General features: G+C 36.9%; 3 protein-coding genes and 1 long non-coding RNA gene across 5 annotated transcripts; 3 read left to right on the forward strand and 1 right to left on the reverse strand.

Annotated features, from left to right (window-relative positions):
* The first annotated feature begins 21,177 nt into the window (after nt 1–21,177).
* On the forward strand, nt 21,178–22,200 carry LOC108655094 (uncharacterized). The gene is made up of 3 exons (XM_018106800.3): nt 21,178–21,475; nt 21,559–21,750; nt 21,816–22,200. The coding sequence occupies exons 1-3, from the start codon at nt 21,355–21,357 to the stop codon at nt 21,998–22,000; spliced, it is 498 nt and encodes a 165-aa protein (XP_017962289.1). The 5' UTR covers nt 21,178–21,354; the 3' UTR covers nt 22,001–22,200.
* A 2,827-nt stretch (nt 22,201–25,027) lies between these two features.
* Nucleotides 25,028–26,636, forward strand: LOC149090981 (uncharacterized). Its single transcript, XM_089262190.1, has 3 exons — nt 25,028–25,482; nt 25,645–25,860; nt 25,945–26,636. Exons 1-3 carry the CDS (start codon nt 25,374–25,376, stop codon nt 26,253–26,255), a joined length of 636 nt encoding a protein of 211 aa, XP_089118316.1. The 5' UTR covers nt 25,028–25,373; the 3' UTR covers nt 26,256–26,636.
* A 6,080-nt stretch (nt 26,637–32,716) lies between these two features.
* 5-HT1B (5-hydroxytryptamine (serotonin) receptor 1B) lies at nt 32,717–48,627 on the forward strand. Of its 2 annotated transcripts, none has more exons than XM_018106802.3 (9): nt 32,717–32,910; nt 38,980–39,722; nt 42,931–43,064; nt 43,456–43,565; nt 44,724–44,913; nt 45,001–45,138; nt 45,744–46,070; nt 46,351–46,788; nt 47,595–48,627. In XM_018106802.3, exons 2-9 carry the CDS (start codon nt 39,251–39,253, stop codon nt 47,691–47,693), a joined length of 1,908 nt encoding a protein of 635 aa, XP_017962291.2. In that variant the 5' UTR covers nt 32,717–32,910; nt 38,980–39,250; the 3' UTR covers nt 47,694–48,627. The 2 variants fall into 2 exon arrangements, with proteins under 2 accessions (XP_017962291.2, XP_089117738.1); XM_089261612.1 differs by having other exon boundaries at nt 46,393–46,788.
* On the reverse strand, nt 38,484–42,113 carry LOC149090982 (uncharacterized). Its single transcript, XR_016197007.1, has 2 exons — nt 42,071–42,113; nt 38,484–38,559 (listed from the first exon to the last, which is right to left on the reverse strand). It is a non-coding gene; the product is annotated as an uncharacterized LOC149090982 (long non-coding RNA).
* Nucleotides 48,628–65,650: the final 17,023 nt, after the last annotated feature.

A 65,650-nucleotide genomic window follows, 5' to 3' on the forward strand; every position in this document is an offset into this window, starting at 1 on the left:
AAAATATCATCTATATGATATATTTAGATATATTTAGAGTTTAGAGTTTAATTAGAAATTTTATCGATACATTGATATCGATAGATCAAATCAGGGTATCATTTGATTTCAATTTTAAAAAATTTGTTTATTAATATGCTGTATATTGGCTTTTAAGTTCTAGTACAATTTTATTACGGTAACAAATATCTATATTTGTATAGAACAATATTTCCATTATAGATTTTCGATCTCGATTGACGAAATATTAGGGTTGACAACGACAGCTTTTTGCCCCGTGGTCCTATATTTTCGTTAACTCAACGAACACTTTTACAAGTAACTGTCTCTATTAACACTTTGTCTCTATTAATATCTGAGCAAATAGTTTTGAAGGCGCAGAGGCTGAGTTGGCAGAATTTGTGCCTGAAGCGTATTAACTTTTTAACTTTTTTGGCAAGCCATTTGACCACACAAAGTCAAAAAGTTGCATTCATAAGAAATCCAATTGGTCACACACACACACACACACACACACACACACACACACACGCACTCAGCCATGAAAAGTTCATAAAGCAAAATGAATGCATAACTAAATCAGGCATATGCACACACACACACACACACAGAGAGAGAGAGAGAGAGAGAGAGAGTTAGGCACATTGTGCATTCATGTTCATTTGATAGCTAAACTTTTGCTATTTGTGCATAGAAAACTTTTGGTTTTTTGGGGTTTTAGTGGCAATTATTTTTACATTTAGCGAGTTAAGTTCTTAAATTGGCTGCCACCGAGCATATAAACAGGTGCAGGCAGAGCAGCAAGGGCTGCTCTCTTAAGTTGTCGTTCTCTCTCGCTCACGCTCGTGCTCTTCGTCTATCTGGCTGGCAAAAGGCGAAAAGTTTTAGCACAACTTTTCAGCGAATTGAGTTTTTAATTAAAATTTGTTTTACTCTAACACACACACGCACACACATATGCGTGTGTGTGTGTGTGTGCGCGTTTCACATAAGTCATTATGGCGCCTGTGACGTCACTCGCTCAGCGTAATTTATGAATATTTGTAATTAACATTTGACGCCCTTCCAAGGCAAGCAGCAAGAAATCATAATAAATTTCATCTAATTGCGTTTTTATGATGCCAAAAAGTTAGCTAAGGTAGAGAAACCTATAAATAAACGCAGACAGACAGACAGACAGAGGGCACTGCTCAATTGTGGGCGTGGCTAATGACAGACACTTCGACTCCCCAGCGAATGTGAGTTTGATGTGCCCAGGGTATGCGCTAGTCGAGCAGTTAATTGTACGGCCGCAATGCGATTGTATATTAATTTGCTAGTTTATTAGGCGTAAATGTTCAAATGTAGCGAAACTTTGGCCATTACCAACAAACAAAAACAAAAAATTTCCTCGCTCTTTCGCGCTGCTCATGAATCAAAAAAACACAAAATGTAACTTGGAAAAATTTTATAAAAAGAAAAGAAAACCTGGACAAGCTGTGAGATCTGATGTGTGTGTGTGTGTGTGTGTGTGTGTGTGTGCATGGGCACTCGTCTAAATTATCAGCCGGCAAGCTGAGAGGCCGCTGCCAGGGCAAATGCTTTGTTCATTTATTTCATTTAAATGCGCATTTAAATCTATTTAAAAGTCCACATGAGCCCAGGCACAAAGCTCCAGCTCCAGTGAAATAAAGGGCATATAAAAGGCAGAGACTGCATGTTGGTTTAGGTTCGACTACGGGTTTGGGTTTGGGCTCGGGTTCAGAAACGGTTCATATGGTTCACGTACATATGTATGTATGTAGCTGTTGGGGGCAAGAGTTCAGCTCTCAGCATGATTTAACGATAATGAAGGTATTTACGAGTTTTTAGCCTTCGAGTCTCTGGGCAAAAGCAAAACTCATCATTATGCCGCCAGCTAAAGGTTACATAATATAGATAAAGAGAGAGAGAGAGATAGAGCACAGCTTACCTGAAACTGGCATAGAGAATTGTGTGTTTGTTTTTTTTTTTTTTTTTGTTGGTCTATACGCATGTCCTGGCACTTGTAAGATGTTTTGCAAAAGTTTTCTTTTTTGTTGTCGCCGTTGATAAGGACAATGACAATGACAACTACTCGAAACGACAGCAGCCCAAACCACGCACACACACCGACATTCACACCTACATACATAGATGGGAAAAATCCCTTTAGCACAATAGCTAAAAGTTCTGCACCTTTCCATAATCTACTTGAGCTGTAACACGTAATCCCGGCTAAAGGGAATGTCAGCGCACCTTGTGCGCTAATAAAATTTAATTTGCTATAAAATCTCTCACGCTCTACACACTTAGACTCGCACACACACACACATGCACATTTAGCTGCTGCTGCTGTCTCTGCCATAAAGCAGCGTCAACATAATTACATCGACTCAAAATGAAAATGAAAATTTTTATTTTCCAATTTATGAGCAGAAGTTAAACCAATTTTTTTTTTCTTTCTCTTTTTTTTTAGTACCTTTTAATATTAAGCAGCCAGCATTGAATTCAAATTAGCTAAGCAAAAAAAATGTATATATATATATATATATATATATATATATATATATATATATATATATATATATATATATATGAACTCATGAAAATATGAAAATCGAAAGGATAACGAAATGCTTCGAGGAAGTCAATTTCCTACCATGTAAGACTGTTAAATACCCTGTAAATCTAGTACAGCTGAGTATATGCTGTTATATATGCTTTATGGTTGAAGTCAACAAAACTTGAACTCAAAACAAAAGAAAAACTAAATAAAATAAATAAATAAACTTAAAAAAAAAAAATAAATTAAATAAATTCATGGAAAAATCGTGAACTTACTATAAATATCTCAGTTGAAAAGCGTCAGCTTACCACTATTAAAAAAATTACAATTTATTAAAAATAAATTTATTATTATTAAATAAACTATTAGATAAGATTAGTTACAAAAGTATTCAAAGGAAATATATAATATATATAAAAAAAATTAATATAATAAATAAAATCTTAATTATAATAATATTCAATGGAAACATAGTTTAATAAGTTTAAAAAAAAAAATAAAATTTAATAAATTAAATAATAATTATAATAATTAACATGCCTTCTCTGTAGAAACAATCGCATATTGTATATTTTAATTAATATTCACATTCACTTAACTGCCAGTTAAAATTGACTTTGCCAACAACTCAATGTCAATTGAATTCATATTTGTAGCTAAAAAACCAAAGAACGTTATTTTACTACATGAAATTCCTGCACAAATCTCATAACGAAACGAAGACTTGAGATCCTTTTGACTGGAATTGCAGCTGAGAAGCAAATTGAGCGGATTGTCAGCTGAAATGAGCTTTGACAGGCACTTCAACTGCCAGTTAATGTTAACTTTTGGCTCTTTAGCCTGAGCTGCAGCTACAGTTTCGAGGGCTGCGGCTAAATTTTATTACATTTAGAGAATGTAATTCTCCGCCACGACCACGCCCACTACTTGTCCACTCAGACTTCAGACTTTGGCGCTATACAAATTTTATGATGCAAGCGTCTGCTGGCTGCATAAATCCACTTGTTACCGCACAGCTTTTATTGTCAGCCAGCCGATGTAGAGGCGTGACTGGTGGTGTGGCTGTGGTGGGCGTGACTGTGGCTATGGCCGTGGTCGCTGCTAGTTTAAGCGCGAACAAAGGCGAGAGTTGAGGGAACTTAACCTGATGTACCTGCAAATCGCATTACACGGCGGTCGAGCTTGCCGTGTGGCACGTGCCACACGTTGTTGCATTCGTCAACAAAATTGCGGCGTCTGCTGTTGCTGCTGCTCCTGCTGCTGCTGCTGCTGCTGCAAACTTCTCGTATTATGCATGTCCGCTTGGGCGCTGTTAATTGTAATGGGCAGCCTTGTTATCGAAGTGCTGTCCTTCCTACCAAAGACAAAAGCCAGTAAAGGACTTTCAGCTGCTGTTGTTGTTGCTGTTGTTGTTGTTGTTGCTGCTGGCAGTCAGCCCAATTGCTGCTTTTTGTGTTGCACCTGATTGCAGTTGCTTTTGTGCACTGCATTAACCGTAATAATTGCTAAAGACAATGCAGCTGCCGGCGAACCTCAGCCTCGTTCAAGCTCACCGCAACACACGCGCCGTATACGCAATGTCTCCCATGTGGCTTTTCGCTTTGTGGCTTGTGTGGCACTCCCCCGTCCTCCCTCTCACTCACACTCACACTTACACTCTCTATGTGCATGTGTCTGCCCTTGCGGCTTGCCTTTGGCACATTTTCAATTATAATTATTAACAGCTAGCGCATGCTTTTTGCTATTGGTTTGGGTAGCTCTTAGACCTCAAACCCAGCCCAGCAACCACGCCCCAACCCAGCCCACTACCCGGCCACTACCTGAGCACTCAAATGCACTTGATGCTTGCGCAATTTCCTGACTATGCATTGTCCTTGCGCGTTTGCCTGTCCCTGTTGTAGTTTCTTCTTCTATTTTTTCTTTTTAAATATTTTTGTTTTTTTATTTTTTTTTTTTTTGTGTTTCTACGCGCTTGCACAGTGTGCGTGTGAGTATATTGGCTTTTTTATTGTACAATGTTTAGTGTCTTTCTTATGAGATATTGCCTGATATGCCTGATATCCGTGATAAATTGGATTACATTAGAATTTTTGGAAAATTGTAGTATTTAATGCTCTTTTTAAGCTTCAGAAAATAGCTGCAGATTATACCATATATATACCATATATCATACATAAATTTATCTCTAGATCCTCTGCAAGTTAAAATTTTATCCCTTTCCATATACAATGAAAATCGCCAAACCATTCAAAAATAAGCAAAAACAAAACTCGATAAACAAATAAAAAAATAAATTAAATTATTAAAAAAAATTTTATTAAAATATATATGTATAGATATATATTCATAGCATATATTATTATTAATAAAAAAATATTAAAATTAAAAAAAAAAAACAACAATGTTTAATATAAGGCAGAACAACATTAAAATACTAAATTTAGCTTTACTTTACTTTCTAGTGCTTCATCACTTCTAGCACTCGGTTTTATATGAAATTCGAGCGAGCATCATGCAGTTGCTTATGATCGCCTCGCATGCTCTTACTTGTTTTATAGCCGTAGTTGTTTTAAGTGGTATTTTTTTGCCGTTCATGTAGTTGTAGTTTCTTTCATTTATATTTGGTTCTAGTCTCCATCTCTCGCGCGCTCTCTCTCTCCCTCGCCCTCTACCTCTGTCTATTTCCGTCTCTGTCTGTGCTCTTCGTTCTGCCATTTTTTTGCCCAAAGGCAACTTTTAACATTTAATGATGCTGCTTTGTATTTTAATACGCTTTGCTTGCTTCTGCCGGGACTAGAGCCCCAGCCCGGCACCCACAATCCAGCACGTGCCATAAGCAGCGCTTTGTAAAAACTTTTAAGTAGACATGCAACGTGGCCAACATTGGCAGCGCCAACTGCCCGGCCCGGCCCCCTGTGCCACCCGCTCCCCCTCATCCACTCTGGCTGTGTCACACTCTTTGCGCTTTAAGTTATCTACTCAGTTCCAATTTCTTTTTCGCTTTCGTTTTTCTTTCTTTTCTTTTTTTTTGTTGTATTTCTTTTTTCGCTCTCCCACTCAGTGCTCAGCCTGCCAAGGTGTTTGCAGCAATTTGTGTCAGCCGGCTCGGATTCGTATTGTGTGTCCTTACAGAGGTGTCCTTGACAGTGCTTCTCCTGCTTCTGCTTCTGCTGCTGCTTCTGCTGCTGCTGTTGCCACAACGTGCGGTGCACAGATTGTGCCAATTTAACCTGTTGCTCTCAAGACTAAAGGACTTCAAGTCGGCATCCTTCAAGTTGTTACCCTCACTCACACTTGTATAAATATATATTTCTGTATATATACATATATAAATGTATATGTACATTTATATATTTCCATTTTGCATATATTGCTTTTGGCAAAAGTTTTGAATGAAAGTCGGAAATGAATTGCATTCGCGTCATGTGCTCGACGCCAGTTTTAATGCAATTCCAATTTAACTTCGTTACACACAGTTTCTATTCGTAAATCGCATTCGCATTCGCGTTCGCATCGCATTCGCGCATTGCCCAAAAACTTTGCGAACAAAATCACAAAGTAATTGCAATTCGTTCGCCAAACACAATTTAACGAAATTTGGTTCAAAGTTTCAAATTGAAGGCAAGTTGGCAGGTGAACTTCCCTCCACTTCCTACCCCGCCCTCGCTTCCCACACAAATTCTGAACACTTAACACAATTCACAATGGCCATGGCCAAGAGCCGGCTGCCGGTGCAGCAGCATTTTAGCCAAAAACCTGATTGGCATTTGCTTCAACAGCTTGACTTTCTTTTACTTGACTCAACTCGACTGCAGCTCCTGCTCCTGCTGCTCCTGCTCCTGCTGCTCCTGCTGCTCCTGCTGCTGTTGCACAAGGCAAATGCAAATGACGCACATGCTCTCACAGTCATTACAAATTAATTTCACACGTGACTAAGTCGACATAGCAGCAGCTCCATTCACTTGAGGAGCTCAGCTCGAGCTCGAGCTGCTGAAGCTGCCAGCATCAGGCTGGGCAGCCAACTGACATTATGTCAGACATATGACATTCAATTACGAAAAGTTGTTGCATCTTGATGAGCAAATGTGCCATATAATGTGCTCCCGCTCCTGCTGCTCCTTCTACTGCTGCTGCTGCTGCTGCTGCTGCTGCCACATGGGGCTGGCCATAGCTGCTTGCAGCTTGCTGATTGCTGATCCTTTGGGGAGCACCATCGATGATGACGCTGTTGACTGTTGCATAAGCCAGGGGAGCAACAACGCTGCGCGTGTGCCATCGAAATGCAAATGGCAAACTTATAAGATGATTTTAATAACTTGAATCGGCCGTGAAAACATGTCAAAGATTGTTGTGCAAAATAACTGTAAAAGGGCAGCAGTCAGTCCCTTCAAAGTGGAGAAGCATGTAGACCATTATTCAAGATAGACTTGATATATATATATATATATATATATATATATATATATATCAAGTATTGTTAATTTTTAGCAAGAATTCTTTATGAAGCAAACATCTAATAAGAGAATGAATCTATCAAACATATATAAGAGCATTGCTCTGGCTCAGCTTCAATTGGAAATATATACATATGAATATGTTTATATATATCTATATAGATCTGCTCCACATCTTTCTTCAATAAAAGCCCCAGACATAAACAGAGAAGCTGAGAATGTAAGACTGCTCTCTGAACAGGGAGCGTAAAATAGATAAAAGATAAAAATACAGAAAAAAGAGAGAGAGAGAAAGAGAGAGAGAGAGAGAGAGAAAGGGGAGGAGAGAGATAAATGAACAACAAATGCCAATTTCAATTGAACTCAACGTCTTCAGTAGCTCTGCAATCGTCGAGGCAATATGAGGCAAATGTTGAGCACAAAACGTACTGAGCTTTTCATTGGACTGCTTGCCATGGGCGTGGCAATGCTGACGTCAAGTTTTGCGAACAACTGTAAACTAATAACTAATGAACATAAGCAATATGCACACATTTAATAATTATATATGCCATATAGATGAGGCCGCAGAGATACATAGGTATCTTATGATGATGCAATTTGCGGCGACCTGCGTGCTGCTCTTTGGCGTTTTGAAGGCTCATCAGCAGCATAAGGATAAGTGTATGCTCTTCTGGCTGCTGACAACGGCTTGTCTTTTCTTTGGGCTGATCTTCTATGGGATCAGCCGTTGGCAGAGTGAGTATGCCGTTTTCTCTCGTCTATAGAAAAAATTGATAGTAAATTCTGTCTTTATATACTACTGCAGTTGCCGTTCTCTACATGCTGATCATTATGTACAATCACTATGTGGCAGTGACTCTGGGTCCCCTTGAGGCCGTTGCCGTTGCAGCACCTCGGCAAACTGAGCCCACCAAAGAGCAATTGGCCAAATTGAATGGTCAAGTCTAAGGCAACGCAACAACAGCTGCAAATAAATAAACGAATAAAATCAAGTGTTGTTTACTTTCGCTCATTCTCATTGAGCTATGTTTGTTTATTTTCATCGCTTCTGAAGCGGCAAGCAAACGAATAGTTGTGCAAATACAGAGCAAGAGAGCGTAAAAGATGAGTGAGATGAGAAGCTGAAAAAAAATATATACATATGTCAAATATGCCTGGCTTCAATCAAAAGGGAAGTAAGTTCAGAAGAGCCACAAAGGCACGATAGATAAATAAATGCATGTATAGAGAGAGACTGAGAGAGTATATATATATATATGTATTTCAGTAAGCAAATAAATATTTATGCAAATAAGAGGCATTAATTGAGTTGCATTTGTATATCATATACATATATACTACATAATCTAGCTTATGATAAAAGTGCATTTCAAACAGATTAATAAATAGAAATAAATTTTTCTACCCCTGCTCTCTGCCCTTCAATCTCAATTGAAATTGCTTATATGCCGTTTCGCATATATAAAGTCTGCCTAGAGCAGATCTCAACGAGAGTCTGAGTCTCAGCAGCTACACTGATTTCTCTATAACATGTAGCAGCTGCAGGCTGATCTCAGCTAGAGTGCTTTTTCAGCAGATGCAGCTGAAAGCTGAGTAATTCCTCAGTGGCAGCTGCAACAAACTCAGCATTCATTCAGCTTTTCAACAATTTGCCTTGCGTTATTTAAATTGATTATGGTCAAGCATATACACACATATATATATATATATATATGTATTAATGGTAAATAATCAGCAGCAGAAGCAAGAGAAGCAGCAGCTATGAAAACAACGCGAAATGTTTTTATTAAAAAATTTCTCAGCTTTCTCAGTTTTTGGCTTGTTTTATTTTCTTTTTTTTTACCACTGGCATAGCGAAAATGTGAAAATGGCGAACTCGAAATATGAGCAATAAATGATGAAAGCGGGCAATGAGATGGGGCGGAGAGGGAGGTGGGGCAGTTTAGGGGCTGACGTCCATCAAAGTCCTTGAGCTCAGTCAGAGCCATCTATTGGACAGCACTTGCAATAAAACTGACCAGCATTACAGCAGCCAAATCACCTCCCCTTGCCCCGGCCCCTGCCGCCCTACGTTGCCAATCAGCTGCCTGAGGCATTGCGTTGACGTTGGAAAAATTAAAATTACACAGCACAAGTTGCAGAGTGCAGAAATATGCGAGAAGGCATCGAAAAGGAGGAAGTCTAAGCAAGCAGAAGGAGCTGCTGCCCAAAAAGGAAGCTCTAGGAAAAACAAACTGAAAAACCGGAAACGGCGTCCATTTGGCGCTAGCGGCCACAATTATTATTTTTATCCCAAACATCGCCAACTCGCATCGAAATTAAGTCAACACGCGGCTCAACTCAGTGCAGGCAAGGCCCTACTTCTGTTTCTTCTCCCAGCTGTCTATAGCTGGAACTTAAAAAATACTAGAAACCGCTGAAAAAAAATATATAAAATAAAATAATAAAAAAATAAAAACCTTAAATAAAATACTTGACATTTTTGCGCAATTCATATTTTTTTTTTTTAATTTTTAATTTGTCAAGAAAAACTTGAATAACTTACTTAAATAAAATTAATAGTTTCATATTATTCACTAATAAAATTAATTACTTTAATTGCTATAAATTATAATAATAAAATAATAAAAATTAATAATTTTACATAATTTATTAATTTATAATAATTTCAATAAAAATTATAAATAATTTAAATAATAAATAATAATAATTTTACATAACTTATTAATTTACAATAAATACAATAAAAATCATAAATAATTTACTACTACGAATTCATATATATATGTGTATATATAAAGTGTAATTTATATATTTTTACCCAAATTTATTTCAATAAAAATATTCTGACATTCAGTAAAGATTAGATTAAGTTGAATTTTATCTCTATTTATTTATGTGTAAATATACTTAGTCATTTTTATTTCTTTCTAGCTGCATTTCACAATATTATTATCATGAAAAAAAAGAATAAGTTCAATGCCCAAAAAAAGTCTAAATAAACAAAGCGTTTATCGCAATAAAAAGCTTTGATAAGACTATAAAAAATAATTCGTAGTTATACGAATTGCTCGTAAGCAATTATACTTGTCTGATAAAAAAACACTTGGGAGGCTCGTCTACCTTCGCAGTTATGTTCAGTTCTGGGCCCACCCAGTCAATGGCAACGGCCAGTCGCATATACCCGCCTATTTATGGTCAGATTTGGCCAGAGCTAGCAATAAAAGATGAACGCCCAAAGTGCTGAGCTATGAAATTAATATGCCAAAGCAATTTTGATTTATTTTTCGCTCGCGGCCAAACGCTGCCCCGCCCCCCCACAAACACAGACCCGCCTAGGCGAAAAATGCCCAATATCCAATGGCCAAACGTCCAAATATTAAGCAACAGACGCATCAGCTGCAAGTCTCAATTATGCTCGGCTTTCACACTGAATAACAAAATAAATTTATTTGAACACGAACAACCAAAAATTCCACAAAGAAAGAAAGAAATTGAAGCCAAGTAAAAAATTTGCAATTGCTTTGGAGTGAGCTCAGAGCTCAATATTTAAATGAAGTCCGCATGGTATGCCAAGAATACTGTGAACATAGCTCCATAATCGAAAGAGTTTAACAGATGAATATATAAAAGAAATTTGTGTACATGTTGTGGAAAACAAATTTGCAATCAGATGTTGAAGAAAAGAAATATGGAACAGAGGGATGGAAGGCGTAGATGTGTATATATGTATATATATATAGTATGTATTTATAAAGTGGCCAACCTATTGTCAAGAAAAGATTACAGAATCGTTCTTGAATTGAAAAGAGTATATAGGTTTTCTTGCAATGCCTTTTACTCCCTGAGTAAAAACTTACTCTAGATAGATAGTTTGGATTAAGCTTCCACTCCACTCACCTAATTGGATCGTAGAGCCTGCCTATCACAATTTGACATATTAAGATACCATAGAATACATTGAGCTGACTTACTGAGTGAGTTTTATTCAATCAATTATGCCTGACTACAATAATGCAATGCATTCTCCATTGGCCAATCGAGTGCTCTCTTCTCTTGTTTGATTTACAATAAGCTTAAGCCCTTTTAATTGGGTCGTACATTTCAATCTGTACAGGGTATACACTTAACTGAAATGCCTCTGGAGTGAGCTTTAAGCGGCAAAGCGCAGCCGCCAATTAGCTCCCAATGGACATGAATGCGAATGCGTATGCAAATGTGTATGTGAATGTGGCATAAGCGTAATGCGTGGCTTTGAGTGAGTGGCAGGGCCAACAGGTGCCACACAGGTGCCAGCTGCCAGCTGCCAGTTGCCCATTTTCCCGGCTGCCATTTGGCAGTCAACACACCGCGGCCGGGCAGGAACTTGCAGCTGCACTTAAAATTTAAAGCGTTTCGAGTGTAATTGTGCGCTTGCCGTTAACGAGGCGCTTGTTAGGGCCCAGGTAGAGGAAGCATATACATATATACCCTGTAGAAAATAAACAACAGCATAGCTAACAATAAATATTATTTATTTTACGAAAACTTAAAGCTAAGCAAAACCGATAGAGAAAAAAGTTGGGAGCGTAAAGAGTGAACGAGGCCAGTTGTCTTGATATATTCTATTCGCAAAGAGAAAAGCAGGCATTAAAATACCCTGTACAAACATTTGCATGCTCTACAAATATAATAGATTGAATGGAGCGAAAATTAAAAGCAATGCAAAGCTCAACCTTAAGCTTGCCGAAAATTAAATGCGGCAAACGATCTATATATACCCTGTAAAAATTATGCATTGTGAAATAACTTTAATATTATTTTCATCAAAAGAAGAATAACAGTTGCTGAGCCTTTGGCATCTCTCTAAAAATTTATATTACACCGTTAATGTATACCCTGTAAAAATGACCAGTTTAATTAATTAGTCATTAACGTTACATCTGGAAGATATACTTAACTGAACGGCTGGGTCATTTTAAATTCCTATGCTCGACTTGACTCATATGCTGCAACTAGCTAAATACCCTGTAAGGACAGTTTCATACCCTGTAAAAAGCGCCAAGCTGATGTCATCAGTTTTAAAAAATGCTGACAAAAGTTAACCTGAAGAGCGGCGAAAAAGCTAAGGAAAATATAGCATACATACATACATACGAGGGTAGCCTGAAAAGTTTGACAATATAAAATATAGAGGTATAAATTCATTGAACCAAGCACCCTTTATAATTTCATCTGCTTAGCTTTACCCTAACTCCAACTGCCAAGGCTTGCAAACTGCCCTCGCAAATATATGTATATAAATATATATATTTTTTTAAAACGTGCCAGTCAGCTAAGGTCCGCTGTTTACTTAACGGCAACACCAACAACAGCCACAACAACAACAACAACAGCTACAGCAACAAGCAAACGCAGCAGCTGTCGATAAAGCCTATGCATGGCAAATTGGCCACACTAATTGACACCTGTGACGCAGAGAGCTGAGAGCAGGCAAGTGGAATGGGCGTGGCGTGGCGTGGCGGCTGAACGGTCAGCCCTAAACAAACAAAAGCCAAATAATGCAAATACTGCGGTCTGTTGCGGGCACCTCAATCAAGCGCCCAAAGAAAAATGCCTTCCAAGCGGTGTTAGAAATTAAAAATAAACAACAAATTTCCAAAGAGAAAAAACAAAACAAAACCAAAATTATATCAACTAAGAACAAAAAAGGACGAAAGTCTGCGCTGCAGCAGCTGCTTCCTTTTTTTTCTCGAATTAGTTGTACTTGATATGCGAGCAACCATATCATATATATCTCTCATTCCATTTGCCTCTCTCTCTTCTACCTTATCTACCTCTTTGTCTTTGACTCACTCTCTCTCTCTCTCTCTCTGTCTGCCTCTTTCTTTCTATTGCTTTTTCTTTTCTCTCTATCTTTGTTGGCTTTCCCGTATCTCATCCTCTCTCGAAGGTTACCATTTGTGTAATTAATATTTACCTCTCATTGTTTCATTTATGGGCTTCCCAAACTGTGCTGATTTCCATTTTTACTTTACTTTTTACCCATTACACAGATTGATTGAAAGGGGTATAATACCTTTTATACTAATGTATCGAATAGCTATAAGAATGCGTCGTCTACCCTCTAAGGTGTGAGCAGGACGACAAGCTGTGCCGATGTAGATATGTTCGAGTGTTTGTCTTTCTCTTTCTCTCCTTTGTCTATCTATCAGTCAGCGTGTATCTATCTCTCTCTCTCTCTCTCCCTCTCTCTATTTAACTATCTCTCTATCCATCTATCTACTTATCTATCTATCTATCTATCTATCTGTCTATCCATCTATCTATCTACCTATCTATCTATCTATCTATCTATCTATCTATCTATCTATCTATCTATCTATCTATCTATCTATCTATCTATCTATCTATCTATCTATCTATCTATCTATCTATCTATCTATCTATCTATCTATCTATCTATCTATCTATCTATCTATCTATCTATCCATCTATCTACTTATCTATCTATCTATCTATCTATCTGTCTATCCATCTATCTATCTACCTATCTATCTATCTATCTATCTATCTATCTATCTATCTATCTATCTATCTATCTATCTATCTATCTATCTATCTATCCATCTATCTATCTATCTATCTATCTATCTATCTCTCTATCCATCTATCTACTTATCTATCTATCTATCTATCTATCTGTCTATCCATCTATCTATCTACCTATCTATCTATCTATCTATCTATCTATCTATCTATCTATCTATCTATCTATCTATCTATCTATCTATCTATCTATCCATCTATCTATCTATCTATCTATCTATCTATCGATTTATCTAGGCGTCTCTCTGCCCATCAACTCATTAGCCAACTTTCTCAACTCGAAAATCTCTCAAGTCTTGCAGCTGAGCCAAACTTACAGGATATCTACTAGCCGTGCGTGGCCAATTTGAATAGTCACGCTTGTTCTTTTCGACTTTCTCTCAGGTTTTCTTTTTGCACGATTTTTCTGTTGTTGTTTTGCTTTTTACGCAGACTTACAAATTACGCACTAATTAAGCGGCTTCTGCTGCGGCCTCGACCATTTTTCAAAGTCGTTCGTTCACTCAAGGCTCAAGGACCTGAAGGACAAACACAACACACAAACACAACACACACATACACAATGGCTCAGACTTTGGGTCAGCGCGACTTTGGCTTATGCTGATCAGAGCTTGCAGCTTGGCCCACATTAGGCGACAAAAGTTAATGTACATAATTAATTTGCTTTTGCACTTTGTCGAGGCTTCATTTTGTTTTATTTATTTCTGCTTCTTCCATTTCTTTCTTCTTGCTGTCGCTGCTGCTGCGGTTCGAGCATAAATCACATTGAAGTGAGCTGTCAACGGTATTCAAATAGCTGCTCTTTGTCCAAGCCAAACAAAAAATGAGCTGCAGAGGTAATTGAGAAAGACAGAATGAGAGGGAGCCAGAGAGAGAGAGAGAGAGAGGAAGAGGTTGGTTTGGGGGCGTGGTTTGGCAATTAAGCTACCAAGTTTGTGCCAAGTTTGTGCGCGCACATGAAGTCACGATAAAAGCCACAGCTGCTGGCAGCCAGCTACGAATTCATCATACGCACTGTGTAACATTTTTAATTGGCTGTGAAATTAAATTTTAGCCCACGCACACCTGTACACCGCACCTCTACGCCACTGTGCAGCAGCAGCAACAGTGGTTAACAGAGACGCCGTGCCTTGGCCACACACACTTTAGTTAGGCTGGTAAATTCAATTCGTGCACAATAAACAGCTTCATTTGCTGAATTTACTACGAGATAATTGAATGAATAGCTGCTGCCGACTGAAATAATAAAACAAGCAGCTGAAAGACACTCACACACACACACACACACACACACACACACACACATCTAGGTAGACAGTCAGTCGGCTCTGTCTCTTCACATGGCTCGTCTAGCATGCAAATACCAAATTCAATAAACTCAATGCCAGGCAACAAATAGACCAAATTATTGCCAAACAAACAGCCAAAACTCCACTCGAGCCACTTAGGGCTAAAACCAGAAAAAAAAATGAAGAAAAAGAAAAACATTCCAATGTGAATGTGTTTCCCATTCGCATTTGCCAAGTAAATTGAACGACAAAAGTGCGTGCAATTGGCAAAGCATATTGCGAGCCCAAGTTCCATTTGCGCAGCGATAGATTTTCTGCTTCTTCCACTTATATATATATATATTTTTTTTGTTTTGCTAGCAGTTCAGGGGGTCGTATGCGTGATGTGAGCACATTTAGCCGGCAATGCCAAGGACAGGCGACAGGAGCCAGGAGACAGGAGCAGCACACGTACGTAAGTAACGGTAACTGTAAATATAACTGTAGTCGTAACTGTAACTGTAACTGCTGCCACTGAGCCAGCCTATGTGATGGCATTTTTAGTCAAATGCGTTCTGAAAATTTTTGAAGACAGCCGACAAAGGGCAGCAATCAAATATTTTTCGATGATTATTATTATTCTTATTGTTTTTGCTATTACGATTAGTATGAGCAAATGTGAAAAAGTTGGCTGGAATTTATTTGAAAATTGTTTAGCTTAATATAGACAGGAACTCGACAAGCTCGATAGAGCATTAAATCTACAGACTCAAGCTCAATCTCTGATTTTTGTTAATTTATCCATTCTCAGCTTACATTATATCATATATTATATTATCTTAAAATATATATTTATATTTTTTTTTAATATTTTTATTTTTTTTTTATTTATTTATTTATTTTTTTATTTTTTATTTTATTTATTTTTTTTTGCTGCTATTACGATTATCCTATATTGTAATGTGTATTGTAATGTGTGTAATGCTAGAATTTATGATATATATTTTTTTATTCATCTGACTCTTACTGACTCTTACATTTTCAACAGATCCTAAAACTTACAGTCTCAAGCTCAATCTCTCTTTTTTTATGCTAATTCGTCAATTCTCATCTTACATCATATTCGTGATTTTTTGATGCTGTTATTATTGTTGCTATTACGACTGTAATATATTATATTTATATATATATATATTTTAGTTGGCTAGCACTTATTATAAATTGTTTTACTTTTATGTGGGACTCACTCAGCTTCGCAAAAGCTTCTCGAAATGGCAACATTGAACAATGGAACTTTGATTTCAGTTAATTCATCTAATCTAATTTCTTAATTCACCTCTTCTCATATTATATTAAATTAGTTGAATATACAAATAATATATTATCCTAAAAATATACATATATTTAATCAAACTAACTTGTCATTGGTATTTCATAAAGAGGTGTTTTCCAGCAGTTCCTTCCGCTCTCAACATAATATCTACAATAGAAAGAAAACAAATTTAAAGTTAAAATTAAATTTCTCTAAATAGCAAACAAAACAATTATTTAAATTCGGGCTAAGGACTAAAAATGAATTCCTCAATAAACATTTTTATTTCTTTCTACTTCTTTTTACTTTTGTATAAGCTGAAATATATGTATATCGGCCGAGTTTTGGCAGTCGTCATTTGTTTTGCTTTTCGCTTCGCTTTTTGTTTAACAAACGTCTTTGCGCTTGGGTGTCTTTGGACGCAGGCCTATTAATAAATCCACCAACTGGGAGTTAACGCTTAAAGTCAGTTGACCAAAACTTTTTTTCGTCCGCTTTCAAGTGAATTGCGGCGCATTTATCAGGCGACAATGCTAAGCGAATGGAGAGGCGCTTGACGCTGTTTAAGCGCTGTCAAGGGATTGGCAGGCTGCCAAAAGAAAAATAACAACTTGTATTATGTTAAAAGTGAAAGAATTTGATTTGGCAAGGGCAAAGATATAGATACAGATATATGTATGTATACGGCTGTACATATATCAAGCAAAGTTTGTTGCAACATTCATTTAGCTGCAACCAGTTGGCCTTGTTTGCTGCAGTTCATAAATAATTTAAATAATTTACACGCTCACTTAAACGTTTGCTGGCACTGCCACTGTGTGGGTGTGTATGGATACTTGTGTATGTGTGTGTGCGTGTGTTGTGCATACCACATTATGTGGTTCATTGGTTTGTGCCACACGCCGCGTTGCATAGCAATCAACTAGGAGCGAGCTGATGCTGCTTTTATAGTTAACTAAAGTGAACTCAGCTAAACTTTTTGCTACACACAAACACACACAAACAAACACACACATGCACATCATATAATCATACACACACACACACATTCTCACACACTCGCACTGCTGACTGCTGTTGGTCGCTGTGGTTTTGCATTTTCATATCACGCTTAAATATTTTACAACGATTTTTAGCTGTCGCCTCGCTCCTGTTGTGGTTGTTATTGTTGTCAGCAAAGCTGCTGCACTCTACAACAGCATATTCTCTGTCGCCCCGCCTCCCTCTACACGCCCTCTCTCTATTTATATGCATATGAAGCACCCTTGTCCAAGCTTTCTATGCACATATGTGAGCAGCCTGTAAACTATTCTCAATAAGTTTTTATACCCTGAACCCATTGAAAATGGGAAATCAGGGTATAATGGTTTTGTTAAAATGTATGTAACAGGCACAAGGAGGCGTGGCAGACCCCACAAAGTATATATATTCTTGATCAGGGCGACGAGCTGAGTCGATTTAGCCCTGTCCGTCTGTCTGTCCGTCCGTCCGTCCGTCCGTCCGTCCGTCCGTCCGTCCGTCTGTCCGTATGTTTGAACGCGTCGATTTCAGAAGATACAAGAGCTAGAGACTTCAACTTTTTTTTAAAATGTCCGTATATATCACGCGGATATCGAGTTTATCACTAAAAAACGATAACTCATTCCGATACTTTTTTATCGATAAAAAACCTTATCGAAGATCACTAAAAAAATTTTATCTCCTACATCTTTCAAGCTAGAGTCTCCAAATTTAAAATGTATATTAAGACGCATGTCATACAATTTCGGTTTTTGTTAAAATTTACCCACCACCCCCAAATCCACCCCCTCACCCTTATCTTTGTAAAAGTCGTATATTAAATACTAGAGACTTGTGCTTCGGTATACACATACATTTAAACAATATGAATACGTTCTGAAAGTTTCATTACGATCGTACGTCTAGAAATTAAATTATTCAACAAATAATTTCTCCTAATATTGCCACACTGCAGCGCAACCAAAGCGCAATCGCCTGTATATGTGAGTGTGTGTGTGTGCGTGTATTTGTTTGCATGAGTGCGTGTGTGGGTGCTAATTATTATTGAAATATCATTGCTTGTAGGGTTCAGGGGATCTCGTAGTCGAGCAGTCTCGACTAGAGCTTTCTTACTTGTTTTCTTTCTGTTTGTCTGTCTGTCCGTGGTCCAGTTAAAGCTAGCAGCTCAGCTGCCAGTCCAGAGCCTTCGAATGCATTTAATAATTTATTGAAAACTAATCTATATACATATATATATTTCACATTGCATATGCATAAAACTTGACCACATGTGGCTTACAGCAGCCAAAACTTTAGCTGATAAGCTTGCGGGCTTTGTTTGGCTTAACTCTTAGTTAGTTTTTAGTGCGTTTCATACTTGAGATTACAAGTGGGGATTTTTTTTGTACAATTGCCAAGTGTGATGGTATGTGTTGGCATATATGTGTATATTTATAAATCATGCTACAATACAAGTTATAATATCATAAAAAGTAAGCAGAGTATATATACATATATATATATATATATATATATATATATATATAGAAATTCACGAGTCTGTCATGAGCTGATTTGCTTAGCACTGCCGGCTTCCTTTTATACTCGTTCATATGATAAAGAGAGCATATTGGCTTTGAGCAATGGGCGACCTCTTATTTCCCGATTATGTTTCTATTCCAAAATATTCCATCTTCTACAGTTTCATATAGATAACTCTGTTTCTCTCTAGAAGTTCATATATATAAATGTATTAATATGCTTAGAATTGATTTTAATTTATTATGAAGTTTAACAAGTGTAGAATGGATATACATACATATATTTCATATACGTAATTATATATCACTGCATTACGTCAACAAATTAAATGCACATATACGGCAAATATATTTCTATTTCATGTACAACTCATGTATATATATATCTTATATATACAACAAATTATATATATACGACAGCTACAACCTCTTTTCTCTTTCAACTCACAGCCAACAATTACCTGTTCAGCTCACCTGTAGTCTAGGCAATCGCAATTGCACATTGTGCATTCGCATGTTCCAATTAATTATTGCCATCAACTCCATACTCTATAGTGTATGGATGGCAACTGCAGCAAACAAGTTGCCTTTCATTTGATTCGAATCTCTCTTTGGAGTATTTCTGCTGACACGCAAAACAAGTTGCAATCAAATCGGCAAATCAACGACTAATAAATCCCCTAAAAGGCTGCTCGAACGAACCGTAAAGAGAGCAAAAGCCAGATAAAAGCATTTCGGGTGTGTCTTTTTACAGGGTATATTTATAGATAATCGCTGATGTCACGACACATCAAGAGCGCGTCTACACTTTAAACAGTCTCTTTTTGGCATCTTTGTATACTCTAGCAGAGAGTATGTACGAATGTTGTATTCAGATAAATATTTCTTGTAAATAATATATGCAAATAATAATAAAAAATATATAAAATAACTAAATTAGATAAATATAAAAAAGTTGATCAATTAAATATAATGAATTTCTATTCAATAAAACATAAAACAACAATACAAGAAGAGTATTTAGCATTCGTCATGTGACAGTTGTCATTTTTGTTGAGCTTTTAATTAGGTTCCACATTTAAGTGTCTCGATTTCTCATTCTCTGTTTCTCTCTCTCTCTCACTCTCTCTCTCTCTCTCTCTCTTTCTTTCTCTGTTTCGGTCTCTGTCTCTACGTCAGCTGCTATTGCAGAGCATTATCTAGTCCAGTCTACGCTGAACCCTCAGGCCGCTTGAAAGGTTTTGAACGTTCGAATGTTGAGCATTAAAACTACAAGCCGTTAGTCGGTAGTTGGGGTTGATAAGACTAACAGAGTGTGCTGTAGATAACTAACTGAATAGAATGCTAACAAGTGTTTAAGTTATTGAGAAAAATTAAACAATTTTTTTTATATAAATAACTTATTCGAAATAATTTGATGAGCATATTTTTATTTATTTATTTATTATTATTTATTTATTATTATTTATTTATTTATTATAATATTACTTTAATATTTTTTGACGGCACTTGTGTATATCATATATTATTTGTTTATATTTCATTCGATAGTAAAATTATTGTTTGCATTTTGAATGGGTTCCACAGCATGCGTCATTCATTCTCCCTTAGCTGGCCAGCTGTTTATCTCTCTCTCTAGCACTGCCTCACTCTCAATCTACCCTGTAAACGTTATTGGAGTCAGCTGATGGTCTAGACTGTTTTCACTATATCTCAACGATTCACTCTTAAGAGTTTAAGCTTAGTTTAGCATCATATTATTGCTATTCAAAGGGATTAACGTTGACAATCATAATATAATTGATTTGGCGTTCAATCGTAAGTTGAAAAAATTTGTTGTACGCAAAGCTCAGATTATTTTAATTTGTATTACCATTAACTGTATAGATATTCCTCTCGATTATAGCTCACTACAAAGCTGAATGAGGAGCAAACTCTAAAACAAGCCCAAATCTCCATCTAAAAAAAGCTGGAAGTGAATCCAGCCCAGCCAAGACTTTCGTCTTCCATGCCCATAACAAAAACTTATATATAAATGTCTGCAATCAAATACTCTATATAAGCGATATTTAAGCCTTTCATTTATAAGCAACTTAAACCAAACTGTGCTTATTTAGTCGTCTGGTCTATAAAGCGATATCTTAACAAAGAATTTCAGAGAACTTGTGAATGTTATGAGAAATTGATATGCAATAATAAATAAATAAACATAATTTAAAAGGTGTTAATTTCTTTTGCATGCATTTGATATGTGCTCTTATCACCTTACTTATTTACTATTAAATTTTTATTTGCTTTATTTAATTTTTATTACTAACCAAATTTATTTTATTTATCATTTTATTGATACAACAAATACTGTTAATTTATTTATTTATTTCTTTTTTTGCCAATGCGTTTAATATATAAATATCTTTTTGTTTCCTGTTTGTATGTATAAATGTATATGTAAATTGTATTTTTAGCTATTGAGAACATACATAGGCCATAAAAATAATTTTGAATGGAGTCCACAATATTCATGCTCATCTCGCTGTCCACCTCCAATAGGTGGACGCCAGTATCCAATGAAATCCCTTTCTAAGCACGTCGTCTTGCTGCTCAATTGGAATTTTCTTGAAAAATGCCTATCAACATAAATAATCCCAAGAAATTGGGAATCAGCGTAGCTGGACTAAATATATTCTTTACAATGATTGCCTTGGGCATTATGATGAGACGATCGGATGTATTAGATGATAGTGGTAAGTGAATAATAATAGCAATATATGAATATATTCCTATCTATATATATATATACATATATATATAATCATATCTTCTGTAGCGGACGCGCCGTCATATTGGCCATGGATTGTGGTGTATAGCCTCGACTTGTTGCTCAACGCATATCTCTTGTGGTGCATGCTGAAGAGAGATCGCGCCGGCATCGCTGTGTGGCTGCCTCTGACAATTATTTTACTCCTTTGTCGAGTGTCTAGCAATGCGACCTATGGATTTCTGGATCTAATTATTACAGGTATTGTAATTACTTTAAATGTATATAAAGTTCTTATAAATCTATTCCATTCTCGCCCAAAACAGTTTACATATTCATCTCAATCATACTTATGGCAATTGTTTACTACAAACTACGACAACAATCATTGACGATAATTGAACCAACGCTGCACACAGTTGTCACAACTAAAACAACTACGGAAACAATTATCCAGCCCAACTCAGATGAGAGTAAAAAAGATGCTGAAGGCGGCGATAATGCTAAGTAAGAGAGAATATGGCAAATATTTTAGTGAATATTTCTACTAAAGAAACTTTACAAAAAGTGAGATTCGAGCATTTCTTTTTTTGTAAATATTTATGTTTGTATAAAGAACAAAATCTTAGTAGTCGCTTAGAAACATCTGCAAAGTCGTAAAGCTTTAAGCTTTGATGTTTACATATCAATAAAGTAAAATAAGTAAACAAATTATTTCAATTGTCGAATTAGCTGATCATAAAAAAAAATGTGCAATTGGGATCAACGGAAAGAGCTGTCAAGCTGCCATGATACATTGTATAAATATATGCCTTTCTCTTACATTTCCGATAGCCAATGCACCACTTTCGATTTCAACTCTCTTGATAACAATAATTATTAGTCTATGATTGATTGCTGTTATAATAATATCAGAAGAGTTGGTAGCACCAGAGAGATAACGATTGTGCAAGCGATGGCGGAAGAGAGCAGCAGGCAATGTTTGTGGAGGCGGCTGCTATGATTCGAGCATAAAGTGGAACATAAAATTGAATACTCAAATAAACGAACTCACAGGCGAAAGAGCAAGAAACTCATATAGACCAATAGATACTCTTTAATGGCTCTACTATAATTTAATTGGAATAATTATAATTTTATCGTAAATATATACAATAAATATATAGTGTCTAAACTTATCTAAATGATAATTTATTAATTATTATTTGTTTTTTTATTTTATTTATTTTTATTTTTATTATTTTTTTCTATTTTTATTATTATTATCATTTATTATTTATTGAGTGACATACGCTTCTTGACTTGCCTACATTTGATTTGTGATTTTTAATGTCAATAGAATCCACAACACGTGCCAAAAAGTCTCTCCCTTGCGCTCAGCTGCACGCTCTCTTACTCACTCTCTCTCGCCCTTTCTCTCTCTCTCTCTCACGCTTGACTGACCATCGAATACGTTTGGCAGTCGACGCTGAACTTTCGTTCCGGCTGAACGTTGCGAGACATGGGCCAATTTTTATGGGAAGGCGGCATTGATAAGAGTAGAATTATGAAATATATGTGGAATAGATGGAATATGGAACAACACACAGTAGCAAGCGATATGCAATGAGTGAATATATATGGTCAGATAAAATGGAATCTATAATACGATATATACATATGTATGATGTATATATAAATTTATATATATAAATATATCTATTTAGATATTATAAATAATAATATAAATCAATGCATAATAAATTATATAAAAATGTTATTGGCAAAAATTCGGAATAATTATAAATAAAATAAAATAAATATATTTTAACATATATTATTATAAATTTATAAATGAGATACTAAAATTTATTAACTTTACTTTTTATTATTTTTAATTTATTTATATTTTTTATTATTTTATTTCATTTTATTTTATTTTATTTTTTATTTTATTTCATTTTATTTATTTTTTTTGTTTAGTTTAGAATATCTACATAAACATACATTAATTATTGCCAACAATTTGAATAGGTTCCACAGCGCTCTCTCGCTCTCTATTGCACTCTTATCGAACTAACGCGACAATTAGACAGTCTAAGCTGAATGCTAAATGTGGGCGCGTTGTATTAACCTTGGCCAGCATTTGATTATTGCCAACAAATAAATATATATAAATAATATGAAATGTACGCTAGAAGCGGCTGAGGCCAAGGTAAGGGAAGCTTTAATATTACTGTTACTGGCCATGAATACTGTGTTGGCATTAGGTTTATGTGCTAAGTTTTTGAGTAAATATAGAGATATACATATATACATATATATACCCATTTATGTTTTGTTATCTATTGGGAAGAGGCAATGCCCTAGGAAGTATAGACTTATAATATGTTATCTATATAGAACACTCATGCTCTACTGGCTTTCGATTCACTCTTATTGGTTTAATTTCCCCAGCTAACAAATGATCATTTGAACATCATCACGGAGCCATTGTATCAACAGATATGATTAGTAACTGTACCTTAAATATGAATTTAAATTTTTATATATTTTCATATAATTGTTTTTTTCCTTACTCCCGCTAAATAAATTTATAAACTGCTACAGGCATTGCTATTGGCTATAAGTATGGGCTCTCAGTTTGAATTTCACTTTAATGAATCATGAACTTGTGTCAACTATTGATTCCTCTGAATTCCAATGTAACGCTTTCGATTTCATCGCCATTGATAACAGTGATAAGCTGATAACAATTGCTGTGATATGACTGATTGTTGCTATGAGCAAATCAACGTGAATTGAGGTAGCACTGGAGATAACGACTTTAAGTGAGGTGGAGTGAACATGGAGAGTGGAGAAGCTCTGTGGCTCCGCAATAATTGTGAAGGCAGTCGTAATGATTAGAGCATAAAGTGGAACATAAAATTGAAGAGTCAAATACACTAACATGAATCACCAACGACAAGTAATGAAACATTTACGATAAAGCTTACAATTTCATAATGAAATGAAATGAATTCAGTGACTGTATAGACTATAAGATACCCTCTAAGACACTAAGACCAATATTTAATGAATGTAAAAATTAAAAAAAAAAAAATAATAATAATATATACATATATATGAATATAAAATAAATAAAATCTTACTCATTTTTTATCATTTAAAATAATTTATTTTATTTATTTTATAAAAAAAATGTATTTTATATTGCTAATTTATTATTCAATAATATCTTTATATAATATAATAAATAAATTATAAAGATTTTCATTTATTAATTATAAACAAAAGGTTTATTATTATTACCAATAGTATTATTGTTTATATTTTTTTTTTTATTATTAAAAATTTTTTTTAGTTTAGTTAATTAATTCTTATTTCCAATAGTTTTTTATTTTATTATTTATTATAATTTTTTAAAATTATATTTATTGTAATTTTATATTATTTATTTCTGTCACTCTCATGATTTCTGTTCAGTATGCGTTGGTTTATATAGAGCATGCACACGTCGGCACGCTTTGGCTCTTCGACCAAGCCGTGCAGCATGTTTGGTGTTTGCCATGCGAATGGATTCCACAGCACGTGCTCGCCGCTCTCTTATGGCCGCTCTCTTGCTCTTTGGACCATGCTCTCACGTGTATGCTGGCTCTCCTGCCCTCTTGCTCTCTCTCTCTCTCTCTCTCTCTCTCGCACGGCTGACCAAACAAGACGTACGCCAGTCTACGCTGAACCCTCGTTCTGGGCGAGCGGTCTCGGGTTCGGATTCGCGTTTGTTTATGTCATAAGAGCGAAATAATTCGCTCACACTTTATACACACATACACACACACCCATACACACACACAGCCATACACACCCATACATATACATATACTTGTACACTGCCGGCAGTCAAGATGAGCAAATATTTGGACTTGGGCCTTGGCATTACAATAATCAATGTCTACTATTCGCTATCATATTTTCTAATGTGGTGCGTGGCACTGCAAAAAGCCAGCGAAAATGGTAAGCTACATAGAGGTATATCCATATATAAGAGTCAAGCAATATATATATAATCGATTCTAATTGATTGATGTACATACATACATACATATAATTAAATGACAGCTGTGTTGCGTGTTTCGGTTTTTTGTTTTTGTTTTCGTTTCTGTTTCTCTTTTCTAGACAATGAGCCGATTGTTTGGCAAGCCGTTTACATGGGCAACGTGTTTCTCAATGTATTTCTCTTCTTGGGACTGCGCAAGAGAGATCGCTGGTCGGTCATCATATGGTACTCTCTGACGTTGGCGTGGTTTGTGCCCAAGCTATATGGACATAAACGGGGTTGTCATTTGGACGCGCGCGGTTCAACGTACCGTACTATCAATCTGATAATGGAAAGTGAGTGAGGCTAGGCGAAGGCTGTATACTCTAACTCTAAGTGAATTATTCTTGTTCTCTCCCTCTCTCTCTCTCTCTCTCTAGCCTATGTGATTCTATCTTTTGCTGTTATGGGTTTGGTTTATGTGCATTTGCCTAAAGAGTTGCCTTTAACAAAAACTAAACGTCGCCGATATAGATCAAACGAAAATGTTCAGGATGTACAAATGCTGGAATTGAGCTCAAATGGGGGTGCCAAAGAGCCCGCTTTGGCACCCTTAGCAACTGCCGAAGTGGATGAGGACCTCGATGAATGCCTGCCAAGCAGTAGCAACAGCAACAATAATAGAGGCATGCAACAAGTTAGCAGCATTGAATTTCATCAAGCTGCTGATGCGGAACTGGATAAAGATTAGCATATTGTACAAATTTCTATATGTGTATATATGTACATATATATATACATATATATCTATGCATATATGCGCATATCTTATATACATAGATCTTTAACATTCCTGCACAATTTCAAGTGTTTGTCACAAATTTCTGATTCGTTCCACTTATGCTTAGACTACAGACTTTATACACATACACACACACACACACACCAACATATACATATACTTCTACACATATACTTATACATATTATGTACTTTCAATTGTTAAGTTTTCTAGATTAGTATACATACTAGCTGTAATGGGAGGAGAGACAATAATAATAAAACAACAACAAATCATCTAATACTACGCTCGTTGGAGAGTGCTTGACTAATAAACACCCTGTACAATGCACACAACTGTGGTTTTCATTTCTTAAGGTTTTTCTTCTAGATAAACAGACGTCTAAACAATTGCAGTATATCTGTTTCCAGTATCAAGTTACTAGCATTTGTAATTTACGAGTTCATTGAGGTTGAACTGATTTGAAATCAGTCAGGCGCACAGAAACTTGGGAAGACATACAAATATCAACTCAACTTGTCTTTGGATTTTTAGATATGCTAAAGCTCAATGTCTGCATGTTACAGCCATTATACCCCCTTTGCATTACAGGGTATTTCATCTACTCCAAAACTTATCATTGCAAACAAAAAATTAACCAAAACCAAAGCAGCCAAACTGCTAAATGAAGATGAGCTCGACTAACTTTTTGGTAACAGCTTTCTCAGTTCTTTTACTTTTTTTCAGTTCCTCTCTGTTTTCGCATCGCTGCTGTTTATATTGGCCAAGTGTACAACATTGAGCGGAATTGGGTTTTTCGTAGCGAAAGCGTTCGATTGAGTGTGTCAATAAATTCCTGCCAGTCGCCCAAGTGCAACACATTTGTCCGGCCATCAGCGATAAATAGTTGGCACGCCCCCCACTCCCGTCGCCAATGGCTCGGCACTCCTTTCGGCCAAATCTGTCTGGCCGACTCTCTGGAGCTTTTGTTGGCCAAAAAGTTTCGTGTGAATTTAGTGCGGCTCATTAAGCTGACCGTTCACGTTGCACGTCCTGTATTTGAGCCCTAGTCCAGAACGTCACTCACTCACTCATGTGTGTAGTGGATGTGTGTGCGCGTGTGCGTGTGTGTGTAGCAATGGCTTTTCGTTACCAACTTCATTACGTGCCAATGATGAGCAGGAAATTGTTTGCGCCATTGTCATTCGCAATGTCATTCGGGCAAATGGAGAGCGAGTGCGAGCAAACATTTCATCCATTTTGCCATTTGTCAAACTTTCCTTATTTATATACGTATATATATTTGTATATATATATATATATATTTGTTGTGCTTTAAATGGACGCGCTCTCATTAAGTAAATTAATGCTGGGTATATATTCATTAAAAGTGTCAAAGTGCGCACATTAAAATATCATCTAAGACGACAGCCAAAAGCCGGCGAAGCCCAACTTTTTATACCTTGCAAGACATTGAAAACACGTAGAGAGGGTATATAGGTATTCATGGAAGATGTGCTAATAACAGGGTATAGAAGCTATAAAATGTCGCTGGGCAAAGTGTAAGGGAAATATTTCCCAATTTCTACCGTTTTCTTTGCTAGGTCAAGTTACTTCTAGAGCCGCCCGGGAATATAAATTAATGTGGCTAAAGAGCCGAGTCTGTTTATCTACATCAATAGTCTCTCTTTTTATCTCTCTCTCCTGCTCTGCCTATTTATAAATTCGCTCGTCTGCCTATCAGAATCTGCATCTGCTCTCAGTCTTTGTGTTTATTTCTGCATAGCCTGCATATCTCAAGAGCTCGATTCATCAAATTTTGATATTCTTGTATATATATATATATATAGATATGTCTATAGCAAGTAAACACTGTTATCGTGCCAACAGTCCCCAAACAATCTGTTTATAAAGAAGCCAATAATTAATCAATAATAAAGAAGCCAATAATTAATAAATAAAATATTAATTTTCAATATGATTAATTTCAAAGAAATATATATATAAAAATAATAATAATAAAAAAAAAATTATATTAAATCTTCAATATAATTTATTTTTTAATATAATAATAACAAAAAAATTAAAAAATATATATAAATAAATAGCTAAGATATGCAATATAATTTAAAAAAAATAAATAAATAAATAAAATATTTATTATAACAATAATAATTTAGAAAAAATTAAATATAAATAAATATCTAAGTAATGCAATATAATTAAAAAAAAAAAATAAAATAAATTAATAAAAACATTTATTTTAACAATAATAATTTAAAAAAATTAAACGTGGACAATAATATAGTTGAAAGCTTAAATATTTTGAGCCAACTACACCTTTTTTTTAGGTACAGGGTATCTGCTAGTCGGTCACTGCCATGTCCAGCTTTTCTGCGTGTTCTGCGCCTTGGATTTTAAGGCTTCGACTTTGTCGCGTCTCGATTTTTATGCACAAAACAAACATTAAAGACGCATAAAATGTTGACGCAGCGCAGCTTTGTTTGCTGCTGTTGCTGCTCATAAAAGGAATGACACACACACACACACACTCACGCACACAGACAACACGCACACACACATTATTAGTGTGTCTTGTGGCAACTCATAAAACTAAACCGCAATTCATCAGTAAATTCCTTCAATTTTTGTTTTTTTGGCTATGCTCGATAGCAATTGTTGTTGTTGTTGTTGCTGTTGTTGTTGTTGCTGTTGTTGTTATTCTACATATGCCCTGTTATTTCTATCTGCTTGCTGTTGTTTGCTGTTTGTTGTTATAACTGCAAATAATTTAGTGCGCTGCCTGAAAATATGCTAGAGTTTTATGTGGCCATAAAATGCCAAAAATTGTTTTTATTATATGTAATTATTATGTTATGCATGCCTCCCACTAACGCCCGTCGACCAAGTCTTTATCCAGTTTATTGCCTTTGGCATAAAGTTCACTGTGAAATGAACTGTTGATGCGAGCATCAAAAATTTCGTATATCTATATCTATATGTACATTTAGTTTAGCCCCTAACACGTTGGGCTCTTTACTCTTGGTCGATTCTCAGTTTTTTTTTGGCTATTCGTGTAAGCCAAATTATCAAACATTTTACGCTGAACTTTTAGCCATTCGAAACAATGACAAAAAGTCAACAAACTTTTGCTTCAATAGCCCCTTCGCACAGCAGCAGCAGCAGCAACATAAAATGCAGCACGTTTGCCGCTGCAGCTGAGGGTCGATGCGACTCGACCCGACTCGACTTTATGTCACGCATTGTAAATGGCAAAAGCTTTCTCCATCTTAATGCTTCACAACATACACACACACACACACACACACACACACATACATAGACTCACACTATCTGTGTAAGTTTTGTATTGCAACGCTTTACGTGCTGCGAAGAATTTTGTCAGCTGCAACTGCATCTACTGCTGCAATTATTACTCCTGCTTTTCCTGCTACTGCTGCTGCTGCTGCTATTGCATTAACTTTAACTTGCTAGCTCATTAGGATGATGTGCAGTTAGTGCAGTTATTAAGCGCATAGCTTCTAGATAATATAAAAACTAACAGCGCTTGCTATGGAATCGCAGCTTGCATAAAAAACTCTATATAATATTAAATAATTGCTTTGCAGCAGGGGAAAGATATTCCTTTATATGTTAACAACAGTTAGTTTTTTATTCAAGCTCAGCTTCAGTTAATTAGTAGAACAATTTAGTGATTAAAACTGAAACAAGTGCAAAAGCAATAAAATAAAATAATACAAAATTAAATATTAAAAAAAAAATAACAATCATAAAATATATTGACGCAACCTAAGTTACATGTGTATATTCACAAAAAAATTCGTTAAATAACTGGTTTTTTTTTTTTTATTAACATAATCTCCAACTCTATCTCTATTTATTGCTCTACCTTCAGACTTTCTAGAATTTGTAGCTCTAGGTCCTTCTCAACACAGTTTCTTAATCTCCATTAGAAACTCTCTTGCACTCACACCATTTGCATTCATTTCCTCTCCTTTCTCCTTTCCCCTCTGCTCTTTATATACTTACAGAACATCCATCAATTTGTTATATAAATTTACTTCCAATTTAAACTCTTCACATTGCCCGCATTTTATTTTAAATAAATTTCCAATCTGTATAAAATTCAATTGAAAGTCACATAAAAAGACGAAAAAGAAAATCACTTTAAATCGCAAATGCAACAAAATCTTTTTGTTTATAGCCCAAGACGAGGAGTTTCTCTCTAAAACAAAGTAAACAACGGAATTGTTTATACTCTATCTGCCACTTTAACCTCTCTCTCTCGCTCCCACTCCTTCCACACTTTGGCTGTATTTACAGCCACTGAAATTCATTCTATGCCTTCGTTTTTCATTAGCCATTCAAAGAAATAAACTTAAATCAGTGCCACGCGTCGTATGCGTAATGTGAGGCAGGACTTGCCAAGTTCCTTGCCCCACGAACAATTGGAACAATCAAAGTTTTATTGTTGTGCAAATATTGAATAAGGAAATGTTAAAGTGCCAACGCCCTCAAGTGGGCGTGACCTCACATAAGCCACATAGGCGACAGAGGCAGACTAGAAACTTAAAAGACAATCACACAAAAGCCAAACACAAAGCATAATAAAAAGAAGTTAGCCCAAGAGCGGAGCGACGGACCGACCATTCGGTGTGTGGGAGACGGGGGCGTGGTCTGGTGCTGACCAGAGCACCAAATGAATGGACGGCGTAATAATTGCAGACGCCGGGACGCGTCCAAAATGTCACGTACTGGCAATAAACCGCTGCTAATTTACGATGGACCCCAATAACAAAGCTCGCTCGCTCGCTCGTCCAGCTCAAACGGAAATCAAATGGCAAACGAAGCGCAGGCCTCTCTGTCTAAGCAGCCGGGCCACTTGGCCACTTGGCCACTTGGCTGATTGGCCAGAGCTAGAGTCGGAGCAGCAGTTGATGCCCAATAATGTTGCATAGAGTGGCCTGGTAGAAGTTGGAAGTCGTTGCGCCTTGTGGCACGTTACGGCGACTGCATAGAAATGGCCTTCAAAAACGACAAGCAAATATCGAAAATGGCAATAAGGGCCAGCGCATAGTAGACTTGGCTTAATGCGCATTAGATGAAAGACGCATAAAAAAGACTATAGAAAAAGGATGAAAAAGAGCCAAGAGAGTGCGGCAGCGACTGAGTGTGGTTGACGAGGAGTTACCCTATGCATAGAACTATAGGGGTTATGGCTAAATATTAAATATACAATTTAGTATCTAATTAATGCATTTAGCTAATATCAATTTAATATGTTTTCTGCGACTAGTTGATCTACGAGCTTATTTACTATATATATTATTTCTCTCTTAAATAAACCTCCATCCACAGCCTTGCTCCCCCACTAAAATACCCCATTTAAACGCCCAACAATGGTTCTTCTAGGGTATGCAGCAAGGAGCAACCCATATAAAAGAAGCTGACTTTCTTTTCCATTGGACATTTCGGGCCTGACCCAACCTGATTCGCACATTGCATTAGTCATATTAAAAACTTGCTGAAATGCAAAGCTTTTGAGGCACGACTAAAATGCGGCATTGTTAAGCATTGCAACATGGCCGAGTGGCAGAATGGCAGAATGGATTTCCTGAGCCATTAACGAGAGACTGAGCTAAAATACAGAAATTTTCTACTTAGCTCGGCAGCTTTACTAAAAAATTAAAATAAATAAAGGAAGAAAACAAATTTGTGCAATTCGAATGATTCAATTGCTGCAAGCGGAAGGCGCAACAAATATCATGCAACAGTTCTGATACAATATTATTTTGGTTTTCTTTTTTAAGAGAATCCTTTTTCGAGTTCGAATCGCTTTCTCTTAAATTGAAGCTGTGTAGACTTTTGCTGTATAAGAGAATGCCGCTGTCGACTGTGGCGGGCGCAGGCGCTGCTGCAAGTGTAAAATGAAAAATCAGCTGCTGCTGTTGCTGTTGCCGCCGCTGCTACTGCTGCTGCTGCTGCTGCTGCTGCTGCTGCTGCTACGGCTTGTGTTGCTGCTGCCATTTAACAGCAAACGGCCACATTGAGGCAGTTTGTCAATAGTTATGCTTGGGTATAGGTTAAAGACGCATGTGCCGCCGACAGCAACAGGATCTACATTAAAGACTGAAACTCTCAATTTCTAACAAAAATAAAACAAAACAAAAACAAATTGTGCTACAAATTTAATAAAAAACAAAAGAGAAAAAAACGAAACAAATAAAATAGAAATCAAATATGAAATTAAAAACAAAATCAAAATAAAGCAAATCAAACTGAACTGAACTGAATGAAAGTGAAATACGCCCGCATAATTAAGACATAAGACCGTGAAATTAAATACAACAAAAAATCAAATACAAGCACGCACACACAGTCAAACAGACACACGCACACACACACACACACACACAGTTTGTGGTCGCGTTTTTTTTTAAAGCTTGTTGTGGCGCGCTGTTGTTGTTGTTGTGCTCGTTGTTGTTCCATCTCGTCTCGTGACACTCGGCATAAATATTTATGTTGACGCATTTACCTGCGGCGCTGCAGCGTCGCTAATGAAGCGCACGAAAATGAATGTGAAAGGACATAATTATGCTTATGTGTGAGTACTATGAATAAGAATACACAAACAGACATACATATATATAAATATATATATAAATAAAAAAAAAATACGTATATATATATATATATACTGAAAACTAAGACCAAGGTCAAGCCGATGCGAAGCACTTCAGTTGCCATAAATCCTTAGGGCAAACAGCATACGGCTTGAACGAGAGCTAAAGCACTGTGCAGTGCTGAAACAGAGGCAGCTGTGAAAACCGAATTGCAGCTGTGGAGAAATTTAGCTGCATTTAGTATTCCATTTATTTTCGACTCTGTGGGTGGCTTTAAAACATGATCACGAAGAGTATAAAAACTCTGCATTTAAGCTTTGAAACAGCATATATAAATATATGTAATCTATCCAAGTTAACTCATGAGAGTTCTATAACTACATATATATTTAAAGGCACGTCTATATCAAGCTCTGTCTTTCTATCTCTCTGTCTGCTTATCAATTTGTACTTCTTTTTGAGATTTTCGTATAATTTATATAGTCTTGGTATAAGAGACCATATTATTGAGCTTAATTCAAGCACCATTAACATCAGAGTATATATAGGCAAGTCTTACAGTTTATCTCTATAGCCGGTTCTGATTATTTCTTTGTCTGTCTCTCTGGCTTGGGCATAGACGTTTTTGGAATTACTTTACGTAATCCTTCATATATTCGTGTTGCTTTTAGCTATATCACATTGATATATTGATATACAATACATTGTACTCCTTGTCGGGTAAATCTTGTCTGAGTTACCTATAATTTCAAAATATTTTTACTGAGTTCGATAATTAAAAGTCTTACCAATATAACGAACTTTCTTATGTACACTATTCTATTCTATTGTTTCTTTCACCTCTCCTATATATATGCTAGCTACAACATATGGTGCATGTACAGCTCATAGATCCCAGAACGGCTCAACAAATTAGTTTTCTTTAGCTTTCGAAGTAGCTCACTTAGAGTTTTACTCTGCTTTTAAATATTAATAATAATTATATTATCTTCTCAGTAAACTGCTATAATATTTATAAATTATAAATATAATTATAATTATAACAACTCTCCCATTCTATCAGCAATATAATAAAAATTATATAAATATATTTAAAAAATATATAAATATATCTCTCATGCAATATATTCAAATTGTATTTTAAATTCCCGAAATTCCCTATAGACATCTATATATAGTGCTAAGCTCTATGCCAACAGCTGCTTCAGAGTTCTATCCAACATTGATACTGTCGACTATAGTATATATCACTAAAAAAGAATCACAAAAATTAAATCTAGAATCGCCATAAAAAAAAACAAATCCATATGCTGACTCGAAAATGAACTAAACTGAGACGAAAACAAAATCATTAAAACTTAGCTAGAGATAACTCTTATACGTATAATCACCCCACAGTTCTTAGACATATTCCCAGTAGAGTATCTCATCCTCGCTTAGCTGCGCTCTCAACTCTTTTCCTGGCAATTCACGTTAAAGCGGCCAACAGCCACAGAGAGAAAAACATTTCAATTGCTTTTATTTTTTAGTATTTTTTTTTCCTATTCTTCTTCGCTTCGTGTTTTTTTATTGCAGTTGCAACTGCTTCTGTTGGTCCTGTTGTTGAGTTAATGGGATTTTGTCTGGCCTTAGGTCTATGGGGTCTACGGTCTGCGCTCGCCACAGTTATTTAGTTCAATAACAAAACTCTGCTCGTTGCACTCGTATATATGATGAAGTCGGAGTTGAAGCAATTAGTGGACAAACTTTATGAAAAGTTGCCAATGCGCCTGAGTGCAGTTCGTTGTTCGGCTAGATGGGGCAATTGACAAAGTTCCTCAACAATGTCCAATGAATTCAATTTCAATTTCATAACACACATGAGAGCGAGGGGGAGAGAGGGGGAGAGAGAGAGAGAAGGAAGCTTTTCAGCTCTAAAATAAATTATAGCATTTGAGTGCTCGACAGATTGTCAAGCATTTAGCTAACTAAATTTGATATACATATTTAATTAAAACATTTTGCTTGATAAAAAGCCACTGCTAATTGGCGCATTGTCCGGACACAACTTCTAGTTGGAGCACAGCAAATAGAATTTAAAAAAAAAATGACAAAAAAGTTAAATAAAATAAAAGCCAGATGGAGTAGAGAGATAAAGGCTAGAGCTAAAGATTATGCTGACACAAATGACAACTAAATGGGCGGCCTGGAGGCGTGGCCAACACTGCTGCGGGTGCAACCTCGCTCACTCGCTCTTTGTCTGTCCGTCCGTGGGTCTCTCTGTCTGTGTGGCAGCACATAAAAAGGCTCTGCCAGTTGCAGGCATTCAACATATACAAAACTTTTTGTATATTTATTAGACTATGAATTAATTCAAGTGTGAGTGAGTGTGAGTGTGTGTGTGAGTGTGTGTGTGTCTGTATGAAAGGATTTCGAATGCCTCTGACTGTGGCTGCTAAGTAAGCGCGCGATTTTCGTACTATGCCCCGCAGCGAGCTGCTTGCAAACGTCAGCAAAAAATGTTTCCTTTTTTTTACAAATATATTTTTTCAATCTTTTTTTTTTTTTTGCTCTCACATTTTTATGTTATATTTTTGTTGGTTTTTTTATTTTATTATTTTTGTTGTGTGTTCGTCCTTTACATGTTGCGGCTGACAAGCAACGCCAAGCCCGTCTTGTACCTCTATGCGCGGGGCATAAGCACAGCGCAAAAAAAATGTATGCTATAGCCTTGCCACAGAGAGCAGCAGCAACAACAACAACAACAACAACAACAACTACTACAACAGCTCAGCACAAAAAACATCATTCGCAATTCAAAATTAAAAGCGATTCGCACAAGACAAAAGAGCAAAACTAGATGCCCAAATAAAGAGCAAAAAAACAAAAAAAAAATAAAATAGGAAACCGAGCATAAAAAGCAGAAAATAAAAGTTGACCCTGCGCATCGGACAAACAGTTAGTTGCATTTATTAATAGCCAAGGCAATGCATATGCTGTGGGCGTGGCTGGGCGAGTGGACGGATTCTCGTTCTCAGAGGCGATTACCTTGACTATGAAAATATTTCTCACACATGAGCTGCTTGGGCGCATCGCCCTGTCTCTGCTGCTGCTCCTGCTGCTGCTGCTGCTGCTGCTGCTCGCTGGCCTGCATTTCCCTCGTCCGTTAGCAGCATTAGCAGTTTAGCCAGCCCAAACGACACATATATTACGATACATCTATGTACATATGTACATATATACACACTCATACACGTAAGCCAACACTTGAAACCTATTTTGAGAAGCTAATGCGAGGAAAGTTTCTTCAGAACTCAAGCAAAGTTTTATATCATCTGTGCGCTGATTAATTTATTATTGAAGTAGGCAAACACACAGAGAATATTTAAGTGGGCCAAGGCATTTTTGAAGCTTGCGGTTTGCCTAGGGAATTTTCTCAAATTTCTGTGGAATTTTGAGCCACATGCTAGAAATCTAAAATGTAGAAAGCAGATTTCATTTTAGATAATCCTTATTTTAAATATTCTCTCTTGGCTTCTCTTGTTTGATATTTCTATCTAGTTCTCCCTCTCTATATCTCTTTATCTGTCTCTCTCTTTCTTTCGCTCACACCAACTCTTTGTGTCTTACTATTTCTATTCTTGCTATTCTCTACCTCTCTCTCTCTCTCTCTCTCTCTCTCTCTGTCTTTCTCTCTCTGTCTTTCTGTTTCTGTCTAGTCCTCTCGGTCCCTCTCTATCTCTCTCTCTCTCTCTGTCCCTCTCTATCTCTCTCTGTCCCTTTCTATCTCTTTCTATACCTCTCTCTGTCCCTCTCTATTTCTATCTCTGTCCCTCTATATCTCTCTCTGTCTCTCTTTCTGAATCTCTGCCTATTCTTCTGTATTCTCTCTTTGGCCCCTGTCTCTCTCTCTGGCTCTCTGTCTCTCTCTCTCTCTCTCTCTCTCTCTCTCTCTCTCTCTCTCTCTCTCTCTCTCTCTGTCTCTCTGTCTCTCTCTCTAATTAAACTTCTCCCTTCTCTCTGTTTCATTTCCTTAGTGTCGATCTCCTGCCTTCCATCTCTCTCCATCTGTTTCTTCGTCTCTCTCTCTCTCTCTACTTTAGGCTCCTCTCTCCAACCGTATCACATTTCTCTCACATGTTTTCCATCAATAGCCAAACTTTTCTTTAGTCTTTAGTACCCAAGATAAAAAAAGAATTAAAAGCCAACAAAACAACAATAAAAACTTTATTGCTTCCCTAAAATGAATTGAAAAAAGTTTTATCATATATTAATTATAGCACAACTTTATGTGCAGCCTTCGCAATTCACCTTAGCGGTTTACTCAGTCTCTGTGTATCTTTCGCTGCCCTGCAACCGCACACAATTCTAACACGCACACACACACACACACACTCGCTGATGAGTGGCAGTGTTTGTTTAGTGTTTGTTAGATTACTGCTTGGGCGGGCTGCTCACCTGCCGTGCACCTTGACACAGACAAAGGTCACCTAATGTGTTGCATTCTACTGCACACAAAAGGCCAAGTGGCACACCGAGAGAACTAGAGAGAGAGAGATAGAGAGCAGAAGACAGAAAGCGAGAAAGGTGACGGCACTCTGTGTGTATTAAATGATTACACTTATGCAAAAGGTCTGCACACACCTGACTTTATTGTTTATATTATTTACTCTTTTTTGTTGCTCTCATGCAAAACAAGCAAAAACAAAACTTAGTTGACAAACTGAACTCGTCAGCTTTTAGCTGCGAAACGGCGGAGTTTTCAACTCCGAGCGAAACTCTCCGGGCGATTCGTAGGGCAGTCGTCGCCGATGTTCCGGACGATAACCAGTGGCAGGCAGCGCCAGCACCACTTGCCACAGACCCACCAGCAACAGCAGCAGCAGCGGCAAAACTTGTTGTGTTCCCAGCCACATTTTGAAATAAATTGAAGCTCATGGAATCGCAATAGGCGATAATCAATAGAGGCGGGTGATAAGAAGGCTGTCAGTTGAGGTCATTGCCAGATAGCTACAGAGATGGAAAAACACAGACAGCCAGACAAAGAGAGATAGATGGAGAGAGAGAGAGAGAGAGAGAGAGAGAGAGAGAGAGAGAGGAATCTAGTTGGATTTCTATTGAAAAGGTGTAGTTGCATAAGCCACTGCTACACTGCACTACAAGCTGAGAACTGAGAGCGGAGCAGCTTTTCAATTGTAATCTCTTTATTCAATTAAGAAAGGTCAGCTGGAAGTGCGCTACAGTTAGAGAGCTATTAGCGATTCAGTTTAGCTGCTACACTGTGCTACAAATTGCAGCTTAACGGATTTTCATAGAACTTTGTATAAAATTTAATGAATTACTAGAACAAAGAGTTTTATAGTTGAGTACATTACTGGCATTAAGAGTTAATTCAATTGAATAAACACTGTAGCATTAAGCTACACTGTGCTACAATATATTGAGAGAAAAGTTAAGTATTAGTGTTTCAAAATGAGATAGAAAAAAGCTACATCACTAATGCCTTAATACTATACAACAAACTTTAAATAGATAAATCGGATTTCATGGTATATATACATACACTGAGTAACACTAATATAAAAAAAAAAAAAAAAAAAAAAAAAAAAAAAAAAATAATAATAATAATAATAATAATAATAAAAAGAATACTAATGTTACTCACTGTATATATTTATAGATATTATGAGCTCTTATTTTTTGCCTTTAAAACATACTAATAATACGCCCTAAACTATAAGCTTTAAAGCCATAAATTCATTTACAAGACGTTGGCTTTAAACTAAAATATTTATGGAGTTTAGTGTCGCAAAGGTTTTTCCACGCTAGCTAAATCATAAATTATATTAGGCGCACTTTAAAAATCTATTGGGATTGCTTTTTTTTTAGCCATTTTTTCTGTTTTTAGCCATGTATTTTGCGCTTTGGTGGCCAAATCAAATAAGGTCTAATTTTTGGTTGCTTTTTAGACGCGTTTTTTGCTGTCGTTTCTCAGTTTTATTTTTATTATTTCTATTTATTTTTTTTTAACATTCAACTGACAGAGTCTATCTCATTCTCGAACATTTCAGTTTACGTGTTAAGTGCTTGGCAAGCACGATTAAGGCGCTTTATCACCCGCAACAACGGCAGCAACACGAACTGAAACAAAATCAACAGCAACAGCTGCGACGCCAGCAGCAGCAGCAACAAAGGCGCTTACGGCAGGCCTTGTCGCAGCAGCAGCAACAGCAGCAGCAGCAGCAACAACTGTTTTAAGCACTCGCACATACACTGGCACGCCCACTGGGCGTTAAGTAACAAGCAGCAAGCAACAGCAACAGCAACAGCAACAAGAACAACATGCTGAGCACAATGACAACGCCAGCCACATTGCTTGAGTTTGGGGCAATTGGTGATGTCCCAAGCATTTTGGAAATAGAACTGCCAGCGATATTGTTCAACGAGAGCCTCTTCATTGAACTGAATGGCAGCCTAACCCAGCTGGATGCTGGCAGCGGCGGCGGCAGTGGCGCCACCAACAACATCAACATCAACATCAACGGCAACAACAGCAGCAGCAACAGCAGCAGCGCAGCCAGCAATTACAACAGCGGCGGCAGCTACAATGACAGCATTCTGCTCATCAACGGCATCAGCAGCGGCTACAACAGCAGCAACGGCAGCACCACCACCAATGCAGGCAGCAATCTCACACAGCTGGAGGAGGAGCAACGTGTTGCCAATGAGCGTGCCGCTGCCGAATTTTGGCTATTGGTCAAAATGATAGCCATGACCGTTGTGCTTGGCCTAATGATACTCGTCACCATTATTGGTAAGTGAATAGAAATTCACAATCATTCAGATACTTGAGAAATCGGACAAGCGACTGCCCGACGTTCAGGTAGTCTAGCTTTGTTAAAGGTAATTGCATGAGGATAACGTATGGACTCTGTCACGCCTACTTCCTACTTCCTACCTTGACATTCCATTGTGAATGTTTTCAGCGTATTTTAATATAAATTTCTATACTCAATTTCTCAAATATTACTTACAGAGTATCTTAATACAGTCGTGTCTCGATAATTTCTGCTCCGATAAATCGAAAATCGCGCTAAATCGAACAAGATTCTATTCGATTTCTATCGATAAATTAAATTTTTGTGTAAATTGGAAAAAAAACAGGGTCCATTGCCATATCGAATCATCGAGGCACGAGAGAATAGAGAGAGTAGAGAATGGAGAATAGAGTACAGAGTTCTCTCGCCAATATACCCCTCCGCTCACACCTCAGCTAGCGAGCATATTTCGATTCATGTCTTAAAGCAGCTGCTATCATTTATGTGGCAAGTAGCAAGTGGCAAGTGGCAAGTGGGTGTGGCAGGCTGCCAGATTTTGTAGCCGTTAAATTATTCTCAAATTTATGCCGCCAGAAGGCAGGCAAAAAAAAAAAAACAAACCAAAAAAAAAAATAAGTAACGTTGCCATATCGTCCAAACTGTAAATGAAGTGAAATTTATGATGCAGAAGATTTTTATTGCGCTGCTTGAAAATTTTATTGATTTTTGGCTTACGAAAGATGATTTGCTGCCGTGAAGTTTTCGCTGAGGTGGAGGTGGGGAGGTGTCGGTGGCGATGGCGATGGCGATGGAGGGGCGAAAGCAGCTGGTTGTCTGGTGCGGGCGCTTAGGCGGGCTGGGCGTGGCAGTTATGTGCTTAGAGTGCGCGCGCGTTTTAAAAAGCTTTGCGTTAAACGTCACACTTAGCGACGAGCAGCAGAGAGTTGAGTTGCGTCCTGTAAGTCCTTGCCAGCCAAGGACGACAAACGACAAGCGACAAAAGCAAACAAAGTTTGTGTGTGTGTGTGTTGGTTTTTTTTATTTTTTTTTTTTTGCTTTGTTTTTTTATATAAAAATACATTTTTTAGACTTTATGTTGTTGTTGTTGTTGTTGTTGCCATCGACACGTGAAAAGCTATTAAAAGCGCGCCAAGGCGTCAAATGGAAATTGTGCAAACAAACGCACACAGCCTTAGCAGCCACACCAACGCACAGGTACGCATAGAAAGTGTGTGTATGTGTGTGTGCGACACACGCGGCGTATGCGCAACGCCGCAGCTAGCATATGCAAATGCATTCTGCTTGGCCCTAGCACGACGAGCAGTGACAAAAACGTTTTGATAAACTACAGACAGGCAACAACAACAACAACAGCAGCTGACAGACAAGCGACAACAACAACAACAGCAGCTTGACACACCGACATAGTTAGAGACGAGCATCGGGTTGACAGAGGCAAAAAGCTTTTGAATGCCGCCGTGGCAATTACAATTTGCCAACTTGCATCATTTGCAGTGCATAGAGAGATTGGCAAGCAGTGGAACTGCCCCTCACTCCACCCCATTTCTACACTTGCAACTTGCCCCAAAGGCTATCGAAATTGAACTTGGCTCAGTTTGAGTAGAAACCGTATGTATGTGTGTGTGTGTGTGTGTGTGTGTGTTGGCATGTGCTATGCCATGCACAATTGCCTGCAATTAGAAACGTGCTGCAAAGGCTGATTGATTTTGGCATAATAAAACAGTTCGTCCAGTGCCAGCAACTACTTTAGTTGCTCTCATTTCAATAGTGTTTAACAGCTGCCACAACTACTACTACTACTACTACTACTACTACTACTCCTACTCCTACTACTCCTACTACTCCTACTACTACTAGTACTATTACTTCTACTACTGCTGCTATTTGCAATCAAAGTTCTAAGTTCATTGACTATCTCTCTCAGTGTATGCAGCACAAAAGTCGAGCGAATTAATAGTTAATGCCATTTCAAGTGAACAATTAAAATGCATTTTGTTGAGTCAAGGCAATTAGTTAAATATTTAAAGAACTAAACGAGCCAAACAAACTTTTTAATAGGCTTTAACCATTTGCATTTACGGATGGAATTGACGGAAAGCCTAAAAAGTGTTGAGCAAAGGAATTTGTTGCTATCCAGCTTTGTGTGTATAAAGGTCATGGAGAGGTCATGCATGCCAGAAATTATAAATAATTTTTACATATGCAGGCATTGAAAGACGTGATTGGTGTAGAAACCAACCAAATTCTCCTATACTCAAATCAATAATAAATTATTTCTAATCAAGAATAACTCTTATCCATTTCCAAAAGCCAAATATAACACAAAAAAAAAAAAAAAAAAAAAAAAAAAAAAAAAAAAAAAATTATATATACATATGTTATAAATATTTAATTTCTGATAAAGTTTTATAAAAGTTCTCTAATATCATATGCTACTACCCTAATTACTTTATAGATTTGATAAATGAACTATATATAAGCTGGTGGCAAGAACTATTTTATTATCCAACACTCGCCATGACATCCATTACACAATTTATACCCATATATAATAAGAAATCATAAAACATAAAAATGTCTGTCAATGCTCAAAATAAAATTCGACACGAATAGAATAAAATCATTTATTAAGAACAAAAAAAAAATAAAATAAAATAAATAAATAATAATAATAATAATAATAATAAAAATAATAATAATGATAATAAATAAACAATCAAAATAAAAATAATAGCATAATAAAAAATAATAAATATAAGATATAAAAAAAATCCAATACATTCTCTCTTCAGATTTCATTACTTAAGCTTATTTAGTAAAAAAAAAAAAAATAATAATAATAATAATAATAATAATTTGTTAAGTATACGCATTTTGAAAATTATTGAAAATTTATTCATATCAAATAAACTTTAATAGCTGCCTTAAAAACCTTAAACCCAAACCAAAGCCAAACTCAAACGACTCTGTCTCATCAAAATTGAGTATTTTGAAACCAGACACCTCAGAGTGAAGCTCAAAGCTAGAAAGCATATAAATAATTTGACGAGCCACAGCTGAAGGCAGTGAATATGCAAATCACATTTATTTTGTATTAAAAATATTTTATATATAAATATATGTACGCATGTATATATAATAGATCTGTCGATTTATTACTACCTTTCTCTCTCGCACTCGCAGGCAACGTATTTGTGATTGCAGCCATTATACTCGAACGAAACTTGCAAAATGTTGCTAATTATTTGGTCGCATCTCTGGCAGTTGCTGATTTATTTGTTGCCTGTCTCGTCATGCCGCTTGGCGCCGTCTACGAGGTAAGTTGTTGTTATATATTATTGCTGCCAGTGTTGTGCAAGCGACTCTCTGGTTTTGTTGTCGCTAGCAGTTGTTGCAACTGCTTCAAGCACAAACTTCATTACCCTAATGGAAACTTGGACTGAAAAGCGTGCAAATGAAATTACGAGCAAAGAGTTGACTTTGCCCCGCAGCAAGTGTCACGAACGCAACGAAGACTGAAGTCGATGTATGTGAGTGTGTGTGTGTGTGTGTGTGTGTGTGTATGCGTAATGAGCCATTGCGCGTTGTTAATTGTTGAAATTGCGTCATCTTGCCAAAGACAGCGGCAAGGCAATGACACAATTTAATTGCATTCATTCCCGCTGGCAAACACTGAAAATCCATGTGCTTGCATTCAATTTAATTTAGATAAGCAACGGCTGGATCCTTGGACCGGAACTCTGCGACATTTGGACATCCTGCGATGTGCTCTGCTGCACAGCATCCATATTGCATCTGGTCGCCATCGCGGCAGACAGGTGAGTTATCTATTATGCTACTCAGTTTACCTGTTGCGAGTCTTTTCTTTTGTAGAGTGAAAGTGAATAAAGACTTGTGCTACTCTAGTTTATTATGCAGCTGCGCGTAATGTTAGGGCTGGGTTGTTCTAGTCATTTAATCTACCTGAAAATGCGGTTCCTTTTTAATGCTTTCCCTCATAACGATATTCTCTTCCTCATTAAAGCAGAAAGATGGAATCTAACTATTGTCTAAATGATTGACTGGGAACATATCAAATTCCCGGTGCTCCAATTTATGCCATAGACAGAACTATATATACAGGGATACTCATTAATAAGAATGTTCCTTTCACAATATAAAAATGTTTGGGTAATACACAGCGATTTTTGCATCATATAAAGTTCAGCTTAGATCGCTTTAGCTCACTCAGTGAACCATACATAAATTAAAGGCAGCTTCGTACTTCATCATGAATCTTCATATACTACGAATTTTATTAATAAGTTTAGGAAGTCTTTGTCATTTTTTATTATATTTTTATATTATATACTTATATTTTCTTTCTTCTTTTATTTTATTTTATTTTATTTTATTTTATTTTATTTTATTTTATTTTATTTATTTTATTTAATTTTATTTAATTTAATTTAATTTAATTTAATTTAATTTTATTTTATTTTATTTTATTTTAATTTTTTCTTTAGACTTTTCCTAAAAAAATTTAATTTTTGTTTGAATCATGCTACTTATATATCTAATAATTATAATAATTCTGCTATAGAAATATATGTATATAAAATAGCCATAATTATTATCATCATTAACGCTCGCATAAGACAGATGCCTGTGCTTTAACAGTTATGACTATTAACTCTACAATGACTCTTATAGCTTACAAGTCGTCTAGAGTAGACTCTCTTAAACAGTTAACAACTGCAAAAAGCTAGCCTGAAAAATCTTGCTTCAGGAGCTACCCGAAAAATCTCGTTAGCTCAACACACACATACATATACATACACATATTTATCAACTTGTTTCACCACTCTTGACTCGTTAGTGCGTCTTTTATTTACTCATCCTTTGCTTACTTGACTTCTCACTTTCATGTTATTCCTCTCTCTCTCGCTCTCTCGCTCATTCTCTCTCACTCTCTCTTGCATCTCTTTGCTTTGCAGATACTGGACCGTCACGAACATTGATTACAACAATTTGCGTACTCCGCGACGCGTCTTCATCATGATATTCTGTGTGTGGTTCGCTGCGCTGATTGTCTCGCTGGCACCGCAATTTGGCTGGAAGGATCCCGAGTACATGAAGCGCATAGAGGAGCAGAATTGCATGGTCTCGCAGGATGTGGCCTATCAGGTAACCAGAACAGCGCCCGTGTGTGTGTGTGTGTTAATTCTTTATTTATTTGATTTTTCTTTTCTTGTTCTTTTGCACGCCTCGCAGATATTTGCCACATGTTGCACGTTCTATGTGCCGCTATTGGTGATTTTATTTCTGTATTGGAAAATCTATTTAATCGCAAGGAAACGCATACAGCGTCGCACACAAAAATCCTTCAATGTGACATTAACGGAGACCGAGGTGAGTCGAATGGAAAGGAAATGGGTTTTGGGTTTACAATAAATTTGATAAATTTTGCAGCTAGTTGCGCGGCATTGACAAATGTTAAATAATAATAATTCGAGGCGTCGTCTAATGAAATTTGAGCCAAAAGCCATGTCTTGTTGTCATAATGAGCGTGTCATTAGCCGAAACGATAATGCGAATCCTTTGCTACCCATTAGGGCCGGGCCCAAATGAGCACTTGAAGCAGCCAAAAAGTTTGCACTCAACGATTTATGTGCGTGTGTGTGTGTGAGTGAGCGTGTGCGTGTGCGTGGGCGTGGTAAATGTGCGATTCACTCAAAGCGTTAGCTAGTTGTATTTTGGCTAAAAACAAAATGTGCCCCAGGGGAACAACTAGAAATGCTTAGGACAGCTTCTAAATCAAATACACGAAAATAGCTAAAAGCGAATTGGAAATGAGGGAATAGACAGACAGACAGACAGACAGACAGCGAGAGATAGAAGAAGAGATAGATAGATATATATATATATATACTTAAAAGGAAAGGGACATGGTGGGGCAAGTTCAACTCGTTTTGCCTTCACCTGTTAAACAGCGAAATATAATTAAATTTTTGCAGTGCGATTCTATGGCACGTGACACGGCCAAGGAGCAGGCTGGCAAACGTCGTTGGCGTCGCGAACAACTGGAGGATGCGGAAAATGAAGCTGGCCAACTGCAGAGACGTTCACGTAAACGAATTAAGATATGCTTTGGCCGTAACACAAACACGGCCAACATCAATGCGGGCACCGAGGGCGCCGTCGCACGTTCTGTGGCCGCCATTGCCGTTGACTTTGCCAGCCTGGCCATTACGCGGGAGGAGACTGAATTCAGCACCAGTAACTATGATAACAAAAGCCACGCGGGCACCGAACTGACGACCATCTCGAGCGATGCCGATGACGTAAGTAGCTGCTGCAACTTGAGAATAACAGAATAACGGAACGGCACTGAGCTAGTTACCTGTACGCTGTTCGCTGTTTGCTGTTACCTGTTAGCTTTTAGCTATTGCTCTGCTCAAATGTTCCGGCTGCTCAGTTGTTACAGCAGAATGAAGCTAATTGTTGCTGTTTGCTTTGTGTGTGTGCACATTCTTGTCTTCTTGTCGCTCAATGCTTTGCTTTCTCTCTCTCTCTCTCTCTCTCTCTCTCTCTCTTTTTGTCTCACTCTCATCCTTTTGATAGTATCGCACGAGCAATGCTAACGAAATCATAACGCTCTCACAGCAGGTGGCCAGCGCCGCACAGCAGCATCTAATAGCATCCCATTTGAATGCCATTACGCCGCTAGCACAATCCATCGCCATGGGCGGCCAGCCAACGGCAGCAGAGGGCTCTGGCACTGGTGCCGCAAGTCCCATTGGCACAACTGTTGGCCGGGGTGTGCTGGCCAGCATTGCCAATCCACACCAGAAGCTGGCCAAACGGCGCCAGCTGCTGGAGGCGAAACGTGAACGTAAAGCAGCGCAAACATTGGCCATCATCACCGGCGCCTTTGTCATCTGTTGGCTGCCCTTCTTTGTGATGGCCCTCACAATGAGCCTGTGCAAGGATTGTGAAATTCATCCAGCAGCTGCATCGCTATTCCTTTGGCTGGGCTACTTCAATTCGACGCTCAATCCGGTACGTATATAAGAGAGAAGAAAAAGCAGAAGAACAAACAGTTACGAAGTGAAACCCCAAAAGATTTGTCCATCTGTCCGTCTTTGTTCTGTGTCCTGTATCCTGTGTGTAACAAATGAGCCAAGTGTGGGTAATTCTGATTGGATGATTGATCTACCATATATATACATATATCTCAATTGAATACAGTTACCCAGAAAAGCTGTAAATTTTGCTAATTTACAGTCATTTTTCAGCTTTTTCTCCTTTTTTCCCCCTCTTTTTTCTCTTTTTAGAGCAGATATAATCAATTCCCAGCTGACTTAATTGAAGCATTGCAGTATTTTCATACAGTTCTCTTTCCAATTGAATGATTGATTAAATGAATAGTTTTGCCAAATCTCTCTTGGCTCAATGCATGCATATGCATGTCGCAGCAGCTTAAGCTGCTTTAAAGCTTTGCAAAAATATGGAATTCAATGCATTGGAAATTGGCATCTAATTGGATGATTGATGCTGTACTACAGGAAATTTCTTAAGCAAGAGAATAGGTTTGAGTTGATTTGAATAAAGTTGTAGGTGATGAAATCGTAGAATTTATATAAAAATATTATTTTTTATATTTAATTTACCTTGAATAGACCTCAAAATATATTTCCTATATTTTAAAAAAATTATATAATATATATATATATATGAATACTTAATCAGCATATAGATATATCATTGATTTATAATAAGAACCTGCTCAGTTCTAGCCATTCTCACTCATTTTCTAATACATATTCAACTTCTTCTTACACACACTGACTCCCTCCTTTATACAGGTCATCTATACCATTTTCAATCCAGAGTTCCGGCGCGCCTTCAAGCGCATTCTATTTGGACGAAAGCATGCGGCACGAGCGCGCAGTGCGAAAATTTGATTTCAACTGAAAACCAACGAGGACCAGTATCTGTAAGCCACAACCTAAACCAAAGAGGTGAAAGCAAAAGTTACTAAGAAACTAACAAAAACAAAAAAAAAAAACAACAACAACAACAACAACAGGCATTACCAAACTCACATAAATAACTGTGTATATAGAGATATCAACTCAGATGCCAACTGAACAAAAATGGCATGTAAAAATGGATATGTAAATGAAACTGGATATGGAATTGATGTTAAATGGCATTGCAGTTAGATGCAACTGTAGTTAGGTGTTTAGATTTGTAGTCTGTAGTGCGTTTGACGATATTTTTAGCAGAGACAATCCTAAGTACATGTATGCGATAAGTAATTCCTAAACCTACCTTAACGAATAACACACACGTGCCCCAAGCTAGCAACCGACAAAGAAGCAGAAATCCAAAAGCAAATAGATAACAATTTTTATAAGCTATACATAGAAGATGCTAGCTGTTAAGAGTAAACACACACTCACACACAAACACACACATACATACACAAAAATGTATTCGTATACGTATTTGTAGTTGATTTATATATATATTTAGCTATATGTATGTCTATTTAATTTATAATATTTTAATATTTCTAAAGTCTTCCCTGTGTCTTAAAGAAAATGTAAATGAATTAATCGAGATATGTTTAGCACATAAGTTTAGCAAAGCTTGGAAGATTGGCAATATATGTTGTTTAGCATTATCTGTGTGTGTGTGTATATAACTTGATATACATACGCATGTATATGTATATCTATTCCATTACTGATAAGGCTGGGTCCAACAAACTTTGTACGCTTTCGATTGTTCTGTGTTAGTTCTCGTAGCCTAAGCAAAAGTCAACGTTTCTTACCTTTGTTCGCGTTCAATTAACTAAAATAAAATATTGGAAAATTAGATGAGAATGGAAAAGTAGGCATCGGCTAGCCGAAGACTAAATACTCTTGCAGAGAGCAAGATAATCGGCTAAATACATGTCGAGTAATTGTTAACGCATAAAATGTCCTCCTAAATATATATAGCATACTTATAAGAGCATATATTATGTATAGCAAAGAAAAAACTCTACAACTTTGCTGCAAGAGTATTATTAAAAATTACCTATGCTAAGTAATTTGTAACGAATTTACACACGCACTCACACACACACACTCACGAAATGAAAGTATCTGAATGTTGCCCCGAGCCAATTTACGAGCGTAAAATTTCCAAAAACCGTAAAACAAGATAACAAAAAACAGTTCGTAATTAAACTGAACACAGAAAATAAAAAGCAACTTGATATGATGTCGGAATTATGTAATCAAATTATGTGAATTATTATTATTCACATAGCCAAAGCGAAGTGAAACTTTTTGGCCTGGGCAACGTCGTTCACAGAGCCTGAACTGTGAGCACATGCAATGTGGCTAAAACAAGAGCAGAGTGCCGAGCCAGACACGCACGCACACATATACATACACATATAAATGTAGATATGCATATACATATGTATGAGCACCTTTCTTATTTTTCCGCAAAAATATAAATATCATTACGTTTATTTGAAAATTTGCATAGTGCTGCACAACTATTTTCATGGCCATGCAATAATTGCTTTAAATATTAAAATACCGAGAAAAATTAGCGCATTTCAATTATGAAATCGTTTGCAAATTAAAGCTAAAGTTTTCATATATGAGTTTTAAAAATTGTAAATATTTGGGTATGCTACAGAAAAATTGTTAAAAATCCAATAAAAATTAAAAGGTCTGGGTTATTGCTTCATCAAAAATTATTAAGTTTTTCTAAAAAAAAAATATATATTTCATTTCAATTAAATGAAAGCGTATAGACCTGAATCTCTTTTTTATTATAAATCAAAAAGTTATTTTAAAAAAATATATATGTATATACATATATATATATATATATATATATATATATATATATATATATATATATATATATATATATATATATATATATATATATATATATATATATATAATTTTAATTAAGTGAAAATAAAGATTTCTTATGTGATTTAATTCAAAAATAATAATAATAAAAATAAAAATATATATATATATTTTTTTTTAATTTAAAGTAATTCGTTCAACAATATACAATTAAATTTCTATAAATAATTTATTTTTATTTGATTTCAGTTTATATTAATTTTTTAAATACATTTATAATACAAATATATATATTTATAGAAAAAAAGTATTTTATTTCATTTTTTTTAATTTTTATTTATTTTATTTATTTATTTTTATTTTTTATTTTTTTTGTATTAATTTTTTCAAGCTTTTAAAAGTATCAAACCCATTCAGTTTAGCAGCACTTCATAATATACTATATACTATCATTTCAATTGCTAATACAAATGAACTTGAACAACAACAAATGATATTAGCTGTAATACGAATACGCTTCAATATGCATAGAAAACTATTGAAAAAAAAAAAAACTATATACACACATACTGATATATGTATACACATACATATAAATAGATGTATATCAATATTCACACTACTCATGTATATTAGCTAGTAAGTACTTTGTAAGCCTAGCGGTTTAATACAAGTTTCTCGTCTGTGTGTCATTGCTAAACAAAACAAAAAACAACAACAACAACAACAACAAATCAAATTCTCGATGTGTACTTGATGTCAAAGTTATTAAAAATTGTGTTTTATCAAAAAGTTCTCAAGTGTGTTTTATTTAAATTCGAACAAGCATATATATATTTATATATGTATATATTAATATGCCACAACTCTTGCCTCATTGTTGTGTGTGGGGCAGTGCTGGTCGGGCGGTCGGTTGAAGCTTTGCATTTGTTTGCACTCAACTCAACTCAAAATTGACAAACTTTTCAACCGCACGCACGTAAGCAAATGCCAGCGCATCGGCCAAATGCCAAAGTTCAAGTGCAAATTGTGTCAAGTGTTGCAGAATTCGGAATCGGCAACGGACAACAAATCGGTATACGCATCGTTGTGGTTGTGTGTAAGCGCGTGTGTGTGTGTGTGTGTGTGTTTCACTCATGGAGATGGATTACGCATTGGCATTATCAACACCGGAACAGGCAAAAGCCGACAAATGGCCCAGAAATGGTTGTGCTTCCAATGACAAACAGTCAGGCAGCTGGTAACCTGCCATGCCGAAAAACAACAACAACAACAACAGCAACAACAACAAAATCGATACATCATGCAATGCTCGCATTACGGTGCCAGCCAGTTGAGCTCTTGTACTCGCACACGCACACGCACAGCGCTTCCACTCGTCCCGCTGGTCCTGCTGCTCCTGCTGCTCCTGCTGCTGCTGCTGCTCCTGCTCCTCCACCTTATCGTTGTTATTCTTGCAGCTGACATTGTTGTCACCGCTGCTTGCCACATTGTTGCACTTGCAACTGCCAAAACCTGCACTTATCAGGTGTCAGCAGCTGCCGCCCCAAAAAAAAAAAAAAAACAGAAATCAAAAAAATAACGGCAGCTAAAAGAAAAAGTTGTAAGTCGAAGGTCTTTAGTTTTGACAATTTCTTCCCTTTTAATCTCATGCATGCTCATGCATGTCCAGCTTTGCGTCATCAATAAATTAAATGACGCATTAGCATAAGCCACATAATTATTTATTTAAAACTGGTTTGTCAATCTCTTTTTAGGCTCATGCATAAATAATAGTCCAGATCTGTGACTACAGAATGGGAATAAAATTCATGACATAAATCACAGGATATGTGCGTCATCAATAAATAAAATGACATTTCATTATAAGCAAAATAATAATTAGTTATTTAAAGACAGAAGAGGAAAGACTTGAAGAGACAATTATTAACTAGCAATTATAATTATTAACTATAAATTATTTTATTTTATATAAATTCGACTTTTTTTTTTTACAAATATTTAACATATACAATATTTAATATAATTATTATATATATTTAATATATATAAATTTTTAGTTTATATAATTCAAGTAGTATATTAATATTATTATATTTTCAAGTAGTATATTAATAATACAATATTATTATATTTATTTAATATATATACATTTTTTGCTTATATAATTCAAGTAGCTATTTATTTAATACATATATTAAGCGTGTAATCAAAGAGAGTTCAAATGAGATCAATTTAATACATTTATAAAATATGTAGCAAAAGCTTACTCCATTTGTATTTCAATTTCAATTATATACACACATTTAAATAAATTCATTTAATTTGTTTTTATTTTCTTCTTTAACCCATTATAGCTCGCTTTTCACCACACACACACACACACACACATAAATACATGAAATTGCCAATACATTTTGTGATATGGCCCACAGCTAGGCGATACACTGTATGCATAATTCATCTATTGGCTTAAAAACTGTGTGAAAAATCAATCAATAACTGTGCGTACGACCTGACAATGTTAAGTCATGTAGATTTTGTGTGTGTGTGTGTGGGTATGGGAGGTGGAGGGGGGACAATCCAATAAGCCTTGTTATAAGCCACAGCCAGAAGGCATAAAAGCCACAAAAATCCCAATGCTTTCAAATGTGCAACAGCAAACACGAGTGTGTGTGCGTGTGTGTGTGTGTATGTGCGTGTGTGTGTGTTGCATGTGTAAATATACGTGCCTTTATTAGCTGCTACACATTATTAATATCGTTAGCTCTCTCTTACCCACTCACTCGTCTCTCGCTCCCGCTCGCTCTCTCTGACTCACTCTCTGCAGCGGATAATGTCAATAAAATGCGTTTTATTAAAAAATTTCTTAGTGCTCCCAAAAGCAAAAAAAAAATACAGAAAAAATCCCATAAATCGAATAAATATCGTTTGCTCAACGAGTGCCAAGATATGTGTGTGTGTGTGTGTGTGCGAGTCACAGTTAATATGCCACACGAGTGCCAGCACACTGTTTGCTCGAACATTATACGTATTTTTTGAAGCCTGCTCGAGTCGTATAAAAAATGAACAAAACTTGCCAAGCAATTCGAAAGGTATTAAAAGTATTAAACAGCAACGGCTGATTATAAACCTTGAAGAGCCAAAACTTGAGAGAAAGAAAAAAGAATAGCCAAGTGTAGCAACATATCTATCAAATACTTTTAGCAGATATATACTTAAAGCTACTTGAATGTGTGTGTGTGTGTGTGTGTGTGAGCAAATAGGACATGCTAGCTGCAAAGTACTTAAACACATAGTGGCTAGGCAATCCCTGTATGTGTGTGTGTGTCTGTGTGTGTATGTGTTAAGCAAAGTTGTAATTGAATTGCAGCGAACGTGCGCAAATTGCTTGAAATGATTAAGAGCTTATGTCGCTGTATTAGTTCAAGGACTAAGACGACTTAGAGCAGGCAATTAAAATGCACGACGTCGACCAAGCCACATGAAAAGCAAGTTTATACAAACATAAAGCCAAAAGCTTTGATTACATTGATGGCGGTGTGAAGGAACAGAGATGGGAGTAGAAGTAGTAGTAGTAGTAAATGAAATAGGAGTAACAACAGCAACTGCAGTGAAAGTTAAAGTAGGAGCAGAAGATGAAATGAGAAAAGGAACAGCAATAGGAGTGGTGGATGGGAGATTTAGGAATAGGAGTAGAAAAAGGAGTAGGAATAGGAGTAGAAATAGGAGTAGAAAGAGGAGTAGGAATAGAAGTAATAATAGCAGAAGGAGTGAGATTCGGACTAGAAGTAGGATGTAGATGTAGGAGTATAAGTATCAATAGGAGTAGAAGTAGGAGCAGAAGTACAAGTAGAAGTAGGAGTGGAAACAGAAGCAGAAGTATTAATAGACGTAAAAGTAGGAGTAAAAATAGGAGTAGAAATAGGAATGGGAGTAGAAATAGAGCTAGGAATAGACGTGGGAGTAGGATTAGAAGTAGCAGTAGGAGTAGCATTATCAGTAAAAGAAGGAGTAAAAGCGGGAATAGATGTACAAGTAAAAGTAAACGTAGAAGTGGAATAGAAGTCGAAATAAGAGAAGAAATAGAAGTAGAAATAGGAGTAGAAATAGGAGTAGAAATACGAGTAGAAGTAGGAAAAGGAGTAGAAGTGGGAGTAAAACGTCTAGCAGCAGTAAGAGACCCAGCGAGAGTTTAAGTGAGAGCATAGTAGGTTGGAGCATTAGCATATGAATAACTGCAGATGCAGGAGTATGAGTAGAAGCGAAAACACCAACAGGCAAAATCAGAAGGAGCAGAAGGAGGAGTAAAAGTAGAAGTAGAAGTAGGAGTCGGTGTACGAGTTCGAACAGAAGCAAAAGAAGTAGCAGCAGCATCAGGAGTACGAGTTGGAACAGCAGCAAAATAAATAGAAATAATAAAAAACACCAGCAGGAAAAAGAATAGAAGGAGCAGTAGCAGCAGCTGCAGCAGTTGCAGCTTTAGTTAGTTGGTCTGGCAAGCGCAACAGCTATTCAGATAAGGAAAATGATGCAGCACATAAGTATGCTATAGTTATTTTGGTGGATTACTGCGCGTGTTAACTGCAGTTGCAGCCACTCGCACGCTGCGAACGCGCCCCCAAGCAGCCATAATACCCAGAACAAGAACAACAGCAACAGCAACAACAACTCAACTGCTGAATCGTGTTTATTAAAGCGCTGCAGGTAAAACAGCTCGTAAAACGCGCAAAATATAAAAAAATAACTTTATGAGCCAACAGTGTGTGTGTTTGTGTGTGTGCGCGAGTGGCTGTGAGTGTGTTTGTGTTTTTTGTGTGTGTGTTTCTGTGGCAAAAAACTCATTTTGAAGTTGTTGACACCGCATAGGTAGCCAAAGCACTTGTCACCAACAGCAGCAGCAGCAGCAGGAGCAGCAGCAGCAGGAGCAGCACCACACAAAGCACCAACAAGAGCAAGTTGCAACTGCTGCAAAGACTTTGCAAATTGCGGTCAAGTGCACTTTTCAATGCCTTTGAAACTTGAGCCACATTCAGTTGATGCGGCGAGATGGTGCCGGTGGTGCTGCTGAATGGCAACCACCTGACAGTTGTCTGGCAGGCGGCAGGACACTGAACGCAGTTGGCTTCCACTCAGGCGACAGCCGAAAGATGGCAATTAAATAGAGCGCAGCTCCACTAATTGCAACAACACAAAATCTGCGTTAATTATGAGCAACCGATTTATATAAATATATATATATATTTTTTATGAGAATAATCAACCTTTTTTGAAGCACTTGAAAAAGTATTTCATTACAGGGTATTCAACTGGAATAAAGTGGAGAATATTGTTTATTTTTATAGTTATTTAAGGAGTCTGACTCAGAGCATTATTAACAATTTGATGATAATGAGGTGGCATGAACTTCAATTAAAGAATTGGAGTCATATTATATATGATTTCAGCTATTTATGTCCGTAATACCGTAGCTTCTGCTGATATAGAAAAACCCCTACACCTATCATTCCTACCTTCATTCCTCTTAACTGCTACAGCTAATTTTAGTTGATGTAGTCCAGCCCTGAATAGCGAATGTTTGGTGAAAGATGTGCTTACCTGCTTAGAGTCTAATCAAGTATCAGAATGCGTCAAATCTTATCATCAGCCTTTCTAGCTAGCACGTGCGTGTGTTCTCAACTTATTTTGCAGCGCATTCACTTCACTCCACTGCCACTACAGCTGCTCAACCTCCATATCCTCCTTTTCCTCCTCCTCCTGCTGCTGCTGCTGCTGCTTCGCCCTGCTACACAGACAACTTGAGTAAAATGGCAAAAAGGACACGTACGTAATGAACACCAACACGTACGCAGCAGCGACAACGTTTGGGGCTTAAAGTTACAGCTGGCCAAGTTGCACATGCTTCAAGCCCTTTGGCTAAGCAGCAGCAGCAGCAGCAGCAGCAACAACAACAGCAACCGAAAGCTGAGCAAAAACTAAAAACTTGCTGCAAAACTTTGCAGCACAATATTCCCAGCCCATCATCGTCTTCTATTTCTTCTTCATCTGCTTCTTGCTTTCGTCTTCGTCATTCCACCCGGTGGCCCAGTACAATGGTCGCTCGGAAATTGAAAATTTCTGAAAAGCGAAAATGTCAAAATATTAATTCTAACTATTCTATTTGCCGAAATATATATTATATAATAATAAAGTACAAAACTTTTCAATATCTCATTTTGTACAATTGTAGCTGACACTTGAGAGGTCCTACTAGTGTTTTTTTTTTTTATCTCTGCCTCTGGCTGCTGGCTAAAGTATACTAGAGTTCAAGATCGTTCGGATGAAAAGAGAGAAACTTTTCGACGAGTGCATTTCGTGCACTATTTTCATTGCGGTCAAATTTCTCTTTAAACAGGAAACAAAATTGTAACGCGAAGCTGGTTAGTTAGATGGGAGGTCTATTGGTGTAGTACTAGCTGAAGAAGCCAATCAATCAACCAGTCAATCAGTTAACCAGTTAATTTATTGGTCAATCAGTCTATCAGTCAATCATTTAGTTAATGCATCCTTGCTTAGCTGAAGTAAGCACTTATTGACTAATTAATTACTGACTTGATTATCCTATATATTTGACTAATTTCGTCTTATTATCGCTAGTTAATCCGTCGGTTTATGAGTAACAATTTGACTGTAAATCATAATGGAATCGAAACCTCAAACAGACAATCAAGTTACTCATCAATCGGCAGGTTTTATTGACAGTCAATCAGTTAGTCATCAATCAGCTGCTTTACTATCAGCTAGGTCGTCAGTCATCTAAGCATTCAATCATCAACAATCAGTTCATGAATCTTTTGATCAATCAGTTAGGCTTTCAATTTTTTGATCAACCAGTTAGTCACTCAGAAACTCTTATCTAATCTATCTGTCTATCAATCAAATCGAAAAGACTTAAAGCAATCAGTTAGTTATTTAGAATCTCTAATCTATGCTGCTCAGTCAATCAGTTTTTCAGTTACATAAACAATCCAATCATTGATGCTACCTGTCTATAACTCCGTTGATCAATCACTGCCGCAATAAACAAAAAAAAGTCAATTGATATTTCAATCATTGCGCAGTCATTCACTCCATTCTCAATCAATCTGCCATAACTATAACATTTTAGTTAAATAATAATATTTAAGACAAAACTTAAATACTTAAATGTTCTGCTTAACGAATGTCCACTGTAGTTGCTGCTAGCCAGCCAACTGCTGCTGCTGCCTCTGTTGCCTCTGCTGTTGCTTCATTTTCATTTTCCTGCTTTTAGGCTTTTGTTGCTGCTGTCGCTGTGGCTGCCGCTGCCGCTGCTGCTGCTGCTGCTGCCGCTGCCGCTGCCGCTGCTGCCGCTGCTGCTGCTCGAAAGGGCGTTGGGCCGCATTGGTGTTGGCCAAGAAGGATGTGCAGCTCGGCGTGACGTTTCGGGCGCTCACAACGCATAGCGGAAGTTGCTGTCGACTGTTGCATTTTTGGGGCTTTGGGCAGTAAGTTTCTCTGACTTGATATTGCTGTTGCTGTTGTTGTAGTTGTTGTTGCAGTTGCTGTTGCTGTTGCTCGTGCTACAAGTGCAGTTTGCTTAATTTTTATGCATGTGTAGCTGTGTGTGTGTGCGTGTGTGTCTGTGTGTGCGTTCTACAGCTATTGCTCTTGTTGGTTTTACATATTTACTTGGCAAACACTTGCGTAAACGCGGCATTTACTATCGCTGGCTGGCACTCGAGCCCTGCGCTCCCTCGCTCTTCCCCCTGCCGGGCAAGCACATCTCTTCTCCTTGACAACTTTTGGCTCACTTGGCCCAAAAGTTTGTGCCTAGCTGCGGCCTTGGCTAAGTTCAGCCACTGACATTGTGACTTCCGTGCCCACGCCGAAGAGCTGTCCACCCCTTAGCTGCTGCTGCCCCCCTCGTCTACTTCGATAAATGAACATGAAATTGAAATTTAATGTAGCGCAGCCGCATGCTGCGCTATGATTTGCACATGCAATGGCGTCGAGTTGGGGGCCCGACCTGGCCCGGGTTGCATCGCCTGCCCCTGCCAAGCAATACAAATTTTGCTACAATGCACTTGGGTGCCGCGGGCTCGCGGCATCCGACAAAGCCCACAGATTGCAAGGACCTGCCAAGCAACAGCAGCAGCAGCAGCAGCAGCAGCAGAAGCAGCAGAAGCAGCAGCAGCAGTTGCAGCCACCGCAACAGCAGCAAATTGCGCGGCCAACCCCCCACACACACACACTCACACGCACACCCATACCCACACACAAATTTAACAGGTGGCTACATTTTACATTTTCAAATTGTAATTTAATGCATAAATTTAATTAATTTAAAATTTTTTCCAACTTTTCATACGCTTTTTTTCTTTTTTGCTTTTCATAACCAAGGCTACGTTTCGACAGCGAAACATTTGTTGTGTATTCAAGTAAGAATTCTGGACCAAAAAAAAAAGTTGCGTTCTGGCTGAAGAAATTCATGGCAAATAAAAGAATTATGAGCATTCTTAAATTTTGTTAAAGCCCCCAGCAAATAACGGCGAGGAAATTTGTACAGTGCTCGGCTTACATAAAATTTGTTTACTTTAAAGGGCCTAAGGCCTTTGCTTATGTACAGGAAATTTTAATACCAGACAGTTAAGAAAACACGAAAAGTGTGTTGGCCCGCTAAGGGAAATTTTAACAACGTGCAATTAAGCAGAAGGTAACAGGTAAAAAATTAAATGTAAATATAAAATAGTAGACTGCATTACATTACCTTACTTTTACTTAAAAAAATTATAAATATATATGTATTATAAATATTATAAAAATTCTAGCGGAGCTCAGGTAATTACAGCCCAAAAAAGTCTAGAACGCAAATTTATTATCAATTGCTGACCAAAAAGGCAAAGGTAAAATTTCAGCGTAAATTATAGCTTGGGTAAGTAAAAGCCTAAAGAACTGGAATGAGAAGCCCAATTTTAACAGCTAACTGTAAGCTGATATTTTGTATAAAAAATGAGTAATCATTAAAGCAAGGAATATATAAAAAGTTAAGGCAAAATTGAGCTTTCAAATTTAAATTACTGCAGAAATTAATAGAATTAATAGTATATAATAATATATAATAATATATAATAATATATAATAATAATAACTGTATGTTAAAAAAGCATAGTTTACTATTTCAGTTTTAAGATTTAAGTTAATGCAGAAATTAATATAATTAACAGCAATGGATCTTCTGTTATTAGATATTCTGTTAATAAATATTCTGTTGATTCTGTTCTGTGTTAATCAACTGTTAGCTAACTGTTAACAAATTTTTAGATGTCGCCAATTAAAAAAAAGTTCCATTTATTCAACTAATACGTAATATTATAATACTCATAATATTACTACATAGTAAAAATATTATATAGTATAATTATATACTTTTAATACAAATAAATGCCCAAACTACGTAATTAAATGAAATCACAGCCAAGCCCAAGAAAACTAATTGTGCACTTGACTTTGTTTTTGTCACATATATATATATATTTTTGTGTCATATATATATATATATATATATATATATACATATATATATTGTTTTTTTTTATCAACTGTGTTTGCTTTCTTTTCCTTCTTATAGAGCTTTTCCTTTTCTTCCTAATTATGTTCAGTTTTCTTTCATTATTCGAGCGTGTTTTATCTGTCACTGACTTTTCAGATTTGCGGATACCGTGTTGCATGTTTGGGCAACATTTCGACCGCGCTCCACGCCCTTTTCACACCATGCCCACAAAAAAAAAAAAAAAAAAAAATGAAGAAAAGCAGCAAAAACGCTAAGGTTTTTTGCCTTTCTACTTTGGCCTTTTGCTTCGTTTACCTCAGTGTTGCTCGGTGTTTGCGTGTTTGTTACACTTTTTCCCCCTTTGTTCGCATTTTGTTTCGCTTTGCCCTCAACAAATCCACACGCGCTGTCCATCGACTGCTTTACATGTATGTATGTGTGCGTGTGTGTGTGCGTGTGTGTGTGTCTGTGTCGTGTTTACCTTTGAAAGTGAAAACACAGCCTCCTTTTGCTTTCCTTTACTCCTTGCTGCGGCTGTCTACGTCATAGACGTCTCACACCCTCTCTCTCTCTCTCTCTCTCTGTGTACCTCTCACTCTCTCGCTCTCTGCCTCTGTCTCTTATACGCGCTCTCAGCTCACTCTTATACAGCACATGACGTCTACGCAATGTCGGCTGTAGAGTTCACAATTACTACAACTTTTTTGCCGGCTCGCATACGCACACGCATACATTTACACCTCTACACACACACACACACACACACACACACACGCACACTCATAGCTCTTGGCATTTTTACTCATCTGTCTGTTCGTTCGCTTTTCTTTTTTTGTGCTAGTTTGTTAACAAGTTGCCTTTATTATAAACTCCTTTGGCATTCGTCCTTGCGTTGCTCATTTATCTACATTTGCTTTTTGCGCGGCTTGCCCTCATTTGTGGAGGCATTAAAAATGCTTTCTCCCTCTAATTTACAGTTAAAACTAATGAAATAAAATGTGAGTTCACCAAATAATAATAAGACAACAGAGCAGAGGAGCAAAGGAGAGACAATGAGGTTTAAATACTCTTGCAAAAAATTATGAAAAGAATTTTCTTATATAAAAACTCTTGAAAATTACAATTAATTTTTTTGTAAGAATTTTAATGGAGAGTTGTGTTTCTTACGGCTTTCCCTATGATATAGAAGCAGTATCTGAAAATTGACGAAAATAGATATCCTAATGGGCCGACAATTTTTGTAGGCATGCTAACAAATTCTTTATTTATTTCTGGACTAGCATTTGAAAGTTTAATCAGTTATATATTAAATGATAATATTGAAAATATTTTTTTCAAGAAAATGAACCGAGTTGCCACTAAGCCAAATATTCGTTGGGATTTCAATAAAAATCATTTCCAGTAACACACAACTTTATGTGCTTATAGACTTATGTTTGTATCCAGACATATCTCCTCTCTCCACACATGCTACCATATACACTTTATGAAGTTATCAAGCTCTTGACTGCGCTACGTTACTCTCATAAAGAGTATACTACATGAGCACAAATGAGAAATTCGTTTAGAAATTCAGTCCATGCAATGCAGCACATAAAATGCACACACACACACACACACACAGAGGCTCATTCCACACAGGCACATACACTCACTTTTTTGCCCTTCTAATGAAGCGCAAATGTTCATCTCATCTCTCACACTATTTTCTCTCTTTCTGTCAGTATCTCTCACTCTCTCTCTTTCTCATTCCCCCTCTCCCTTGCACTCTCTACATGCTGTCATAGGTTGCAGCAAGCCTTTCGCGCCGCAGTTCCGGGAGCAAACGTTAATTAGCGGCTATCATATTTCTGTGCGAGTGCAGCAAAACCTGTTGAGGCAACTGCCAAGTGCTGACCACACACCCCGCCCCCCGTCCAGCTCCACCAGCAGCCCTTTCACAGCTCTTCCTCACTGCCGCTCCTGTGGGCGTGACTGGCCAAGGCTATGCACTCGTTTATTGGAATTTATTACGCTGTGGGCCGGTCTGGTCAGTGTTTAGACACGTGGCTCATGGCTCATGGCTCATGGCTCATGGCTGTTGCCTGTGCCTGGCTTGCTTGGCTGGCATGCAATCGAAATGAGCGCACGCCAAGCTGCGCTGGCATTTCCGTACTCATTCCGTGGACATGGCTGAGCCTTAACGTTGCGTGCCATTTGGCCAAAAGCTGTCATTTTATTGTTAGCCAAATACAAATCAGAGTGTGCTAATTACAGTCAACAGCCGCAGCTGAGGCAGAGGCAGCGGCAGAGGCAGCAGCAGCAGCAAACATCAGCAGCAGCGCCAGCGCCTTTGTGGGCGTGTCAGCTGGCATGCAAGGCACACACACACACACATACACGCGCAGTTGACACCTCGGCATTGGTGGGCGTGCCGCTTTGTTGCTCGCTTAATGCTTTTTGATTGCAGTGCAAAGTGTGAAATTAAAATTCAGCGCATGCTAAATGCTTTGACACTTGTCCGGGTTAGTTAACATCCAGATAAACTTGCCCGGAACCGTCCTCTCTCTCCCACACTCTCGCTTTATCTTTGCCATGTTTCTATCTGTATTCTCGCATCTATGCGACAAAGGCTGTTTGTCCATTTGGCCGTTTGGGCGTTTTGTTAATTTTTGGCACGTTTCAGCTTGGCGTCGCTTTGCTTTCTGCCGCCACGTTGCATTTATCTCTTCATTTTTGGCACCACGTTTTAGCATGTGCCAAACGACAGACCGACCGAGACTAACAAACAGTGCGACAGAGGATACGATACGATGTGATTAACGGTCAATGGAGACGGAAATCTGGCACAGCAAAGGCTTTAGGCTATACTAGAGAAAAAAAAACCAGAACCAAAACAGAAAAAATGCCGGAAGTGAAAGAGATTTTTCGTCAGCTGCTTGTATGTGTGAGAATCGCATAGAGGGGCAAACTGCAGCAGAAATCAACTAAAAAAGAGTATGTAGAGCATTTGTCGCCTGGCAATTACTTGAACTAACTATACGAATTGATTGCCAAATGAGAATTGCATAGAAGAGGGCATGGTAATATATATGAATATATAATAATATACAGTTAATATGAAATGTACTTGCCATGTGGTTTAGGCATATAACTTATATATAATTAGCAACGATTTATTAGGAACAGCTAAAATTCATGAGAAGCACATAGAAAGGCAGCTTTGAATGGCATCTCAATTTATGGAGTGAACAGTTAAAAAGAAAGAGCTAAAATGTAAGTAAGAAAGAGACAAAGTAAAGGCCTATAAAATTGTTTACAAAGCATTAAACAAAATCTTAACTTTGAGAATATTACATAGACTCAAAAAATAGATATACAAATATAAATAAAAATAAAAAAAAAAAATAAATAAATATAAATAAAAATAAAAAAAATAATAAAAAATATTTTTGTAAAATTAAAAATTATATTAAATAAATAAAAAATTTATTAATATAAATATCATTAACTATTTTTTTTTATTATTATTATTTTATATTATGGAATAAAAAATATAAATATAAATGGCATTCTAAAGAATTATCCTTAGTTAAATACAACGCTAAATATTATCCATTAAATGAAGTGCAAAGTGTTTTTCTTTTTAAAAATTCAAATGCTGAGTCAGTAAGCCGCACTGGCGAGTGCTTGTCATCAATTAAACAGCAGCAGCAGCAGCAGCAGCAGGAGCAGGAGCAGCAGCAGGAGGAATGGCAGTTGCAGTGGCAGCCGGCAACACAATTTTTACAAGCCCACTTACAAGCCTCTCAGCACAGCAATTACACATGCAAAGCAACGCAGCGAGAGAAAGAGAGAGCGAGAGAGATAGAGAGGGAGACCTGCCCATGCAACATGTCCAATTCGTCCTGGCTCGTCCTGGCCCCAATATATCAAATGTCAGTTGAGCTTTGGCAGCATTTGAAATGTCCACGTGGCCCACACGTTCGTGTCCCAGGCAAAGTCTGCTCATGGATGCATGCCTGAGGCCCGTCAGGACACATAAATTTTATCTGCAAGCGGCCTGGGCGCCGTGTGATTGTGATGAATGCGAGCCGGCGCCAAAGAGTGAGCAAGAGAGGGAGAGAGAGAGGGAGGCAGAGAGAGGGGGCAAGCAAGTATCATGTGTGTGAAGCAAACAAATAGACGCAAAATCCCAAATTAATTTGCAGCGGCTGACCAATCGGCCAGGTCAGCTACATTGAGAGCCGAGTGGTAGACGGCGACGGCGACGGAGACGGAGACGTAGACCAAGTCAAGCCGGCAAAAGTGTTTGGGCCAAGTGCTTTTGCCTGGATTTCTTGCACAATCAGCAGACGAAATAAATGGCAATGCATATATAACGGCGCCTGGCCCCAAATACCTTCATTATAAAGGCGAGGGCGCTGTAACGAAATCATTTGATGTTTTCTTGCTTTACTTTGCTTTTCATTTTTTTTTTTTGTATGCCAAAGCATTTAATATCAATTTTCAAGCTGAAACATGCAACAGACGCCGTTACTATAACATGAACCGGAAAGGCCGCTGCGCATTGAACGTGGCGGCATTCGTGCCGCATGCTTGCGTGGCATATGCCGAGACGGAGCAGACGCTTGCCGCACATCAGTTGAGCTGCAGGCAACGCTTTTGTGTTGGAGTGAGGAGCTAAGTGGAAGGGCTTAGGGCGATAAACCTCAAGTGCTGGCGTGTTTGCACTAATCGCTGGCTTTATGGCCACAAATATACATATATATATATATAGAAAATTATATACATATATAAATTGTGAGAGTGAGTTTAACATTTACAGTTAATGTGGCAGCAACAGCTGCAACCTGCAACTTGTGCTAAATATTCGCATTTCGTGTAGCTAATCGGCGTTGTGGCAAACAATGTCTGCTCCAATTGTTGCTCGACTCTTAACATTTGCATTTTTGGCTTTTTGTATAAATTTAAATAGTCGTGCGATATACATGTTGGCACGCCCAGCACATACCGCCTGCCACATGCCACATGCCACATACCACATGCATCCGATAATAGCTCACTTTGCATACAAATTGCAGCCGGGCTGGAAAATCACACACAAAATGAAAAAACAAGAAAAAAAAACTCAAATGTAGGCAAACTCCATGCCACGCCCCGTGTCAAAGTTGGCCATAAATTTGTTATTGATGCCAACTCCAGCGACAACTATGAACGTCCTTTCAATAAACTCGCACGTGGCGCCACGGCAGCAGCAGCAGCAGCGGGCGCTGCTGAATTCGGTCCACCCTAACGTAAATTCATTCTACAGGGCAATAAATAACAGTCGCCCAGTCGAATAGTGCCCACGCCTCTTTGGCATGATTAACATCGAAAGGATTGTCTATAGTTAAGGCGCTTTTAACTTAAGCTACTACGGTCAGGTAAAGGACGAGAACGAGCTTCGCTGCGTCTGCTTCTAAATAGAAGTGCAGCCAGCTTAAGCTTTTTATCAGCCAGATTTAGCTTTTTTCTTCCTAATCGGTTGCCTTTTTAATCAGCTGATGGAGAGTTATGTGTATGTAGAGAAATAGAAACATATATAAATTTATACCAAATTACATTTATTTATTTATTTATTTATTTTTTTTTATTCATTTATATATATTTATATTAAATCATACTCTTATTGATATTGCCTTACGTTGTCTCTTTATTTGTATATTATTATTATTTATATTAAATTTATTTTATTTGTATACATTTAAATACTTTTATTGCTTATATTTATTTTGCTAAATTATTTATAGTCTTATAAAATAATAAAATTATTTAGTTACGTTATTAGTATTTATTTTATTTTATATATTTTGTATTCAATTATTAGTACAAATTTATGCATTTTATTAATTTAGTTTTATTGTATTCCTTTTTATTTTTTATTGTTTTACTTCTTTATTATTTTATAATATTTTTTTTATTTTTAATTTTTTAATTTTTTGCTTCCAATCTTTTTTTTTATTTTTGCTTTAACATTTTTTAATTTTTGACTTAAATTAATTTTGAATTATAATATTTATTTTTTTTTTTTAGTTTTTATTTAATTTTAGCCTCAGTTTATATGTTGCTTAGTTTTTAATAAAATTTCTACATAAAATTTAATTTTTTTTTAAATTATTTTTTATTTTGAATGTGAAATAATCTTTTCAAAGTTCTTTACATCAATTTTATTTTAATCAATTATTATTCGAAATTAATCACCTTTACCCTCAACCTTTACACCCTTTGTTCATCGTTTGTGTAGCTCTTGGAGCTGTTGGGCTTTTGTGTTTGGTCAAGTTGGGCGCAGCACTGCTCTATATTTATATGGAGAGCCGCATTTATGCGAGACTTCACATTGATTTTATTAAGCAAGGTGCCGGAGCCCGAGCCAGAGCCAGCGGCAGTTCGCTTTCGCGTTCGCTCGCCCTGCCACAAAAGGGAATTTCAATTTAACACCAACAGCTGAGAGCTGAGAGCTGAG

Source organism: Drosophila navojoa, chromosome 5, assembly GCF_054131105.1.
Source record: "Drosophila navojoa isolate 15081-1374.11 chromosome 5, UAZ_NAV_1.0, whole genome shotgun sequence".
NCBI lineage: Eukaryota > Metazoa > Arthropoda > Insecta > Diptera > Drosophilidae > Drosophila > Drosophila navojoa.

What these genes read in the sequence shown, in the direction of transcription:
- LOC149090981 (XM_089262190.1), top strand. Translation starts at nt 25,374, where the DNA reads ATGAGCAAATATTTGGACTTGGGCCTTGGCATTACAATAATCAATGTC. An exon ending in GCAAAAAGCCAGCGAAAATG is followed by an intron (nt 25,483 to 25,644) that starts GTAAGCTACATA and finishes TCTCTTTTCTAG; the next exon opens with ACAATGAGCCGATTGTTTGG. An exon ending in TATCAATCTGATAATGGAAA is followed by an intron (nt 25,861 to 25,944) that starts GTGAGTGAGGCT and finishes CTCTCTCTCTAG; the next exon opens with CCTATGTGATTCTATCTTTT.
- 5-HT1B (XM_018106802.3), top strand. Translation starts at nt 39,251, where the DNA reads ATGCTGAGCACAATGACAACGCCAGCCACATTGCTTGAGTTTGGGGCA. An exon ending in GTCGCCATCGCGGCAGACAG is followed by an intron (nt 43,566 to 44,723) that starts GTGAGTTATCTA and finishes TTTGCTTTGCAG; the next exon opens with ATACTGGACCGTCACGAACA. An exon ending in TCAATTCGACGCTCAATCCG is followed by an intron (nt 46,789 to 47,594) that starts GTACGTATATAA and finishes TCCTTTATACAG; the next exon opens with GTCATCTATACCATTTTCAA.
- LOC108655094 (XM_018106800.3), top strand. Translation starts at nt 21,355, where the DNA reads ATGCCTATCAACATAAATAATCCCAAGAAATTGGGAATCAGCGTAGCT. An exon ending in GGATGTATTAGATGATAGTG is followed by an intron (nt 21,476 to 21,558) that starts GTAAGTGAATAA and finishes TATCTTCTGTAG; the next exon opens with CGGACGCGCCGTCATATTGG. An exon ending in TCTGGATCTAATTATTACAG is followed by an intron (nt 21,751 to 21,815) that starts GTATTGTAATTA and finishes CGCCCAAAACAG; the next exon opens with TTTACATATTCATCTCAATC.